Source organism: Cricetulus griseus (genome assembly GCF_003668045.3).
Source record: "Cricetulus griseus strain 17A/GY chromosome 1 unlocalized genomic scaffold, alternate assembly CriGri-PICRH-1.0 chr1_0, whole genome shotgun sequence".
In the NCBI taxonomy this organism is placed as follows: Eukaryota; Metazoa; Chordata; class Mammalia; order Rodentia; family Cricetidae; genus Cricetulus; species Cricetulus griseus.
In genome coordinates, this window is record NW_023276806.1 from 176,599,597 (window position 1) to 176,671,685 (window position 72,089).

At 36.5% G+C, this 72,089-nt stretch overlaps 1 pseudogene; it reads left to right on the forward strand.

The window, feature by feature from the left end:
* Positions 1–18,445: 18,445 nt before the first annotated feature.
* Positions 18,446–20,501, forward strand: LOC107979475 (annotated as a pseudogene).
* Positions 20,502–72,089: the final 51,588 nt, after the last annotated feature.

Consider the following 72,089-nt stretch of genomic DNA (forward strand, 5'->3'; position numbering starts at 1 on the left):
AAACTTCTTCAACCCATAGTTGTTTAAATAAATCAGGTTACAGGAGCACTATCTCAGTACTAAGAACCTCAGTTCAGTTCCTAGACACCATGATAAGCTTCTTACAGCTGCCTGCAACTCCTGCACCAGCAGATCTCATGTCCTTTGCTGGTTTTCTCTGTACTCACACCTGCTCAGTCTCTCTCACATGCATATGTACAACTGGCTTTTAACATATTTAAAAACAAATCATTACAAGAATCCACATCATTTTATATTAAACTTTTGCATTCTATAAAGTATGCAAATTTGAACACTATAATGCTCAACTACCTTCCAGATTAAGCATAATTAAAATTCTGAATGCTAAAGCCTTACTTGTGGTTTACATGTAGGCCTAAGCCATACAAGGTACTAGAGAGGGGCATAGAACTGGCAGCACCCAAGGGACACCTAGGGACACATTTCCCAAGGTGGCCACTTGCCTACCACTCATGAGCTCAGCAGATGGCTTACAGGCAGAGGGGGTGGGAATGACTGGCACCTCATAGACTGCCAGGCTCCGTCTGGGCTCCTGATAAATATTAATTAAATGAACTGAATCCATTGAAGAGTACTGGCCATGATGCCAATAATGACAGACAGTCTTTGTTTTATGTATTATTCTCAAATCAGCAGACAAGAAAACTGGTCTGTCATTATCAATACTGAATGAGACACAGAGACACAGCCAAGGTAGATTGCAAATGCATACCTATTTCATAGAATCCACTTTATTAACATGTTAATGAAATCATATCTAATGAATATGTTAATTCATGATTCATTTAGAAAGAAGTTATAATGCTTGAGCAAAAGCAATCCCTGTGTGATGGACAGAAAGCCTGAGATGTTGTCATTGTTTTGCCTGGGGCTACAGTAGACAGGAAAGAAACACAATAGCCCAGATTCATTCACAAATGGAAGCTTATGTTTTGGGAGTTTGTGAAGGGTTGGAAAATGGTTTCTTGAACCCCTGAAATGAAACCATTCTGAGGAACTGACCAGCCTGTATCTGTGTAGCTTCAGGAAAGTGAAGGCTTCAGTGTGCAGCTTAGATAACTGTGGTCATGATGGGGGATACTCCTGAAAAATTCGTGTTGAAACATAAAAAACAAACAAAACAAACAACAACAACAAAAACAGGTACTCAAAAGCATCTCTAAGTTAAGGTACACTACATGTGCACAGTAATTACATGTCCTGAGTTGAATAGACATAACAATACATTCTCTTTGTTACAGGAAGGTAGCCATAGTATCTGCCAGTCTCCCCAGCCTGTGGGTTCAGATGAGGACTCATTAATATTAATGTGCAAATTCCACAGGCTCACTTATAATGGCAGGACTCTTTTCCTAATGTGTGGTATCTGAAAATGTCAGCCAGTTATCTGCGAGTCCGCATGTGTTTCTCAGTTTCTTTACTCGCCTTCTTGTTAATGGACACTGCCAGTCAGCTTCCTAAGAGGAAGCACCTGGTCCCTGGCCATTTCCCAGGACCTTTCTAGGCACCAAAGTTATGCTAAGGGAATTATGTCTGCTCACCCATCATATGCTTAGTCTCCAGGGCTCAGAGCATTTCAACCAGCCGGGCCCCTATTGAAAGTAGTTGTTATGAGACCAAGTGTGTCAGGCCTGCCCCTCGTGGCACAAGGGCAGAAATTTGGCTCCTCTATTTTCTTTCAGAAAATAGAAAGAGAATAAACATTGAGTTCATGGCGAAGCATCTCCTTGTGGCTGGATCCTTAATATCACCCACTGCATGTTCTAATATTTTCCATATTTTAACTAGGGGATTGTACTCATTTTGGACAGGTAAGAACTTTCATGCATTGTTAGGACTGTACTATAATTTCTTAAAATCCAATCAGGAACCCTCTATACTCTTCTCACTTCCAAGAGTATAACCATATAACATCCCTTTCATGTTGAGGAAACTGATGATGAAGCAAGTAATATTCATACATGGATAGGATTTCCATCAACCTATGGTAATTGCAATGTAAAATGTGGCAACAATGTAAAGCAGAGAAAATACAGGACACGGGGTGAAGGCATTGCCAAAGGATGTGAACGTGCAGTCATTCAATTACCTACCCCCAAGAATACATGAAACATGAATTCTGTAGGTTTTCTTCATACTCAGAACATAATGATGAAGAAAAGGAAGGAAAAATACAATAAATAGACAACAAAAGATGATGTTGTTTAGGCAAAATATAAAAAGTCATCAGTCAAAGCACAGCCAATGCATATGTCTAATAAATACCCTGTGATTAGGGACCTATCACATTGAATAATCATTCATGGAGAATAGAGATATTAGGCAAAACATTATAGTAAATGAAACAGAATGCTTAGGCAAGCCAGGTAAATTAAATACCCTTCGAGTTACTTTATGAATACACCAATGCCTACTCAATTGATACACACCCATTCGTTTATATCAAAAGTAGAAAGAAACAGATGATACATGCAATGTACTAAGCATTTCACATTGAACCATATGTTCATCATAAAATACACACTTGTGTGAAAATAAAATGAAACAAACAAATGAGAAAGATAAGTAAGTCCATCACCCTATGGGGATCTGTAGCCCCCAAAATGCATATTTAAAAGAAACTTCCCTAATTTAATATAACCAACAATCTTCATTGCTTGAATGTTAACTATAGGGAATATAGTTGCAAGATTTGTGATTAATTCAACGCGGACTCTGGCAGGCACAATTTTAATGTTATTTGGAGATATATAGGTACATGGGAATACACATATTTTTATTTTTATTATGCAAGTAATTATTTGTCTCATATTGAATTGATAACCTGCTTTTCATCATAAAACCATTCCTACAAAAACATACACTTTCTTTTTATTGCGTTCCATGAAACTGCAGCGTGCATCTCAGAGACTTAGGAACGTGGTCAGTACTAGTGTGGTGGACTTTCCTAGTTCCCACAGCTGGAATGATCTCACACCACTAGGTCTTCAAGTTCTCTCCACATTTAGTATCAATTTTAACACCTCTATAATTAGGTCAACTTTACTTTGAATGAAGAAGCAACAGTTTATGAGTTTATATCTTCTATGATGTGATATTAGATGAATCTTAGAATTATCTTTGAGTGAGAGAAATAAGGTTATGACATTTTAAGCTTCATCCATGTTGGGTTCTAGATACAGTTGAAGGAAATATTTTTAAACAGTTAATCTTATAGTATTAGAGGAAACTAAAAAAGAATAATTAAAATAGAACAGGCATGTATTGGAGTAGGCTAAAGATGGTTCCTTCGGCAGTTGTTCTAGAGACTTCTTGGAATTCTTGCGATGAGCAATGCTAACTATGAAATATCAACATCATTATTACTGAAGTATCCATGGTGACAAGCAAATATACAAATCGACTCTGCCCACTTCCTAGAATATTTACATTTGTTTTGTTTATTGAAACTGCTACGATTCGGGGATATTCATACTTCATATAGCTAAATGAATATTTTTCTGTTAATTTTTTAATGTTCCACCAAATTTGTTTATGTACACTTACCCATAGCTGTGGCCCACCTCTGTATCTGCTGCTGCCACTTTTTCCTGCTAAGCTCAAGCATTTTTTTTCCCCAGTCAGACAGAACCATGACAGTAGGAGAGATAGATTTAACAGTTAAGTACTTTAATAATTGGAAACACTCTGACTTGGACAGATCATAATGGGAAGATAATTTTAATACTAAAAGGCACTCAGAGTGTACCAGCAGGTAGTGCCAAAAAGGAATGAAAAAGATGACAGATGGTCAATATATTCTAACCAACTGACAAGTGCAATTGCAGTAGTGCAGTAGTTTCTAAGCCATGTATTTCCCAGGTCAAGAAAGAATGCATTCGACGTACATGATCAACAAAATCCATTATAATAATATTTAATGAACAAATGTTTTGAACAACAGAAGGGTGTTTTATTTGTATAATAAAAAAGGTGATTCTTAAAATTTGAATATAGTGGAAGAAACCACTGCATTCTGCCTTTACATATCAGAGAATTTCAGATAATGTCATCAGTCTTCAAAAAAAATACTTTCATACAATCAAGCTAAAACATAAAGTAATTAAAATGTTTTGCAAAGTTATATGTCTACAGGAATTTAAATTAGGTATGTGATTAGAAATGTCTGAAAGGTAATTTGTGCATCAATTCTATTCCTTGTCAATGGGTTTCTTAGAAAATAATTAATTTGTTTAGATTGATATAGGTTAGTATGAAGAAAATAGGTTAAAATAGGTACTGTTTTGCTTCATATAATGCTTTGACACACAAAGAGAATTCTTTATTCTAACACCAGTAAGAAGGTTCACCTCTCACCTAGAAAAATGTGTCCATTGGCTAGGCTTCAAATACATAACATATTAGAAATGTTGGCACTGTAAAAACAAAAAACAAAACACGCTCTTTGATTTTGAGTTAGTATTACATTGGATGCGTGGATTTTTAACATTAACAATGCCTCTGAAAATGGGGACATACACAAAGGAAGATGCCCCACCCAATGCCCAGATTAGAGACTACCTTATTGAGAACCATCTATTCCCCACACTGGCAGGATTTCCTAGGATATTTTTTTCTCCTGCTCACTAGGAGAATAGGACAGAGAAGTCTTGCCAGATAAAATCTGGTTGAACTTGGAAGATAATCGTGTTCAGTTGCTAATTTACATTAAGTATTAGCTCTGCCAGTTTCAAAAATAAACCCAAGACAAAGCCAGGTGACCTCAAATAACTTCAGGATTGTATGGCCACCCCAACACCAGGAATTTGAAGCTTTTCTTGTCTTGTGTAGTGCCGAAGTAGACAGAGAAGATCAAGATATAGGTCTGAATATGTTTACCTATGTCATCTTTTCCACTGAATGATTACCAAAGTTCCATCTGTTTGCTTTTTCCACCCTAGTGATATGATAGAATTCAGAAAGGTTAATTACAATTTAATTTTCTAATTCTATAAATTTTGAGATTAGCATGCTGCTATGAAATTTGGATCTTGAAATTGCAACTATGTCTTAAGCTAAGTTCACAGTTTATCAGACTACAACATAGTCTGGAGTTATGCATTACTCTTCCAACAACCTCTGATCATCTCACTTCTGCATCAGCAGCCCTGGTATTTGCTGGAGATGACTGATCTGGAATAATCCCAAGTCAGCCCTTCTGTATTTCTGGCTATTGCCAATGCAACCTTGGTACTTGTGTCGTGGGTTGCTCTTCATACAGTGTCTACAAATTTGACATTGACAATTTGCTTTAGTTGCTTTTTCATGGCCATAAACAATCTCCAAGGCTGGATTCTCTATAAAGAAAAGTTGTTTAGATTTAAAAAATGGAATCTGGACATTACGATTTATTCGTCTGGTAGGGAGGGCTTTTGTGGCTGTATCAACACATAATAGATGGCAACATGGCTGAAGGACATGCAAGAAGAAATGAGCAAATAGACAGAAAGCTGGAATAATATGAGGAGTTCATCTTTCAAAATCTAGGTGAGATTCCTGCTGAGACTTGGAACATACAAAGTTTGATTTTGGCTTAGTCTGTACCTCACAATGCTTCTACTGCTTCCCAGCATTGTGACCTGAGGACCAGCATTCCGACATGTGGATGCTGGAGGACACACTCAGACTATATCCACACCATAGCACTAACAATAATTGAGCTCTAACACATCAAATACATCTACACTTTTGGTTCACCTGCCTGTTAAAGCACCCAATAAAACAGATGAATGTTGTGTCTATGTGTATCAGAGTCAGGTCACAGCCAGCATTTTGTCCTAGGGGATATAAACACTCAGAATACTCATTTTTCCCCTCTTTTAATTACTCAGAGAAGGTACTTCTTTCTCTAAGTTGATCTTGTTTACCTTGTGGAAATTGCAATTTTTTATCAAACAATATGTTGCTGACTTGCTAGAACAAAAAGGAACATGAGTTCAGAAATATAATAATTAAAATACACACTCTGAAAAGGTATTATCTATTAAGTCATGAAGCTAGGAATCCAAAATGTTTTGTTAAATTATACATCTTGGAAAAGTCTATCTCTAATAGTTCATTTGTAGCTGATATTGTAAAATATTATCCTATGTGTCTGTGTGTATCCTTACATATTTTAATGACATGGATATGAATGTGACACCTCTTTGTTATTCTTGGTCTCTGATTTCTCTTCATCAATCAGTAGCATGGCTATCAGCTCTTTTCAGAATGTTGCAGCACCCAGCCTGATGCACTATAATTGAGGCAATCAGGTGATTCAACATCTTGTTGTAAGTGCTTTTACCTCCATTTGTTTATACTGGTGCTGGTGAGGCATTTATGTATCATTTAACCTATCCTAGCTACATGCAAGTTTCAATGCTTCGGTGGACTGGTTTTATTTCTGTGGAGTTCATATTGCCTGAATCAAGAAAAGTATTTCCAAGAGCAAACAAACGAGAGGACAAGGCTGATGGGCCAGGTGCAAAGCCAGGGACAGATGGTGTAGCTGAGGGGTCCAAGTGTATGTCCATGAGTTATTCTAATTCTGAAACAGTTGCCTTGGCATTATGTTTCAAAGCTAGACAACAGGTTCTGTTCAGAATTTCAATAATCAGTTCTGGACCAGTTCTGTATAAAATGGACACACCTTTGATTGAGATCCTGTTGATTGACGAGATTGAATGGGGCAAGACAGTGTCACCTTCTGCTTGAGAAGGAACACTGCTAATCAACTTCCAGGTGCAAAGTGATGGTCCTAGTCTACTTGGGGTCAGCATTATCTCCAGCTCTAGAAGAGCCTATTCAAAGCCACTGATCATAGGGAGGCCAGACACTGCCAAGTTCTGAATAAGCTATCAAAGCCAGGCTCCAAAGAGCAGTCTCAAGAATTCCTGTGATGTTTTCCTCTCTTAAGCAATCTTTATTGAACAGCCCAAAAGGGCAAAAAAAAAATGCTATGTTTTTATTGTATAAAAGTAGAAAGCTGGCTAATGTTTTCCTTCATTTACTAACCCCAGATGCTCCTCCAAGGAATATCTCAGCATAGCACTCTCTCTGTCTACCATATTTTGCTCAGGTTAAGAATTAATGACTCAGAATCTTGGAACATAGAGATTTTTTAATGGCAGTACTGTACATCTGCTGTGGCTGGGCAGTGAAACCTGTGCACACTTGCAAAGAAAAAAGCAAAGAAAAAAGCTATTACAACCTAAATTTAAAATTGTATTTATTCATAAAAAGTTACAAAATAATGAAAAACCTGATGTACGTATTATTAGTCCAAATTAACAGACACTCTTGAGGTACAAAAATAAGCATTGTAAATTCTTAACAGATTTTTCTTCTTTTTACCTGGAAGAAATAACATAAAATATGCTTTTTAAATGCATACAATATGTCTAATAAATTTTGATTCTTGTTCCACTCTTCTCCTCCCTCTAGCTCTTGGCTGACCTAGCTGGGACAGCAGCCACTCCTTCCATTTTCCAGCAAAGAATGCGCTTGCTCTTCTAACTTACAGTAGCCTGATGTTTCTAATCAAATGCTAGGCTTAGGGGTTTAGCTCGAATAGAGCAGAATGAATTAAGGGCAGATAAGTTACTCTGAGTGTCTCTGTCTCATTCCTAAACTGAGTAAATAGGGGTTGAGGATATATTCTCCAACTTCACTGTAATGGTTTTTGACTAATTCAATCAAATACTTCTTTTCTAGATGAAAGTTAATTTTTCTCTTTACCATATTTTAAAAATTAACACTTAGCTAAAAATTCCTTCCTGGCAGCACAAACACAACCTAGTTAGTTGAATAAATGCAATTATTTTGTTGTCAAAAATGGACAAATCTGAGCACCAGAAAAAAGGAACTGAGCTGGCCATTTCTCTGAGCTCAATTTTCGTTTTAAGAATGGGTGCACATTCGCTACCGAAGTGAGCTAAAGTATGTTTTCTCATGCATTAAAAAAAGACTAATATTTTTATGTAATTCAAATTTCAGAGAGAATGGTATTGTAGAAGGCAGGTTCTGCAAGAAAAGTGAGATGGTTTGGGATCCCTTCCCCTCTTGACACAGGAGAGGTACATTCTAGACAGAGAAACAGCAGTATGCATCACAGTGGTCACCGACACTTGGATAATGAAGCAAGAAACATATACCTAGAATACATTTCGAAAGACATAGTATAGAGTGCCAATATTTTGTTGCCCATATCAAAAATTCATAAAAGGAAAAAAATTAGTTTTTGTGGCATGGAGGCTAATAAGTAAACTATATCAGGACAGTCTGAAGCTACATGATAAAACTGTACAGACATTTTGCCAAGGGTAAGATGCACAGTCAAATGCCAGGAATTGTAGCTCAGGGGAAACCCATCATTGTGCAATTCACAGGGAAGGGAACACAAAACTTGGAAATGATAAAAGTATGAAAAGAATGTAAACATCAGAATTATTAAGGCCTGGAACTTAATTCTTTCTTTGCTTTCAGTACAATAACTAAGCAACTTAAACAGTTTATTCAAAGACAGGAATGCTATATACGGAGTATCTAGTGCAGCACTTGGTGGGCATTAGAACCTCAGTGAATGTTAATGGGTACTTCCTTAGGCATCCCTAAAAATTGGATGTATAAGCCATGCTACTGTTCCACTGAGAATAGAGATTAAAAAACATTCTTAGACAGAGAATATGAGATGCAGACAAAACTGTGATGCTGTGTACCAAGGTGACTGGAATTCTGAGGAGTGGGGAGCATGCTTTTTCACTACTGAGGTAGATCAGACTTCTCAGGACACTATTCAGGATGGCATGTTAACATCATAACATTTCCAGTTAAAAAGATTTTTCTCATTATTTAGAAATCATTTATTTTCTATACATATGAAAATACATGTATTAGTGTTTTTTATTCACCTTTGATAAGAGTGGGTCTCAGATAATCCATTACCAAAGTATATCTGAACTCTAACATTTCTTTCCATCCTCATTGCTTTCTAACTGGGAAACCAAATCCATTGTTTCTCCAACCAGCCTTTCAAATTGTTTAAAAGGCAGCCAATCAATTCATATCTAAACTTGATAATAATGGTCCATTCCTCTCCGAGCTTCCTAATGTTCCCCAGTGTTCATAAAGCAAAACCCAGGGGTCTCTTTAGCAACCATGCTCCCAGTGTCACTGTGCCCTGTCACCAAGCTCCTCCTTCAGCTTTAGAGCCTCAAAGACTTCCATATCAATCTTCCGCAGGAACAACCTAAATTTTGTTCCATACCTTTTCAACTTTGGGTATCAGTCTAGACTGGCTTTTTCTAATAGAACATCATTGAGGGTCCAATTTAGATTGAGTTTCCCTATTATCTCTCTTATATATTCATTTCAAATATCTGTCTTTAATCTTCAGTTTAAAATTATATATTCCAAGTAAATGTATACTTTATTATGTATCTCTTACACTATAGAATTTAAATACCACAAAGCAGGTGTCTTGACTCTAGAGACAATTATCTGCCATCCAGTGCCAATTATATACATGGCATATTATTAGATTGTCAATATATATTTTAGAATATAAAAATAAATGAAATGTCCAATTAAATATGGTGACTAAGATTCTGAACCTTAATATTATGTATTAATGTGCTATACATATATATGAGGTCTCTGCTTAGTCCTCTTTGTGCTCTTTGGGTGTTATTTTGCAATTTTGTTGAAGATGTCTTCCAAGATATTTAATTTTTAGTTTGGTCACAAATTATATTTTTCAGTTTAACTATTGTAAAAACACACACAATAGCTTTTGTATGTGTAATATGTCAGTACACTCTGGGGTTGTTCTAGTTTTACATGTGGGTTATTTAGGACTTTTATATTCTGTTTTCTGTTAAGAAAAATAAGGCTGTTAGAGATTTACAACTACCTATACCATTTTTGCATTTGCCTTGTTTCACTCAAGAGACCAGGACTTCTGTAAATGATTCCTTTTTTCATTTTTTTAATTTAAATTAAAAACATTTTTAATACCAATCTCATTTTCCTGTCCCTTCCACACTCCCATTCCCCCACCATCTCCCCAACTCACCCCCCCATCCACTCCTCAGGGAGGGTGAGGCTTCCCATGGGGGAATCATCAAAGTCTGTAGCATCATTTTGGGCAGGACCAAGGCCCTCCCCACTGTATCTAGGCTGAGATAGTATTGCTTCATAGGGAATGGACTCCAGAAAGCCCATTCATGCATTAGAGATAATTACTGGTTCAACTGCAAGTACCCCCATATACTGCCCAAGCCCTGCCAACTGTTAGCCACATTCAGGGGGCCCAGTTCGGTTGCATGCACGTTCCCTGCTGTCAGTCTGGAGTCAGTGAGCTCTCACTTGCTCAGGTCAGCTGTTTGTGAGGGTTTCTCCATCATGGTCTTGACTCCTTTGCTCATGACTCCCCCCTCTCCACAACTGGATTCCAGGTTTTTTGGCTCTGTGATTAAATGTGAATCTCTGCTTCTGCTTCCATCAGCTATTGGATGAAGGCTTTATGATGGCATTTAAGATAATCATCAATCTCGTTGTAGGGGAAGGGCATTTAAGGAACCCTCTCCACTATTAGATTCTTAGTTGGGGTCATCTTTGTGGATTTCTGGGGATTTCCCTAGTGCTAGGTTTCTTGTTAACCCCATAACAGCTCCCTCTATGGATAAAGAAAATGTAGTACATTTACACAGTGGGATACTACTCAGCAGTTAAAAAACAATGGCGTCTTGAAATTCACAGGCAAATGGATGGGGCTAGAAGAGACCATCCTGAGTGAGGTAACCCAGACACAGAAAGATAAACATGGTATGTATACACTTATAAGAGGATATTAGACATAGAGCAAGGAATAACCAGCCAACAATCCACAACCTCAGAAAAGCTAAGAAACAAAGAGGTCCCTAAGAGAAACACATAAGGATCCCCCAAGAAGGGGAAAGGGACAAAATCTCCTGAGTAAATTGGGAGCATGGGGGAAGGGGAGGAAGGTGGGAGAAAGAGGAGGAGAGAAGGGGAGGGGGGAAGAGAACATGAGGGATCAGGAAGGTCCAGTTGGGGGAAGGACAGGAAGAGCAAGGAAAGAGATACCTACCTTGTAAATGATTCAGTCTCAAAGGAAAGCTTTCAAAATGTCAGGAGTAAGTGTAATATTTGCTATTGCTTTTCACAAGTCTCTTTTGCTAGGACAGGAGAGCTCTGTTTTAGCTACTTTCTTTAATTCCATCAAACGTGCTGTTGATTTTCCATCTTTGGGTTACTTCTTTTTAATTATTGAGGTTATAACTTGACTTCTTGATATCCTATAATTTTTTACTTTATTAACATTGTGAGTGTCTGGCCTTAGTGCCATAGTACTTTTACATCTGTGACTTAATTACATTGCCATTTCAGGAATTTACAGTTTCTTTTGAAATACAATTCTGTGTTTTCTAGTGCTTTTTTCTGCTTTTGAGACTTGAAATGGAATGACATGTGTGGATTTAATTTTGTAATGTCCCATATTTCTCCTGGATTTTTCTTGTCTTTTTTAAAAAATCTCTTTGTTTAATTTTTTATATTTTCTGAAAATCAATATTGAAGTTTTTAAAATGACTTTGACTATAATTCTGGTACTAGAGAAGTTGAAGCAGATTTGCTCCAAGTTTGAAGCTATTAGAGGCTACACAGTGAGACACTGCTTTAAAAAAGAATCAATTCAAATTTTTCAATTTAAATTATATTAATGATTATCAATTATTGTAGTATTTAAATATAGACTTTGAATTTGTGTTTTTAGAAAACTCAATTTAAGTTAACACAGATCCCATGGCCACCAACTTCAGATGATTTATGCCTGTGTCTCATTGAAAGGTGGAGAATTTCAGAGAGCACCTTGTGGAGAATGTGGGTGGCCTCATGTCTCTATGCTATGCGAGGGAACTCACAGGGGAAAAGCAGAATAAATTGGTGTGTTGAATTGAAATTTTTTTCCTCCATTTTTTAATTCAAATTAGAAACAACATTGTTTTACATGTCAATCCCAGTTCCCTCTTCCTCCCCTCCTCCCCTGTCCCCCCACATCTAGCAACCTACCTATCCCAAACCCTTTCTACTCCCCAGGGACAGTGAGGCCTTCCATGGGGGGCTCTTCAGAGTCTGTCATATCCTTTGGGATAGGGCCTAGGCCCTCCCCTGTGTGTCTAGGCTCAGGGAGTATCCCTCTATGAGGAATGGGCTCCCAAATTCCATTCCTATGCTCGGAATAAGTGCTGATCTACTACAAGGGTACAGAACTAAATAGACAATTCTCAATAGAGGAATCTAAAATGGCTGAAAGACACATATTAAAGTGTTCAGCATCCTTAGCCATCAGGGAAATACAAATCAAAACAACTCTGAGATAACATCTTACTCCAGTCAGAATGGTTAAAATAAAGAACACCAATGACAGTTTATCTGGAGAAGATGTGGAGAAAGGGGAACACTCCTCCACTGCTGGTGGGAGTGCAAACTTGTACAGCCACTTTGGAAATCAGTATGGCGCTTCCTCAGGAATATGGGAATCTGTCTACCACAAGATCCAGCAATTCCACTCTTTGGTATATACCCAAAAGAAGCACATTCATACAACAAGGACATCTGTTCAAATATGTGCATAGCAGCATTATTTGTAATAGAACCTGGAAGCAACCTAGATGCCCCTCAACTGAAGAATGGACGGATAAAATGTGGTACATTTACATAATGGAGTACTATTCAGCTGAAAAAACAATGGAATCTTGAAATTCTCAGGCAAATGGGTGGAACTAGAAGAAACCATTCTGAGTGAGGTGACCCAGTCACAAAAAGACACACATGGTATGTACTCACTCATATGTGGATTTTAGACATAGAGCAAAGGATTACCAGCCTACAATCCACACTGCCAGAGAAGGTAGGAAACAAGGAGGACTCTAAGAGAGCTATACATGGGAAAGGGCCAAGATCTCCTGAGCTAAATTGGAGCATGGAGAGAAAGGAGAGGGAGCTAGAACAATGAGAAGGGGAGAAGAGGAGGTGTGAGGATATGAGGGAGCAGGATTTACAATGTTTTAAGCCTGTTTGTATCTTGCATCCAATGTTATGACCTTCTATTCAGAGGCAACACAGAAAGCCCCCAGGCATTTACAGTAATGCATTTTTCATTTCCTTAGGACTAAGTGTTAGAATCCAGGTACACCTTGGCTTCACCCATTGGGAATGTGATAGTGGCCATCCACCCCCACCCTCCACATGCATGGCAAGTAGTACCCTGGCTCTGTGCAGGCACAAAATATATACTCCTGGCTTGTCAGACTGTTACCAGCACATGATCCTAGTGTATAGATGGAGTTTCTCCAATGTTGTGGCAGCCGCTCACAAACAATCATTTAGAGATTAGTAACTATAAAATCTTGGCTGAGAGCTCAGGTTAGTTACTAGCTAACTCTTACATTTTAAATTAACCCATATTTCTTATCTACCTCAGCCAAGCAGTAGTCCTTTCTCTCAACCCAGCCTGTTCATTTTTCTTCTCTCTGTGTCTGCTCTAGACTCCCCAGACTCCACTCTTCTTCTTCCCAGCATTCTCTCTGTGCCCCCAAATCCTGCCTAGCTATTGGCCAATCAGTTTTTATTCACAGTGAGAGAAAAACATATTCACAGTGTACAGAGGATTATTCCACAACATATAAGCTTCCTCCAGGTTTTGAGCTCACCTCAAGTCAACAGCTCAGCAATGACAAATCCCCTCCTTTGTAATTTTGTCTGTCTACCACTTGCTCTCAGTAGTGTTAGTCATCTATAGTCACTTTAGTATAGCCACTTCAGATGTTCCCAACAACTTGGTTTTTAATGAGTCAAAACTTTCCCACTGTTTTTAATGTCAGAATCTGAGTAATTTAACAAGTTTTGACAAAAGCAAAACTTGAAAACTATATTTGTAATGCTATGTGTGAGGTTCTTTAATTATTTTCCTCATTTCTGAAAGATAAATAATCTACTTAAAGGAAAAACCAGTGTTTTCTCACTCTGGTAAGACTATAGTAAAATACAAAATGTCAAGACATCCTACAAGTATATAGTTGCTCCGTATTCATAGTGGAGAAAATACTGTGATCACAGAGTTCAGGAATTCCTTGTGATCCTAGGAGACCTGAAAAGCTCATTAGTTTTCCAGCCAGGGCAGAGGTAGAAATAGGGTGGTGTGAATAGCCAGATGCACAGTGAAAACTTTCCCAGCAGCAAGACCTTTCCAGACAGTGAAATATTATAGATTCCTGGGCTCAGGAACTGTTACTATTGGACAGATTGTTTCATTTTTATTCTGCCAAGGACATTAAAAAACAGTGTGATGCCAGAAAGGTTATGATCATGAAGAACAAGTTCAAAAGACTTTGAATCCTACACATCACTTTTAGCCAATATTATACTTTAGCTAGGAATCAAAATACATTGTCTGTATTTTCTCTTTATGTAAATGTAAATATAAATCACTGACTTATATTCACAGATCAATATTAACATATTTGGAAGGGAAACAAAATGCCCGTGGTTCTACTTTTATCCACAGGGATTTCATCATCCAAATCATAATGTGTCTGAATTAAAATGCTTTCAATTGAAAATACAGTTTTGAAATTTTATTTATTTAAATTTTAAATTATTTTTGAGAGCTTCATACAGGAGTTCTGGGTTTACATCATTCCCATTCCTTACTCTCTACCTATTAACTCCTCCTGTGTCACCCACACATTCTTTAAAATTTATGGCCTCTCCAGATATCTATATCTATATCTATATAATTTACATCTATATCTTTTTGGTATTTAGATAGATATAGGTTTAGATGCATATGTTGCTGATTCCATTTAGTGTTGCTCATATACAAACATATGTATCTATGACCATTAGAAATGGAAACCTATCTGGTGGCTCACCTTTGAAGGAAAATTAATCTCCCTCTTTTAGAGCCATTGATTGGCTGGAGCTCTTATTTATGGTGGGAAGCTTGTGCATATATTCAGATCATCTTTAGGTGGCTTAATTGTTCTAATTTCATGGGTGCTGCATGCCTGTCATGTATACAATATACTCCCTTGCAACAGGCATGCTAGTCCTCTGGCTCTTTATCTTTCCACTTTTTCTTCCACAATGTTCCCTGATCCTCAGATTTAATAGTTTTGTGTAGACCTCCCAGATGGAACCAGGCACTTCACAGTCCCATATTTTCTGCAGTTGGCCAGTTGCACATATTTGGAGTACCTTATATCTGCTGGGAAAGGAATCTTCTTCTTTAGTGACAAGGGACAGCTACATAAGAAATGGGATAGTAGCTTCTACTTAGGGACTTATGACCTCTCCTGTCATAAGTAGTTGGATAGGTTTGCAGTAGAACATATAAATTCCATCCTATTGAGTGATCAGACAACTACAGTTTAGCCCCTGAACATAAGTATGGCTCCTGCATCTTTGTGGTGCTATGGTTCAGAGGCTTTATGTCTGCCTAGAACAACTGATTGATTTTCTCTTTTGCCAGCTGACATAGGACCTTCCGATATTATGACAGCTAGTCCTCAGGAAGAAAGCTTCTAATTTTAGGGTAAATAATTTTTTCTTAATTTCAGAAAACTTTATATGTAAATTTTCATAATGTTATATATTATTAGGTATCTATTCATGCTTTATGAATTGAATATTATTTGCAAGTCTTAAGAGTTTAGAAACTGTTTTCTTTGGTAGCGTTAATGGAAATTTTAAATAAACTACTCCCCCCCATCATTGAATTTATAAATAACAAGCATTGAGAAAGACAAGGAAAATGCTTATATTTCTAGATGTAACAGTTTTTCAACATGGTAATGTGTCATTTAGGACTTAAAGCTTGCTGACTCATTAGTGATTTACATATTCATCATAGACTGAACTAGTCACTCTATTTTCCTTTTATTCATTCATGCCTATTGCATGAACATTTATCCATATAATCTCCATGAAAATAAATGTAAATTTACATTAAAATAAAGTGTCTTTCTTTCTTTCTTTTTGGTTTTTCAAGACAGGGTTTCTCTGTGGCTTTGGAGGCTGTCCTGGAACTTGCTCTTGTAGACTAAGCTGGTCTCGAACTCACAGAGATCTGCCTGACTCTGCCTCCCAAGTGCTGGGATTAAAGGGATGTGCCACCAATGCCCGGCCCAAAGTGTCTTTGTTTAATTCAATTCATTTGAAATGTTTCAATGTACTAGAGTGTAATTTATTTGTGGTAGCCTATGATTTCCTGTGGATATTTGTGTGTGTGTGTGTGTGTGTGTGTGTGTGTGTGTGTGTGTGTGTGTGTGTCACACACACACACCTATGAATTAGGAAGTCCTAAAGGAAAATAGTTAACTTGAAAAAGGAAAGAGAATGTAACTGAGAAAGGAAATGGCCCTTAATCTCAGCACTTGGAATGTGGATAGGAAGATTATGAGGTAGTCTGACTACACAGGGAGACATTAATTAAAAAACAGCATTAATAGGTATAGTTTTGAAATTTGATAACTTTTGTTTAGTGGCATATGGTGAATTACATGATAATTTTGGTATTTTTTATATTTTACATTTATATTATAAAGAGAGAATTAAATCACGCCATTAAAGAAAATTAATAATAACAAAAGAAAACAGCAAGAAAGGAACAAAAAGATGTAGTAAAAGAACAAGAAATTGATTAAGAAAGCATCCTAAACTAGGAGTTGTCACCTTAAATGAATGTAAGTTGATTAAATTTCTCAATCAAAAGAGAAAGAGTGGCTAAGTAGAATAGAGATTAAACACCCAAATGCATGTTGTCTGTGATGCACTTCAGTTTTAATGAAACTCATAAATTGAAAGTTGAACAATGAGCTTGGGAGGTGGTGGCACATAACTTTAATCTCAGCACTAGGGAATTAGAGGCAGGCAGATCTCTGAGTTTTAGGCCAGTCTGGTCTACAGAGGGAGTTCTAGGACAGCTGGGGCTACATAGAGAAACCCTGTCTCAAACAAAATAATTGAAGAAGAAAGAAAGATGAACAATGAAAAATGTATTTTGTACAGATGGAAACACAATTTAAGTAAAAAAAGATAGAAAGCAGACAGATAATGTTACTTTGTTTGATGTAAGAATCTATTCAAAAGAAGTTATAATAACTGGTGTGTGTGTGTGTGTGTGTGTGTGTGTGTGTGTGTGTGTGTGTCCAACATTACTGTACCTAAATGAAACAAATATGAATAGATTTGAGGGAACAATTAGCTAAAATACAACAATAATAGGGGGCTTCATTGTCTCCTTTTTATTGACAGATCATACAAACAGAAAATAGAAAATGAATGAACTTTATATACAATAAGAACTCCAAGGAACATTCCATTCAATAGAAGAATATAACATGAAAATTAAAAGAACCAGAGACATATATTGGGGTTTGAGCTTCAAGCTGAAGATAAGAAAAGCAAAACAGTTGGTCACTAGCTCTTACTTCTATCTCAGACCGAAAGTTGATCCTGGCTCCACCAAACCTCAGACTGTAATCCCAGACTGCTATGCTCTCTTCAACATGACTGGAGAATCCTGAGACTTCAATGTCTTCCTATACACAATGTGTCTAGAAAATGAATTGCCAACTCTGAGACCCTGTTCTTGTCTTAAATATCTCTCATGAGTCCTGGGATTAAAGGCATGTGATCCCAAGTGCTGAGATAATCTTTTTGTGAGTTGTTTCTCTTCATTACTGGATCAATTACATATACCTCAGTGTGGCCTTAGACTAACAGAGATCTGTCTACCTGTTTATCCTGAGTCATAGGATTAAAGGTGTGTACCACCACTGTCTGATCTCTATAACTTGAGGCTGATTTGCTTTCTGAATCCTTGGGCAAGCTATAATAAATCATAAATAATATATCACCACAGAAGTCATATTTCTTAGGTTTATGTGGAATATTGTCTAAAATAGATCATGTTGAGCCACTACATATAAAATTTAAGAAGAATGAAATCAGGATCAAGCACAAACTAGGAATCATTCATAGAAATTACTTGAGAGACTTTACAAATATATGTAAGCATTTTAAAAATGATCCTAAAGCATGAGTAAACCAATAGAAACCATAATATTAATAAAAATAACTAACTTGAGACAAACAGAAATAGAAGCAAAAACTGTAACTAAGCAGAGGAAATTTAAGGAGGAAGTTACTCAAGTGCCTACATCAATAAAGAGGAAAGATTACAAGTAGAAACCTTAACTTACAACCTCACAAACTAGAACAAGATGCCATCCAAAACTCAGAATTAGAGGAGGGGCTAAAAATGATATTATAAAGATAAAATCTCACAAGACTTTCATGAAAAATTAAGTGCCACGGAATGAGGTAATCTAGAAGAAATATAGACATTTCTAATCACATACAACTCACTAGGACTAAATCACAGAAAAATAGAAAATCTGCCAGGACCAATAACAGCAAGATTCTATCAGCAATAAAATCTTTCTTATCAAAGAAACTCCCAGAACCAGATTGTTATTACATAAAATTTTACTAAATATTTAAAGACCTACACAGATCCTACTTAAGTCCCACAAAGGGAAGAGGGAATATTTGAAATCAATTTTGTGAGGTCAACACAATTCTTAAAAAAACATTGATAAGTACACTAGATGAATGGAAAAATTAAGGACCAAATCATTTGTAAAAAGATATCTAAAACTCTCCACAGGATGCTGTAGGTCCCCCAACCCTGAGAGGTCTTTGTACACCTTAGGTTCCAGGAAGCTGAGGAGATCTGGAGCAGGGTCCAGGTGGCTTGAGTATGGAGAGTATGGAGATTGTTTCAAAAGACAGCCAGTTTATTGAAAGGCTAGCTTATATAGCTCAAGTGCAGGGTAGGAAGGTCAGGGGAGGAAGTGCTACAGAGGGGCAGGGATTCCCCAAGCAAACTTCTAGTCATATGATTTCTGAGAAGCCAGTTCCCAGAGGTGGCAGTGGGAAGTGGGGTGCTTAGGGATATGTGTATGTGTGTGTGTGGGAACAGAAGCTTGACTGACTCTATCATAAAGTTGCCTTTGTCTCTATGGAGTTGAGTAGGCCCAAGCCTGCTTTTGGTAGGGAGTGGTCCCACTCCTGCCATGCTTTCTGAGAGATGTTTAGGGAATGAGCAATGCTCTACCAATTCTCATCTGGCTTGGGAACCCTCAGAATGTTATTGATCTAATTTCATCTTCACATTAGAAAGATGATTCACTATGATTAAATGGGATTTGTTTTGGGTGTGCAAGCACATTTCTATATATTAAAATAAGCAAAATATATGATATATTGCCAAATTAATAGGATCCACAAATCCTATTGTATATTAGGAGACTTTTAGGGTGTGTATGTTGGGGGACTTTTAGATTGTTTTAGCTGAGAAAGGGAGACCCACCCTTTCTCAGAGTTTCTATTCCTGTGAAGAGACACCTTAACCACAGCAACTCTTACAAAGGAAAACTTTAATTGGGGTGACTTCGTTGTAGTTTCAGATGTTCCATCCATTATTATCATGGCAGGAGACATGGTGGCATTCAGACAGACACACTGCTAGCTACATCTTGATCAAAAGACAACAGGAAGTAAACTGTCATACTGAGCGAAGATTGAGCAAGGGACACCTCAAAGCCCACCCCTAGAATGACATATTATCTCCAAAAAAGCCACATCTCCTAATAGTATCACTCACTCTGGGGGCCATTTTCTTTTAAAATTTCACATCTAAATCTCTGGCCCCAAAGACTTGTATATCATGATGCAAAATTTCATTCAGTTCAACTTCAAAAGTCTCCATTATCTATCATAGTCTCAACAATGTTTAAAAGTCCAAAGTCTCTTCTGAAATTCATGCATTCTCTTAACTGTAATCCCCTATAAAAACAGAATTAGCCTTTTGTCCACAGCAGATAGCTTCCAGAAACTTGTAAAATTGACAAACACAAAGGAAAAGAGGAGTGGCACTCACTATATATTCTCTAGACTTTTTAGAAAACATGCAGTTGCTCCAAATACATGTGAATTCACAAAAGGGGTGATAATGTAGGCCTTAAGGAAATGGGCACTTTTCAAGAAGGGACACCCCATAACTGTTACCATGGGAAACACAGATGAGTCTACAATGTCACTCAGCATGATGTGGGCATCATTGCAAACAAGAAAGTTAAGGACAAGATTCTTGCCAAGAGAATTAATGTGAAGATTGATCACATCAAGTATTCTAAGAACAGACAAAGCTTCCTGGAGCTAATGAAGAAAAATGACCAGAAGATAAAGGAAGCCAAAGAGAAGGACACCTGTGATCAGTTGAAGTTCCATCCAGAGAAGCCTACTTTGTGGAGGACTAAGAGAAGGAGCCTGAGCTGCTGGAGCACATTCCATACAAATTCGTGGCCTAATGTACCAAAAGAAATAAAAGACCTGGATTGTAAAGTGTTAAAAACTCAGAATAAAAAAGTAGATCTCATACTTTCAACATACAACGGCACAGGTTATTCATTATCATTCCAAAACACAGAGAAGGGATCATAGTGAGGAAATACTGGACCAAAGAAATACCAAAAACCAGCTGAGAAAACTCCAAACTCTCTGTCTGATATCAAAATGCTCTTCATATCTCCAACTCCATTCAGTTTTGTTGATTGTAACACACATCTTTCCCTTGAGCTCTTTTCACATCTTGTTAGAAGCTCTTCTAGGTGGGTATCCCATAGCTCTGGCATCTCTAACATCTTGTGGTTTCTAAGGCAATCCACACAATGGCCTCTCTGGGCTTACATTCAGAGAAACCTCTAATACTTGCCTGGTGTTGAAGTCTTTCCTTAGTCTTGGGTACAATTTCTATAACCCCTTTCTTTTATCCTTAACTCCAGAATCACATGGCCAAAGCTGCCAATTTCTGCTATTTACTGGCTGGAACATGGCTCCCTTGTCAATAACATTTTCAACAGCTTTCTGTCCTTCACTGCATAAGCTTTGCTGTCCTGAAACTTGCTTTGTAGATCAGACTGGCCTCAGACTCAGAGATCCACCAGCCTCTGCCTTACCAGTCCTGGTATTAAAGGCTTGCACCACCAGACCTGGCTCTACCTTTTTCTTTTTGTTCCTTTTCACAAGTTGAAGTCTTAGCTGGGTGGGATCTTGCTCTAAGATCACCACTCCCTTTATTCCATATCTTAACCTGTTATCTCTATTCCACTTTCTGGTGTCCTTTTATCCTCAAATATTTTTCCTTTCTCTGATTTCTCCTTTTCAATATAAATCTTCATGAGAGCCAACACTAATAACCTTACAACATAGTCTATGCTAGTCTGTTTTGAATTTCCTCTGCCAATGGAATTAATCCAAAGCTCTTCATTTTAGCCTTAGGCAGACTCTTTGCACAAGGTCAATAAGCAACCACATTCTTCGTGAAAATATCATAAGAACAGTCCCTAGGACACTAATACTAATATTTCCCTTCCCTGAATCCTCTTAATTCAGGCACCCACAACTCAAATAACTCTTAACACCACTGTTTTCTATTCTCCTACTAGGATTGCCCATGAAGCAGCACTTGAAGCTTTCAAATTCTTTTCTAATCCATAGTCCCAAGATCAATATTCCTTTAAAAATGCATTGTCTGGCCTATCACAACAATGCCCCAGTCCTGGTACTAACTTCTGTCTTAGAGTTTCTGTTACTGTAAAGAGGCACAGCATGACCATGACAACTCTTTTTTTTAAAAAAATAATTCTGTTTTTATTTAAAAAGATTGAACAAGAACATCTATCTTTTCAGGCTCATACTCAATAAAACACAACTTGGAAATCCTACTGTGGAATTTGAGCAGCAAATAACATACTGAGCATTGGGTAAGAACACATCTATGATCTTAAATAAGTATTAATTTTTGTTCATCTACATTCTTTTAGAAGTCAGGAAGGAGATTAAATTTAGCATCCTTTTAGAAGACTCATATTCTCCCCTTGACCTTTCTTTATGGTTACACATGCTTGGAGTTCAATTCTTCAATAGTAACCTGCACATTTCCACTGTTAGCTGTGTACTTAGAGTGTGCCATTATCTAGGATATTTCTAGATTTGGTACAATGGTATTTTTGCATCTAACTTCTGACATAGTTGACAAACTGTTCAGTTTATTCTGCAGAGCCAAGGCAAAATGGTCTTGGCATCTTTGGGCTGCCTGGGTGAGTGTGTCCAATTCCAGTTAGTAGATTGTGGGGCTCTTTTAAATCTTTCCTTTGTGGGTTCATGTGAACAAACAGACAACTCTAATAAAGGAAAATATTTAATTGTGGCTTGATATGGGATGTCTTTCTGTATGTTGAAAATATATGTTCCTTTCATTGGTTGATAAATAAAGCAGTTTTGACCAATGGCCAGGCAGAATATATTTAGGGGGAAAATCCAAACAGAGTTACCAAGGAAATAAGGTGAAGTCAGATATAACTCCTCTGGAAATACACAAATTAATAGAATGGGTTAATTTGTAAGAGAGAGCTAGCCACTAATATGCCTGAGCCATTGGCCAAACAATTATAATTTAACATTCGCCTCTGAGTGATTATTTCATAAGTAGATGCTGGGACCCAGGGAGTAGGAGAGAAACTGGTCCACTACCCAGAGAGACAGATAAAACATCCAACTGCAGTGGCTAGCTTGCAGTTTCAGAGGTTTAGTCCATTATCTTCCTGGCAGGAAGACATTGTGGTGAGCAGGTAGACTCAGGGCTGGTTATATGTCAATCAGAAGGCAACAGGAAGTGGACTGTCATATTGAGCAATGCTTGAAAAAGAGTGATACACTTCCTCCAACAAGGCCATACTTCCTAATAGTACCACTCATTTGGGAGCCATTTTGTTTAAAAACCAGCACACACAGTCAATGTGGGGACAGGCTTTGAGGTAGGTCTCTGTTTCCATATGTTTGGGTCATGGATTGAATAGGAGGAAAAGCATTATGCCCCAGTATTCTTTCTTAAGTTTGTTTTTCTCAGGAATTTTGTTTCAGCAATGAGGAAAGGAAGGAATATTAATACATCTCATTAACAGAATGAAGAACAAGAACCAGATGTCCATTGTAGATATGGAAAAAGCTTTTGGTAAAATCTGCCATGATCTCTGCTACCTGTGAATAGATATGTATCTCAATGAAAAAGCCAAAGCTCATATATGACAAGTTCGCAGTGAACATTCTATTCAATAGTAAGAAATGGGACCTTTTTCTTATAACACCTGGGACAAGATAATATTGCTCACTCTCCTCATTTATTTCCACCAACATGCTAGAAATTTTGACCTGAGCAAGGAGGTAAGACCAAAGAATAACAAGTCTACACACTAATAGGAAAGAAGAGAGTGACACTGTCATGTACTGATGCTATATATGACATTGTATAGAGAATACTCTGCCACATATGTCCAACTTGCAGGCCCACAGGCTGCATGCATCTCAGAGAAGCTAGGAATGTGGGCCAACAAAATGGAATAACCTAGCTAAAACACTGAGCAGTTCTGGATATGAACTTCGTAGATGACAATATTGTGTCATGATGTGAAAAGGTTAGACAAGTCTGTGTTAAAAACTGTGATAATTAATAAATAAAACAGTAAGTCTGCAAAAGATACAATAACTAGGAATAATAAACTGTAAAAAAGGAATCTAGGAATGATTTCATTAACAAATGCCATAAAATACATAGAAATAAATTTAAGATAGTACACAAGAGACTATGAAACACCAATTAAAAAAATGGAAAGAGACATAAATACATGGGGAGATAGCCTCATGCCATGGATAGTAGAAATTCATACCGTTAAGATGTTTATATAAACTCTTTCCTGAATTATGGATTTAATTTACATGGTTTCACTTACAAATGACTAAGAAAGTTAAATGAAAAACTACAGGAATAAACAATTTGTAACCTTAAAATACTTAGATAATACAATGTTTAAATTATTCTGTTTGCTGTCATTGTTAATCATTTTTTGTCATTGTTAATCATTATTTATCATGATTTATTATATAAAATAAATAATTTATTTATCATGATAAATAAAAGACCCAGAGATAGGCATTTATTTAAGATTTATGCTGAAGATCAGAGAAGCAAAGCAGCCAGCCACTAGTTCTTACCTCTACCTCAGTTCAGACCAAAAGGGTCATCCTCAAACTGCTTCTGACTTCACTGCTCTTAAGATTTACTCAGACTGCTATGCTCTCCTTAACATGGCTAGAGACTAACTCTCAGTCTGAATACCTCTACTTTTTATACATCTCAAATCCTGGGATTAAAGGAGTGAGCTTTGATTCACTCTCTGGTAGCCCAAGGTAGTCTTGAACTCAGAGATTTGTCTATGTCTTACTCCTGAGTCCTGGGACTAAAGGGTGTGCTTGGCTTCTATAATTAACTAGTGCAGCTGCTTTACTATTTTGATTTCCAGTGGATTTAATAAATCATATACAATATATCGTCACAATCTATTGTTCTTAACTGTATATTAGATGTATAATTAACTGTATACTAGGTAAGTATACAGAAGGATAAAATGAATTATGCATATAATTTAATATGGCTGAATTCTTAGGCATTCACTGTTTCTTGACGTAAGTTCTTTCAAACATTTGGAGATTATTTTGCCATCCAAAGTACTATATATGTTTAGGGCAACTTTACCACCGTTCTGTGATCCTGTCCAGTGAAACATAGGAAATACTCTGAACATCATATGTAGCAACAGAAGTTCCTGAAGTAAATAAGTAATCTTGGGAAGAAAACACTACCTACTAAAAATACTTTACTAGAAGGTGGTAATGAAGACAGAATAGTTCTAGAATAAACATGACACACATCATTGAGAGAGAACTACAGTGTAGTGTTTTAAAACGTAAAGTTTTCCTAAATGAAAATGAATTAAAGTCAAATATTTTCAAAGCATTATTCATTAAATTAGATTGTTAAATTTATTGATAACAGTTCAGTATTTTTCCAAAGGCATATGGGTAATCCATCATCTCTGAATTTAGAATTTTTTAAATAGAAAGAACAGAGGAGTTGTTTCTGTAATCAGGATTTAAATACAATAAATCTAAATTGGGAAATTTAATCTCACTATTCTATGCATTATGAGTTGAGGGTGTTCAGGGTTTCTGACTGTAACTTGTTCTGTATTTCTAAAGACAGTTAATATTTCTTTGCTCCCTCTGTGGTATTCTTTATTCCTACTATACCATAGAAATCTAACATATGTTCCTTTAATAAGTTAACTATGTCTTTATGCAGAGTGTCTCATAGCTATTTAATCATCACACAGTTTATTCTTAACGATGTGAACCTTTCCAGTGACTTTCCACAAGCAGTTGAGCTATGTGTGTTTTCTGTGCACATTAAAGGAAATAAAATTTCATGGTATTTGTGATATCACAATTTGTTCTACTAGAACTAATGCATGAGAACTAATAATTAATATTTGTAAACTAATGTTCAGATTCTTTTAAACATGACTTATATATGTACTTATTCTTTTATTCATGTTTCTCAGGAATGCTCTTTTTTGTGGATAAGAATACATATCAAAGTTTATATTATTCTAATATGTGAGAAATTTTAAACAGGCTTTGTTGACTTATAATTATCACTTCTATTGCTTTTCTTTCTTAGTGTCTTATGGAAACCTAATCACCAATTATACCTTAATTGCTTAAAGTCGAAATATTGACACCTTTTCCAACTCAGTACTGTAATTGTTATTCATGATTAAAAATTTAATTTCATGTTTCCTACAAAATGAATAAACATCAAGATATATATGCACTGTCCAATATTTTTTTCATGTTACTTTTATATATGCTTTGGAATTATAGTAAATAAACTTAACTCCATGTTTTGCTTTTGAGATAATGTATATTGTGGGATTAAAAAAACAGATAATGTATGTGATTCTCTTCATCAGTAATTATACCTTCTATTAATAATAATTATTAAAACATCTAAAATATTATGCTCTTAAGTTTCTATTTTTTTAACATATAGTGATGATTTCTGTTATACCATAATCAGTTTGCATTCAATTCAGCGTGTCATTTGATTGTATAGGAAAAAAGTGGGCACAGGAAAAATTTAACCTCTTATTTAATTTGCACATTCGGGTGACATTCAAATTAGATATTTAGATGTATGCAATGGTTTATTTGTTCAGTTTTATGTTACTTAAATGCATCTGACTGCAACTCTCTGGTCTGCTTCAAATTTTTTAAGTGACCTGTAAAGTCATTCTTGTGAGGAGCACAAGACCACGTTGTAAAGTTGTTGTGGCAAAAATGAAAGATCATCAATACCTTCAAAATCTCCTTCTGAAATTTTCCAGTCATACAAATTCAGTCAGATGGAAGGCTTTGGTTTTGATGCTCTTAGTGTATGTTGAAACAAAGAAAGCATTCATTATCCCATTAAAACCTGAATGTATGGGCACATGTAATGCAGAAGTTCTATCTTTGTAATATCAGATAAATATATTTACCAATTGAAATTTTAATTCATTTTAGTCAATGTAGATTTTTCTAGTGCTATCATAAATGACCATGGAGTTAAATCATATCATGAAGTCTTTGTGCTGTTTCCTGTCAGTGTCATTCTCTTCACTCTCTCTATTGAAAATGAAATAAATTGTTTGTGATAAAGTGGAGAACTCCAAGTCTGACTAAGACCTACCTAACATTTGCACCGTTATTGGGAACATCATTAGATCGGCACACGGCTAATTTTTGCCCTTTCAGATCCACAAAATAAGAAAGATAAATCTTCATGATAGAAGAATGCAGGACATAGCTACTCAAATTAGTCAAAGCATGTTCAAAACATATTTTTTTATTTTTCCATAAGATCTCAGATATGATAAAAATTGTTTTAGGTTCTGTTCTCTAAATTTTCAGATACAAATGATTAAATGCTAATTATAATTGATGTCAATCTCTTTCTGACAAAAATCATCTTTACACTACATTTGGAAGTCATGACCAGGACTAAGGAAGTTTTCATGGCAGAAACGCATTAACTTTCCAGATATATGGTCATTATCTAAAAGCCTTGCTTGACCTTTTTATTTATTGATATACCTTGACCTTGCAATTTATTTATTCACATCATTTATAGATAAGGCTCCAGAAAAATTTATAATAGATGTGAAACTACTTATATTCAATTTATTCTTTTTTTTTTTTTTTTTTTTTTTTTTTTTTTTTTTTTTTTTTTTTTTTTTTTCGAGACAGGGTTTCTCTGTGTAGCTTTGGAGCCTATCCTGGCACTTGCTCTGGAGACCAGTCAATTTATTCTTATAATGTTGGACTAAAATGGGAATCCAATGAATCTCTAACTCATATTTTTTGTCCTTCAGTTCAGTATTCTTCAAACTCACCTTAAATAACTAGAAAAAATTTAAAAAGTAATCAAGTGATATTACAATTTTGATTTATATCTGCCAAAACGTCTTGTATAAAAATGACAATGTCTATTGGTAAATTAAGACTTATATTTACTTTTTTATTATAGTCATTATTCATACTGATTTTGTGAACAATCATTTGTTTTGTTACTGACAAGAGGCCAAGTTTATTCTCTAACTTCAAAGAGAAATTATAACATGCAATATTTTTATTTCATTGAAAATAGATTTTTCTCTCATACAGTACATCCCAACCAAAGTTTCCCCCCTCCATTCTTCCCAGGTTTCCTTCCACCTCCCCCTTGTCCAGATTCATTCCCCCTCCATCTCCGTTCAGAAAAAGTATTCTTCCAAGAAACATCAACCTCTGGATTGGTTAGAAATACTTGAGAGTCATATATCCAATAAAGGGTTAATATCCAAACACTTAAAGGAGTTAACAATTCAACAGCAGCAACAACAACAAAAACCCCAAAACTTTAAAAATAGTCCCCACATACACAATAGCTCATTTATTAATTCTTCAAATACTGGCTACTTGGGATAAACAAAGCATGGTTCGAAGTACTTGAAATACAACAATAAGCTAAATAAACAAAAGTCTTTGTTTAGTGGGTCATATAATCTAGGGAGGGACAGAAAATAGACAGATAATAACATAATTTCAAAAGCAAATTAAGTAAAAAAAATGAAGTAAGCAATGAAGGAGGAAAGCCCAAATCCTTTTGACTTAATTTTTTCCTTTTTTAAAAAATTTAAATTAGAAACAAGCTACTTTTACATGACAATCACAGTTCCCTATCCTTCCCCTCATCCCCTTTCCCCCACTTGCTCCCTATCTTATCCCCTTTCTGCTCCTCAGAGAAGGTGAGGCCTTCCTTGGGGCTTTTCAAAGTATGTCATATCATTTGGAGCAGGGCCTAGACCATCCCCAATGTGTCTAGGCTGAGAGAGTATCCTTCTATGGGGAATGGGCTCCCAAAGTCCATTCCTATACTAGGGATAAATACTGATCCACTGCCAAAGACCCGACAGATTGCTCGGGCTTCCTAACTGACACCCACTCTTAGAGGAGCCTAGAAGAATCCTATCCTGGTTTCCCATCTATCATTATGTGGGCCATGAGCTCCCCCTTGTTCAGTTCAGCTGTTTCCGTGGTTTTCTCCAGCCTGGTCTTGATCCCTTTGCTCATCACTCCTGCCTCTCTGGAACTGGATTCCAGAAGTTAAGCTTAGATTTTAGCTGTGGGTGTCTGCTTCTGCTTCCATCAGCTACTGGATGAAGGCTCTAGGATGGCACTTAAAGTAGTCATCAATCTCATTATCAGGGAAGGGCATTTAAGATAGCCTCTCCACTATTGCTTAGATTGTCAGTTGGGATCATCCTTGTAGATCTCTGGAAATTTCCCTAGTGCCTGATTTCTCTTTGAACCTATAATGGCTTCCTCTACTATGGTATCTCTTTCCTTGCTCTCCTCTATTCTTCCCCTGACTCAATCTTCCTGCTCCCTCGTGTCCTCCTCTCACCTCTCTTCTCCTCTTCTCTTTCTCCTAACTTCCTTCTCCCTCCCCATGCTCCCAATTTGCTCAGGGGGACCATGTGTGTTACTCATGGGGTCACCCTTGTTTCCTAGCGTCTCTGGCACTGTGGATTTTAGGCTGGCAATCCTTTACTCTATCTCTAAAATCCATATATGAGTGAATACATATATTTGTCTTTGACTGGGTTACCTCACTCAGATGGTTTCTTCTAGTTCCATCCATTTGCCTGCAAGTTTCGAGATTCCATTGTTTTTTGGTTTTGTATTTTTGTTTTTTTGTTTTTTTTTCTGCTGAGTAGTACTCCATTGTGTAAATGTACCACCTTTTCTTTATCCATTATTCAGTTGAGGGGCATGTAGGTTGCTTCCAGGTTCTGGCTATTACAAATAATGCTGCTATGAACACAATTGCACAGAAGTCCTTGTTGTGTGAATGTGCATCTTTTGCTTATATTCTTTAGAGTAGGATTGCTTTATCTTGTGGTAGAATGATTCCCATCTTTCTGAGGGGTTGCCAGACTGATTTCCAAAGTGTTCTCCTTTCTCCACATCTTCTCCAGCATAGACAGTCATTGGTGTTTTTGATTTTAGCCATTCTGATAGGAGTAAGATGGTATCTCAGAGTTGTTTTCATTTGCATTTCGTTGATAGCTAAGGATGTTGAATACTTTCTTATGTGTGTTTCAGCCATTTTAGGTTTCTCTATTGAGAATTCTCTATTTAGTTCTGTACCCCACTTTTTAATCGGAGTATTTGGTATTTTAGTGACTAGCTTCTTGAGTTCTTTGTATATTTTGGAATTCATCCCTCTGTCAGATGTGGGAGTGGTGAATATCTTTTCCCATTCTGTATGTAATGCTGAGAGAGACAACCTCTCTGAGATGACAGCTGTGGTTTGGAAGCCTCTTCAGTCTCAGAGAATCCTCAGCAGGTACTTGTCTGGAATGACAGGTCCTCAGGAGTCCTGTTTGGCAGCAGCAGAAGAGCTACAGTATGGAAGGTACACAGTGGAGAAGGTTGGAATGGGTTGTGTAACAAGGATGTTTTCATGGTTTGGGGAAGTCTTGTGTGTCTTGGTTTATTCACAGTACTGTTAGTGACACTTTTGTTACAGCAGTGATGCTCATAGCTCCCAATGATGCATAGTAATATCACATGCAGCTCACCACCAAGCCCTGGCAATTGCTTTCTGAAAGACAAATCTGAATCCATTCATAAACTCCATTCTCACCTTTTCATCCTTCCTTCCCAACTTCCTCTTCTCTCTCTGCCTCTTACACACATTCACAGTTACATGGCATATTTTCTTCTTGTTATCTGAGCTCTGTGACAATGGGACATGTTTCTGCGGAAGCCCATGGAGCACTTTGTCCCAGTCTCTCTTGTCTTAAAAGCATTCAGTATCATTGATAGTAGACGAAAGTTACTGAATTAAAAGAACCATTCCAGCATGAAAAGCTACTGATACTCTCTGTAAGCTTCACTAACTCTCTTCACAATTATTTTACAAATAACATGTTAATTTATTATTTGAAAACTCTGTGTATGTGTATAATGTATTCATGCATTTCACCTACCACTCCCTCCAACTATGCCCAGCATCTTTCCAATATATTTTCTTCCCCACTTCATTTGCTTGTGCATGTATGAATGTTTGTGTATGTATGTATGTATGTATGTATGTATGTATGTATGTATGTGTATGTATGTATGTATGTATGTGTGTATTTTTATATTTATTTTATCTACTGAATCCCGTATTGCTGTCCCATATGGGCATATGTGTGAAATTATCCACTGGGAATGAACTACCTACCATGAGTATTGTCCCTACAAGGAAAAACTGAGGCCCTCCACTAGCATCTACCAATCTCACCTGTGGTATGACCTTGGTAGCTCTTTCTCTCTCCAGGCTAGAAATTTCATGGCCTGATCTTATTCAGGGTTTGTGTAAGCAACTAGAGCTGCTAATTTCTTTCAAATGTACTTGCAAGTACTACTAGAGCTGTATAGTGATACATATTTAAATACTTAAACAGTGACCTGAGCATAAGAAAAGGCATGTATGAATATCTTAAAATTGTATTGCAAATTCAATAAAGGTTGTCTCTCCTTAAATTGTATTTATTTGTTTAGCTTACAAAAGGGTAAGTTTTTATAATGATTCTTCATACATTATTGTAAGGATAAGTCTTTACCCCATCTGCCTGAGTCATGCCACCATGTGGGCACCCAGAACAACACACAGAGTCAAATATTAGTTTACAATGCTGCTGGCCAGTTGACTAGGATTTCTTATATGATAGCTCAGTCTTAATTATCATAAATGAATATATTTTATAAGACTTATTACATTATAAGTATTGGTTGTCCTGCTCCTACTGTTCCTTTGAAACCTCATCCCTTCTGCAATTACCACTTAAAACTTTAGTGTCCAGAATCCCTCCCCCCATTCTTTTGTATCACATATAGTCCATTAGCTCCTTGTATGTTTTACTTGACTTACATGCTCATACATAACTTCATGTTGATTACCTTCCCCCTGACTCTTATTCCCTTCTTTCCCTATCCCCTTCTCTCAGCTACTTGCTTGAACCTCCCCTGAGTCCACTATTCTACTGGTCTACCATAATTTAACCAGGTTCTGTCATGGCCCTTTCCTTGTCATGCCCCATCATACCTCATTTCTGCCTTCCTGCCATCCATTTGCATTCCATATTAACATGAAAAACAGTGTATTTGAAACTAGAAGCCATATATAGAGAGAAACAGTATTTTTATTTGGGATTCTGGGTGACCTCCCTCAGTATAATTTTTCTGCCTTGTTTCACAATCTGCAAATTTCATGATTCTATTTTTCTTTACAGCTGGTTACTGTGTTCAATTGGTCAAGTATGAGACTCATTTTCTAGGCTATGTGTTCTAGAATCATGTTAAAAGGAAAAATAAAACAAGTGGTTTCACAACTGAATTATACTCAATGAGAATTCTGCAATGATCTATTATTAATTTGAAAAAAGAGCATTCTTCTGTTCTTCCATGCTTAATTTTGATACTAAGCAATGAAATTCAAAATCCTCTGCCCTTGTCCCTCCCTTATGAAGAAATAGATTGATAATGTGGGTAAAAGAATAGAACTATTACATGTACATTTATATTTTAAGTAGGGCAGGAAATATGAAACATTAAGCTAAATTAATCAGGATAAAATTCAGAAAGATAAACATAGATGTGTGTTTAGTTCCCCAATGATAACTTCCATTATTTAGGAAACACTTTGACAATAATCCAGCAGAAGTGGAACAATGGCATCCAGATCATGAGAAAGAATTGTCCTCTGAGCATCTCCTGACACATCATTGTGACATTGTGTTCTATAATTGGAACCACATTTCAACAGGGACACTGATCATTGAGATGGTCAAGTAGAAGACACAATGGAAATTCAGGATGAGAGGGGTCAGGAAGCAACTTTAAAGTGATGTACCTCCACACATTTGCACTTATACAATCAGTCCACTCTCCCTGAAAGCCCAGACTCAATACTTGAACAGAATGAACCAGATAATGTTATTTCTCATGTCAAGACCCTACAGTGGTCCTGCAATGTCATTACTAGGGTCTACAAAGCAGTGTGCACACTATTTAGCATTTCTCCATGTTACATTTGTTCCTTCTAATCATGTCCTTGCTTGTCATGCCCTAGTCAACCTGGATGCTTTACCCTCCTAGGCTTCTCAATCCTGCAAGAACACACTTCCTTATGAATGTGGCTAATTCCCTCAGTTTTTATATTCTCAATAAAAATCCTGTCAATGAAGCTTACTCTAGGCACTCAAAAATTATTCCCTACACAATTATCTTAAATTTCTCATTTCTACAATGCAGATTAATATTTAAAACAAATATTTATTTGCTTCTTTAATGTGGACACTTTTCTTCAATTTGCTTGTTCTTGGCAATATATTTTGCTAATAGAAATCCTTATGAAGGCCAGAGTAAAACATAAAGCAGTTAGATGGTGGTAAGATTTTTTCAAATTAAAGTGATTTATTACTTGATTTAAAAATTTTAATAAAGGATGACAAATCATATTAGAAGGGCACTGATGAATATAAGTTTGATATTTTCCTCTTGGTTTGCGAGAAATGCAACTTTCTGCAAAGGTAAAGATGTCCTCCATGCTATCCATGATAATAGGCACTGTCCATAGATATTTATTGAACACTTGCTATGTGACTAATATGTCTGAAGAAGTGAACTATGACTCTATTCAATTTTAATTAATTACAATTCATATTTATGTAATCATATGGGACAAATGTTAAGTATGTAGGATAATGTAGTTTTTTATAAGCCAATAAATAAACTTTTATAGAGAGCATTTTCTTTAATCAGAAAACCTCCAATCACAATTCTCCAATAAGAGGACAGCCTGCCTTGGTAACAGATTATTGACCTTCTTCCATTAAGTGATGTTTCAATAGTGGCTTGAGAGTTAGATCAGGATTGTTAGAGATTATTGCCTTGATAGACTACTTAGCTATAAAGATAATGTCATCTCTCTACTCAATGTCCAATATCATATGATTACCACATAAAATTCATTGTGACTCTTGTTATTCCTATATACGTAGAGAGAGGGAATACCAGCATTCTCAAATAATAGACAATATACTAAAATAAGAAACACTGCTCTTTAAATCCTTTTGTAATGAGAAGCAAAGAAAATGCAAACACATTTCAACCTATGACAGAGTAAGGTAAATGCATTACCCTTATGGTTGTATTTAAGACTCTACAGTGTCATTTTAGGAACATAGATTAGGGGTAACTTTTAGACTGCAGGGATCATTGGGAGTGAGAAATCCCACTCAGACTGAAGGATGGTAGATGTCCTTAAGTATCATTCTTCTTTACTTCCACAGTTACAGAATTTTGTTTGACTTAATGGCTGCTTACCTGCAAAAAAGCACCCCTGAAGACTTGCCGCATCTAGAAGACACAGGACTGAGTGAGTGGCACCATTGTTGGCATAAGTGGTTCTTGGGAAGCTGTGCAGATGTAAGAGAGAATTTCTTGCTCTAGTCATCTACTCTCATCTTTCTTGTTGGTTGGAAGTTCGGTCATTAGTGTGACCTTGGATTTTTGTAAGTTTTAATTTATTATTCTTTCAGTAAAGTCAGGACAGATCTATGAAATTTCTAACCAACATCAAGGCTAATAAATAAGACAGCAAATAAAGGCTTTTCTCTAAAAGAATATAAGAAGTGTTTTAAATATCTGTTTTTGTCTGAATCAGGTTTCTTTCTCAGTTTAACATCAGGTTGGTTAATAAGGATGTCAGTAGTCATGGAAGAGTGAACAGTACCATAAGAAAACTTTTACACCAGTTACTAGGATTCATAACTTAACTTTGTTCTTTTTATTTATTTATTTTTTAGTCACAAAAAACTCCCTAAGAAAAAAAGGAAAAGCTATTTTGAGCAATTGCATAGATGTGATGGGCAGGTACCTTTTTATTTTTTTTCTACGTGGTACTTAGTGTTTGATAACAAAATTAGACTTAAGACTGTAATTTTAGATCACACGCAGAGGATGTGAATCAGTTTCCTGATACAAACATATACTTAAGACCAAACAATGAGGACAGTTAAACATGGCATTGCCCAACAAATTGTTTAACGACAGACTTCCTTCTGCCCTTGTTGAGAGGTAAAGAAAGGTTCACTGCAACTCTTCCATAGTCTACATACAATTTGTGTCTTAAAATTTTTTTTCACAAACTCCTTATTACACTTTTTTCTTCTCTCAGGGGCAATGATTGAGATTAATAAGTAATTTATAAGTAAAATCATCATTCCCACAAAGATCTGCTAAAAGCCCAAGTTTAATGGAATAGAATCACTTTTTGCCTCCTGGTCTTATTTTTGATATAAAGAATTATTAGAATCAAGGTGCTTGAAATGTATTGAAACAAATGACACACAGCAACTCTAATGCCAGTAATGGAAAACCTATCCAATCTTCCAAATCAGGCCAGGCTAAACTACACAAAATATTAATTTTTTTCATTTTCTGTTGCCAGGCACATTCCCAAATCTGATGAAAACACATTTAATTCCAGTATTCAGCCGAAGTTCAAATTTGAGCAAGTTCTTAAATTGATGTTATTCAAGCTATTTACTCAGCACAGTGCTAAGGTCTGGAAGGCTTTTTCATAGGCAAAATAGTCTATAACTTAAGAAAGACTTGTAAAATATTTGCCATGTGCAACATTATGAAACTCTAAGTGAATATACATTAGCACACCAAAAACTATTTTTCAAAATAAATTCTTATAGGGATTACCACATAAACCAGAGATTAAGAGCTCAAGAAGCAGGACAGAAAAATAAAGATTATTAATTAAGGCCGAATCTTTGTAAATAAACCATTTCTCTGTTATAAGCCTCACAATATTTCAAAAAATAATAGGGGATCAAGCACACTGTTTCACACTCAGAATCACTTTTGTTCATACCTAACACTTACTCACAACTCAACTACATTATGAAATCCTACTTGATTTCCTACTTTGACATATTTTCTAATCCCATGGTACAGAAGCCAGAATGGAGGCAAAATGAAACCTGTATGATTGAACAATAAAAGTAATAAACAGATTCTGAATGATAGCCTGTTCAGTTAGTCATCCCATCATGTGATTTTCCCTTAAGTTCTATGTTCCTTGCATTTTTCATGTTTCTCTTAAAAAACACTGTTCAAGGAATGGGCGATTGCAACTTTGAGGTAGATTCTGAGACAAATTCAAGATGATAAAAGAATCTGGCAAGGAAAGTGCTTTTTGTATGTTTACTTTGTAAAGTGTGTTTAACTTATAAAAAAACAGATGTTCAATCTGTGAAAAGCATAGTTCTGCTTTCAAGTACAGAAGATACCACAATTATTCCTCTGTGCTTTTCAATGCTAAGCAGGATAAAACGTAGAAAATTCACCAGAGGTAGAAAAAGGAGAAATTTTTTAAAGATGTCATAAGAAACACATAATTTGTGGAGACCCAGAACTTGAAGAACCTTTCGAAGTAAAGTAGCTTATGACCCTTCATCCAGTGGAGAAATCTGATTTGAACACAGGGTACTAATAGAAGGTGGTCTGTCTTCTACAGGAATCTTCAAACTGGCATCTTTAGAACAAAAGATGTCTGCTGGAGATGGCAAAGATGTTACAATTATCTCAGAAGTATTTTAAAGTAACTAAGACAGAGTGCTTTTCAATGATCACTTATGGATAAGAATAAACAAGGTAAAAAACTACAGTGCTTCAACAACAACAACAACAACAAAATTCACATAAGACATGAAAGGGAAAACATCAACATTTTAGAAATATAAAAAAAATGATGTAGAGAATAACTTGTGAAAATAATAACATACAATTAAAGCTATTATCCACCAAGGAAAAATAACATGATTGAATAAGAGTAGTACTAAAATAAGTTAAAATATTTGTTAACAAAATATGACTTAAATTTTAAATTATAGGATTCTAAAATATCTTACAGGTCTTCTGAAAGTATTGTTTATTTAAACTTTTTCAATTTAATATAAATGATTTATCAGTAAAGATTATTTTTTCTCCAAAATTCACAGGTCTTAAGAAAAAACATTACATGTAAATAATGTTTGTAATACTTTTCAAGCAACATATAAAGAAATAGCAATCTCTTGTCAGTACAATGAGGCTCATAAAGTTACTTAGACAGTTGTCTTTCTCTACTGAATCAATGGTGACAAGCTGACTATGGATAAAAAAGACACTGCTTTCAGAAGCCAAAATACTTCTAGTGGTGTCCTGGCACATGAATTTAATTCTTGTACTTGGGAGGCAGTGGCATTAGATTTGTGGGTCTCTGAAACCAGCCTTATCTACATTGTGAGTTCCAGATGAGCCTAGGCTACATTCTAAGACCCTGTCTCAAAATAGAGTGGAAAAACTGAGTTTTCCTGTAGGTCAATGTTTGCTTGCCTGAATCCTTTATGGTGACAACCACAGGACACAACTATTTAGTTTTACAGTGAATAAAAATTGTGGTGAAAAAGGAACCTTTTCCTCAATAATAATAATAATAATAATAATAATAATAATAATAATAATGTATAATTTGAGGGCTTAAACAAAACTTGATTTTTCAGAACTTAAAGTGAATGCATTAATATAAAATAAGTGATTTCCTGGGCATTTCTGCCATTCTTCCAAGAAAATAAGCCACTGTTGCTACTCACCCTCCTTTTTTTTAAAAAAGCCAAGCATTTATAAATTGAAAAACAAATGAACTGTGAAACCAGAGTAATCTTTAAATAAATGTAATGCTTTTTTCTTTAAATGAATGAAAGATGATTTCCAGACAAGCTTATTTTAAGTGTCAACAATGTGCTAGACCTTGTTTTATGTCATTTGTATTGTACATTTCCCTCAATAATTCTAAGATGTGACTACTGTTATAATAATTGGAACGATGATGAGCAGAATTAGTCTCAACATCATACTTAAGATAGGAAATGAGCCATGACTGGAAGACACTTTCACTTTCACCCAGAGTCCATTTCTTATAAACTTCATGTTGCCTAGAACTTTCATCAGGTGTCATGTGGTTGTGAAAAATTCAGATGGAGACAGCTAAGAAATATTATCTCACCAGGCAAGTGTTACTGTCCTCAAATTTAGAGCAGAGTTGGCACCTACCTCATTGTACATTCATTCAACATCAAAGGAGAATCTTGAGAACAAAATGTTGACAGCCTATGGTTTATGAACTTTTCCAGAATAATGGCACTCTTTGTTAAAACCTGGAAGGTAAAGTAAGAAAACAGCTCGGACAACACCCAGTTACCAAAGCACTTTTCTTTGTTTTTTCCATTCCAGCTGTTGAAGCCTTTCACAAAGCAGCAAAAATTCAGTGACAACTGCTGTAAAGGATTATGAGAGAGGGGTGTGGGAGTTCCACTTCTGCTGATTTCCTGTATAGTTTAATAATTTTTTGTTATTTTTAGGTTCAATCTACTGTTGTTCATAAGAAAGATATCTTTACTACCATTTATCTAAACACTGAGTCAAAATTGGATTTTGGAAAAATGAATTATATTGTTTCATTTAGTTTAAGTGACCAGGTAGGATAAAAACAACAAAAAATAGTCTATCTAAGGAAAGAAAACAATCAAAAAACTATCTAAACAGAAAATTATCTTTAGAAGCTATAATTCTGACAAAGGATTAATATCCAGAATATACAAAACAACAACAAAGTAAAACCCTCAAAAAAGAGTCAAGGCAGGATTACCACTAAAAAATGGGCCATGCAACTAAATAGAGAGTTCACAATAGAAGAAACAAAAAATAGCTAAGAATTAGCTAAAAAGGTGATCATTGTCCTCAATAATTTGGGAAGTACATATTAAAACAGCTATGAGATTTCAACCTAACTGAGTTATAACATCTAAGTTGAACACAACAACTGATAACAAAAGCTGGCAAGGTTCTGAAAAGAGGAACACTTACTCTCTGATGGTTGGAATGAAAACCAATGAAGCTACTATGGAAATTAGGGATACAGATCCTCAAAAAAAGGTAAATCTACCATATGATACAGCTACACCACTCATTGGTATATGCCCATAGGGTTAAACATCCTACTCTACAGACACTTTATGGACAATCTTTATTGCTGCCCTAGTCACTATAGCTAGGAAGTGGATAAAATGTGTCCTTCAACAGCTGAATGGTTAAGGAAAACGTGGTAGATACAAACAATAAAATGCTACTCAGCTGTAAAGAAAAATGAATAAAATATCAGTAAACAAGTAGACCCAGAAAAGATGTACTCCATGCCCAGAAAAGCAAGCATGGCACCATTTCATTCATCTTTACTTCCTAGGTGCAAATCTTCAGATGTGTTTAACATGGAGAAATGGCAGAACCCAGGAAGCTTCAAGGGCCTACTGGGAAGTAAGATCCATGGGACCGATGACATGAAAGGGAAATGGAAAATAAGGGGCAGAGCACCTACTAGGAAGGAAGAAGGGAGGTAAATATAGAAGGAGAAGAAGACATGGACAAACAGCCCCAAGGTTGTTTGATAAAATCTCAAGGAATCATAAAATTTTATATCTCTCTAAAATGAGATGCAACACACATACACACACACACACACACACACACACACACACACACACACACACACACACACATTTTGATGCTTATTCAGGGAAGTCCAAGTGACTTTCAGAATGGTAGTGATTACTGATATTGCCCTTGGTTGCCTCACACGGGTTGAGGATGGGTCCCATGTTGCTGAAGACACTCTACATTTATGATACAGAACTTGCCTGATCTGAACTGGATTTGACCTGCAAGCTTCTTTCCTGTGGTCTAGCTTCCATATTTCCAGAAAATACTGTGAAAGCTGCCAAGGGAGGGAAGCAATTAAACATATCCTGCTGAACACCTATTAACCATGACAATTACCAACATGGTAACATATGCGTAAAGATACAATAAGTAATGTTCATGAAATCTGTGGCAACCAACAGATGCATGGACTTGAAGTCCATTCAACAGGAAGGGAATTATACCTTCTAGTGGAAACATAGCCAGCTCCCTGGGAATAGTGAGTTCATGGACCTGAGGAAAATAATCTGCCTCCACTATTTTTGCTGGACTAGAATAATTCTTTTGTTTAGGACATAGACTAGCATAATACTACATTCTAAATCTTGTCCTCATAACCACAGATAAGTATACCTACCCTCCCCTCACAAACAGAGAGTACCACAGAAAATCACAAATGAAAATAATACAGAGACCAACAGATCATGTGGAGCCCAACCCAATAGATACATCTATATCATGGCTTCTGCATCTATAGTTGAAGGAACACTGTAGAGGAGGGAGAGAAAGATGTAAAAGCCAGAATACCAGAAAGTCCACTGTGAAACTACAAATGGATAAATGAATAAGAACAGAACAATGTCAATATCAATGAACATATTAAAATGGAAAGGGGAAAATCTCATGGGGCTCTGTCCTTAGACAAAAAACTACAGACAAGTAATGACTGCTGAGAGAAGGAAAATTAGCCTCTTCTGGGAATGAGACCCCTTATTGAATATCAAATGCAGGGTGATCAGACCTGAACCATATACACATAATCTGCAAAAATATACTCAGGAAGTTCCTTGTACAATTATTTGTACAGACATGTATGCATTCATAAATGTATGTATATATTAAGCAAAGAAAATGAGGCTATCAAGCTATTAATTGGAGTGATGTGACATGTCTTTCTGTATGCCGCAAATATGTGTTTCATTTATTGGTTGATAAAGCTGTTTTGACCAATGGCCAGGCAGAATAGAGGCAGGTGGGAAATCCAAACATAGATATGGAGAGAAGAAGGGCAAAATCAGGGAGAAACCATGTAGTCACTGAGGAAGCAAGATGTGAGGTAACAAGCCACAAGCCTCAAGTTAAAATATAGAATAATAGAAATGGGTTGATTTAATTGTGAGAGCTAGTCAGTAATTGGCCAAACAATTACAATTAATATTAAATGTCAAAGTAATTATTTATTAAGTGGCTGTGGGGACTGGAGGGTGGGAGAGAAACCAGGTCAGAGGGACCAGGGGAAACAGAAATAGTTCCAACTATACTTGAGAGTTGAGAGCATGGAAGAGGTTTGAGGAGAAGATAGATGGGGGAAACTGGGTAAGGAAAAAGAAGGGAAGTGAAAAATTCTATTTCAATTTAAAATTTTCAAAAATATAAAACAAAATCAAGAAAAAAACACAAAATAAGAAAGATTTCCCATAGAGAGTATATTACTTATTTCTTGCCTTGACTTTCTGGGAACATAAACATTTTCATACAAAATCAGTATTTGTGCATTGCCTCAACAAGTTCTGAAGTTATCTAAGAACTATATGTCATATGTGAAAGGAATATTACATTAAAGTCTGCAACTCAAATGGAATAGTCAAAAAACAATGTTGAAAAGAAAATGCCATAATGATAAACCTCTATCTAAAGTGTAAGTGCTTGGAAATATAGACTGAAGTGTGGTTTGCTCTTCAGTGGATGTTGAGCTGAAAACAATGATTCCCTCCCCCACAAAATACCAGTAGCTAATAGTTCCACAAGGACATTAGGAGCACTTGAGCATCTCCAAGATCTGTGACTGACTGTTGACAGGTTCAATCACATGCAGGCCCACTGCAAGGAGACTTAGCTGCTGGGAGTTTGTAATAGCAATGATTGCATTATGCCACAAGGATGGCATTTTGTAGCCCTTCTCCTAGCCTTCCAACTGTTATGTTATTTCCACATTTTATTTATTGATATTCCTGAATCCATGAGGGAATGTTACTTACAGATGGCCTTGGTTAATTAAACTCAGTTGATGGTGAATGTATGTGTATGTTCATCTTATTGATAATTGAATAAAATACTGTTTGGCCAATGAGACAGCAAGTTAGGCAGGACTAGGAGTCAAAGAGGATTCTCGGAAATGTAGTAGAGAAATGGTGTTGCAGGTAGGAAGTGACATAGCAAGGAGAATCATATTTAAGAAAAGAGAAACAAGAAGTGTCCCTTTTTCCCTCCACTCTTGTTCCAGCAGGGCCATGTGAGCCACGAGCAAGAGAGGATGCCAGCAGAAAGCATCCTCTATAGGATAAGTCTTATAAAATATGTAGATTTATGATAATAAGACTGAGCTAACAGATGAGAAATCCTAGTCATTGGCCAAGCAGCATTTGAACCTAATACAAGTTTCTGTGTATTCATTTGGGTCCTAATTCAGGCGGCTGGTGTAAAGCACACATGTGGCAGTAGGGCTCGGCAGCTTTTGACAGAAAGATTTATCATAACACTCAGTGAGTCATAAAACATAAGGATATGAGTGTGAGGAAAGAGTATGTATGAACGAGCAAGAGTACAAGTAGGTGGGAGGGATGTGAGAGGGTGCCAGAGGTCAGACTAGTCAAAAACACATTATATACATTTGCAGGTTTCAAATGTCATAAAAGCTATGAAAATAGAACCACAGTTCTGGCAGGAAATTTCCAACTCAGTCTAAGATAGATTTTACTACATATGCAGTAAAGGGGTATAGTACTTTCAGCAAGAGGTTCTTATCATTTAGTTTGGTGGGTGGCTAAGAAAAAATGCAAGAACCTGTATTATTTGGAGGCTCTAGGACTCTGTGGTCAACCATTCATAAAGAAACATCATGCACCTGATATTGTGATTCTTCTTAAATGCCCAGTGACTTATAGGAAGATATTATCTGAACATTCAGGATATTGCCTTTATATCTCTATTTTTATTAATTCAGTTTCATCAAGATTAATATAATTATGGCATTCCTTCTTCCCTTGTCTCCCTCCAAACCCTCCCATATACCCCTTCTTGCCTCCTTTCAAACTCATGGAATCCTTATCATTAATTGTTATGACAAATCTGTATGTAAATGAATACGCATGCATATTCCTAAAAACAACTCTTATTTTAAGCAGTCTTTTAAAAAATGGCTTGCAAATTAGTAGGTTGAATATGGATTTTTCATACACATTTTGTTTTAGTTAACTCTCTCCACCCTTTCATGTCACCTTCCTACCCATTTAATATTTGATATGTATCTCCAGAATTCACATTTCTATTTTCTTGCCATGTATTCTCTACTAGCTCCCACCACCACCCTTATGAATAAGTTACTTCACAACAGCCTTTTCTGGTTCCATGTCTTCTACAGATCTGCCAAGCTAAACAAAGAATCTCAAAGATTCAAAGGTAGGATCCACATATGACAGAGAACACACAGTTTATGCCCTTCTAGTCCTGTGAAATTTCAAAGTAGAGAAATGCACAATAAAAGACATTGGGGTAGGCAGAGAACTGTCTTATTAAGCTGTTAATCTTATACACTATAATACCAATCTGCCATGAAAGATGTGTTCACCAGTGTATAACTAGTATGGGATTAACCAGCAACTCTCAGATTATATATGAATCCTATTTCACAGGAACAAACAAACACATGCCTGATTCTGACAAAATACTGGAAAACCGCAAGTAGAAAGGTCTTGGGCCCTAAGGAAGAAAATAATTACTGTTGTTTAGCTTTAAAATATGGCATTAAAAGTACCTTCTAAATATTTATGCTTATACATTGTGTTAATTTGAAAGAAAATGGCCCTCAAAGGGAGCGGCACTATTAGGAAGTGTGTCACTTGTAGGAGGGCATTGAGGTCTTATATATGCTCAAGCCACTCCTTGTGAGACAGACCACTTCCTGCTGCTTGTGCAAGATGTAGAACTCTCATTTACCCTTCCAGTAATGTATCTGCATACACCACAATCAACCACCATGATGATAATGGACTAAATCTCTGAAACTACAAGCCACTCCATCAAATGTTTTCTGGTTTGAGAGTTGCCATGGTCATGGTGTCTATTTAAAGCAATTTAACTGTTTTTTTTTTTATTTTTTATTAGAGTTGCCATTGTCATGGTGTGTTTTGACAGCAATAGAAACCCTAACTAAGACATACATGTAGACAAAGTATACTTTCTGCCTTAATTGGAGAAACTTCTCTCTAGTAAATTGTAGTGAATACATAGGCGAATGGTTACTCAAGATGCTGAGAAAAAGTGATCACTATTTTCAGCTTCTCATAAGAAATGTATACTACCTCTTTAAAGGCTACAGTTGTCACCTAGCACTTGTGCCATGTTTGGTATTTCAGGCAATCTAGAGATTAGTGAAAGTATGTAGGGGGATGATATGGATTATCTAAAGATGTGCCATTTTGTGCAAGGGACTTGAGAGTTGAGAGAATTTCTTTCAGCAGGTATACAGATGGCAGAAATCAAGGGCCACTGTAATTTCATAGGAATTTATTGACTGAAGGTTTTTATTTTATGGAAAAAAATCAGTGCATCTTTAACTTACTTTTTATTACTTTCTATGTATTCACAGTGTTTCTACAACAATTTCTTTTCTTTTTTTTTTTTTTTTTTTTGGTTTTTCAAGCCAGGGTTTCTCTGTGTAGCTTTGGAGCCTATCCTGGCAATCACTCTGGAGACCAAGCTGGCCTCAAACTCCCAGAAATCCATCTGCCTCTGCCTTGTGAGTGCTGGGATTAAATGCATGTGCCACCAACGCACTGCTTAACAACAATTTCTTTTCTACTCTAATAAGACTCCTACCCATTTCTCCCAATCATCAAGTAACATGCCTCCTATTTTTCTGGAAATAAGTATACATTAAAATTCTCCTTCACTCTGTCTCTTACCAGCATGACATTTTTATAAGCTCACCCATGCTTTTATCCTTTTCCATGGTTGCACTGGGGTTTCCTTCTTTTTGATGTACCTCTACCCTTTCATCCATTAATTCAAACACTATTTATTCTACTTTTGTTTTGAGCCAAGAATTAAGAAAGGAGCTAGGAATTCAAAGAAGAAGAATGTACCCCTGAAGTCACTCCATGACTTCTGGTCTACCATCAATCACACCCTACCAGCTAGCCTCCTCAGCTTGACCTTTCCATTGACTCCCTTCCTCCTACATATAAGCACATAGAGTATAAAAAGACAGAGCAACTCCCTTTGTTAATTACCTACTGAACCATTATCTTCCCTCCTTCCTATTCACTTCCTTTCTATGTCTTAATCATGTTTCTAAGATATTTTCAGGACTCAGTACCAGATGACATTTTTCACCCCCCATTCCTGTTTGCATTGTGCAGCTATTTGAATTTCTTAAAAGTTACTTATGGCCTCCCAAGGGCATTTCTTATAGTTATTTTATCTTTATTACTTACTGTTAGTATATATGCTAATTTCTAGGAATCATTTGTTTCATTTCTATATTCATGGTGATAATGTTTAGCAACCATGCTCTCAAATTTCATGCTTCTCCTTCCTATTTTATTTAGTGGCAGGTGACCTTATGTTAATCCACAAATTTATATACTTCCCAATGTATTTTATTTAACCTCCAACTGATGGATAAATGTAATCTCTTGCCAAAATCTTCTTCCATGTTGTGTGGTAGGGTTACTAGAACTGACTAGGCTCCATCAGGGATTGGCCTGCATTTATATATTATATAGGACAGGAGAATGCAAGAGGTATATAGTCACATGGAAAGCTAGTTTTGTGATAGATAAGGGGTGTGTCAAGATTAAGATCATAGTGCACACATGTTTGGGGAAGTACAAACATTGACAGGGAGGACTGATGATTCTCCTTTGTTTATAATGAGGGCAATATGATTAAAGCACCATTTTTAATAAAATCATCTGAGTAGCTACTCAAGAAGATTTTAAATGATAGAAATCATGGAAGCAGGGAGATAGGTATTAGGAAAGATTTCTGGGTTTTTTGTTGTTGTTTTGTTTTGGTAAAGGATAGGAGTAAAGATAGTTTTTATTAGAATAGATGGGTTGGATAAATAAGAAAGATTGGAATAAGATGGAGAAAGGTCAACACACGCACACACACGTGTGCACACACACACATACACACACACATGCACACACACACACACACACACACACACACACACACACACACACACACACACACGGGGGGGGGAGGGGATACAGCAAATGTACTCAATATGGAAGACATGAAGCAGTTCTCAAGCAATGAGGCTACAAGGGAATGGGCATTCCCAGAGGAAGGAGGGAGCCTAAGTGGAGGTAGGCATTATACGTTTGTGTTCAGAAGGAATGAATTAGTGCACATATGAACACTCAGGACAGAGATGAGGCAGGGGAGAGAGGATGGAGAAGTATCTGCACCAAAATGACTCCTTGAAAATGGGAATGGGGGAATAAAAAGAAAACTGAGCCAAAGATAAAGTTCAGTGGGGATTTTTGTGCCGGTGTGGGTGTTAAGCAGAGGGATTAAGTTGGTGGTCTTTGGAGTTCTGAACTGCATTCTTAGCACCTAGGCTTCTTCAGGAATTCAGGGTAGGGAATGCGTGTCGATGTTAAACTGAACCAGGAAGACAGTGACTCAATAAGGAATTGTTCTCATCTGTGGATCAGTTCATTTTTCTCCATAACAGCTTTATCTGCACAAGATTCTGCTTGCACTGGAATGCCCGTGCCAGTACTTTCTCTGTAACAGGCTAAGGAATTCAGTACTCCTCCAAGGCCTATGTTGGCAGTAAAATCTTCCAGGGGATTTCAGCTTGAACTCGGTAGAGCTGTGATCTCTCAGAGATGCATTACATTTGACTAGATTTAATTACTTTTACTTGTAAGGAAGAACAACATAAAATCCAGCCGCAGTAACATCCCCAGCCGTGGGACCATACAGTATTAATTTGATTTCTAGTAAATGTCTGAGACAAATGCAAAACAGGTTTTTAGGACAAGCAAAGGAGAGTTCCTGAAAATTTGGTGGTGAAGGTAAGTAGCCACCTTTGTAGCTAATAAACTTGTGGGCATGCTTGCCAGGCACGGACAATGCCACAGCTTCAATCTCTAACACTGCAAACAATCAAACAAAGGCAACAAAACAACTGCTAATCACTACTTGTATGAGCAATGAAATAAATGCAATGCACAGATGGGACAGATGTATCATACATAGCTTATATATATGGAAATAGTCCTCCTGCACCAGTATAGGGTTTGGATACCGGTTCTGTTTTTACAGAGAAAACTATATGTGTAAAATATTTTAAATCATCACAAAAATATTTAAATCATTATAACTTTCCCATGTTGTCTTCCTTCTAGAAACACAAGACTAAAGAGCTAAAAACATTAATGAATATCATTCAATTAAATATTTGAAAAATGCTTCATCAAATTCGATGGACAGATTTTAAGACAGTCATTAGTATGAAGTTCTTTAAGCTAGACATTAAATTATGCTATATATATATATATATATATATATATATATATATAATTTCACAATGTATTTTTCAGCAAAAAAGCTAGTTGTACATTGGTTATTATCTCAGGTACCTATATCATACCTGTACTTGTGAGTGGTTTCACATTGACTAGAATAAAAATGCTAAAATTCAATTATTCTGTCTCCTTACCTCTTTTTACTGTGATTTGAATGTGAAACTCCCTTCACAGATTCATGTGTTTGCACTTGATCCCAGACAGGTTGTTTGTTTGGGGAGGTGAGAGGCATGATTGGAGGAAGTAGGTCACTGGAGGGTAAGACTTAAAGTTTACAGCCATCCCTCCCCTTGTTTGGGGTCTTTTGTGCTTCCTGGATGTCAAAATCCTGTAACCAAACACGACATGCTTCAGTAAGCACTCAGTCACCTGTCATGGTGCCTTCTCCGCCATAATGGACAAAACCAATGATAATCTTCCTCCCCTAAAATGATTTATCAGGCATTGGGTTAAAGAGAGAAAAGGAAAAGTAACTAGTACATGTATTAAACTAGAAGAAAAACATGTACCCCAGGACTTCCTGCCCTCTGCAGTCTGCAGCACTGCATAGGAAGTCCACAGGTCATATAATGGAAACAGACTCCTGGAGAGCTTAGTGGTAGAAAATAGAGTGTAGACTAAAGAAAGAAATTACAGCAGATAGAGCTTTTGAAAGACTAGCAAAATAAACACTGGGGTTTGAAGAGAGTGGGCAAGTTAGATATTCATGAACAAACAATATAGATTAAAGGTATTGTAATGATTTTAATAAGAGTGGCCTCCAGGGGCTCATAGATTTGAATTCTTGGTCATTGGGGAGGGGCAATAGGATTAGATGTGTCCTTGTTGGAGGAAGTGTGTCACTGGGGGTGACCTTTGGGATTCTAATGCTCAAGCCAAGCATGGCATCTCTCTCTCTCTCTCTCTCTCTCTCTCTCTCTCTCTCTCTCTCTCTCTCTCCTATTAAATGTTTTCCTTTGTAAGCATTGCTGTGGTCATGGTGTCTCCTCGAAGCACTAGAAACCCAAAGACAGACATTGAGGTGGAAAATGACCAAAAGAAGTTGGGCATTAAAAATAAACTTTCATTGACAGTTTTTGTTATTGTTTTGTTTGTTTGTTTGTTTTATAGAAGAATTCTGGTGAAGAAGTAACTACTAAGGTTTTGCAAAATATTTGGCACTTCATAAATTGTAATTAAAACTTCACTGTAAAGAACTTTCAAATAAAAACATGGTGAAATTAGCTAAACCCAATGTCTATGTATCTCTGTTGTAGAATATATTTTAACTGGGCAAAAATGTGTTACATTTGTTTATGCTACAGAATATTACTTTAAGTGTACAACTGTGTTGTATTTGTCTATTCTGGATTTGTTTAATGATCTAAGGATGTTTGTTTAATTATATGAAGATGTGTTACATTTGTTTCACCTTGCCTGCCTAAGTTACCTGATTGAGCTAATTAAAAGCTAAATAGCCAATAGCTAGGCAGGAGATGGATAGGCCAGGCTGCCAGGAAGATAGACTAAATAGGAAGAGAAACTAGGTTCCAGAAAAGAGGAAAGAAGGAAGAAAAGTGGGGGGAGAACAAGTGAAGTGCCTGGGAGCAGAAACCAGGAAGCTGCTGCCAACAAGACATAGAGACAGCAAGAAAGTAAGAAAAGGCCTAAGTCCTGAGGTACAACACAGATGAAGAGAAACAGGTTAAGTTATAAGAGCTAGCAAGGAAAGAGCTATAAGAGCTAGCAAGGAAAGAGCTAAGTTAAGGCTGAACATTTAAAGCTAATAATAAATCTCCATGTTACGATTTGGAAGCTGGCTGGTGGCCCCAAAGAAAAAGGCTTAAATGTATCTCAATGGACTTCTAACTTCCATACGGTTAGAATAGCTATTTTGAAGCTGTGGAGCTTTATATTAGAGGAGATCTAGGAAAAGGCACTGCTTTTGTTATTGTTTCTGTTTTGGAGGCAGCATCTCAATTACCATGGCTGGCTTTAAACCCACTGTTTGGTCAAGGCTGGTTTGATCTTCCTGCCTCTATCAGTCAAGCTCTAGAATTATAGGCATGCCCTACCATGCCCTTTATAGATGGACATTATTGAACCCATGCATTGACTCATCACTGCTCAAGTGAGTATCAAATCATTTTTATACATTAGTAAAAATAATCTTAAAAACAACTATTGAGAACTATTGAAAAATGTTTTTTGCATGAGTACACTAATTGTATGCTTTCCATTTGGGTATCTTCTATGTTCACTCTATCTATTTAGACAGGATCCTTCCAGGAACCTGGAGTTTTACCAATTTCTGAAAGTCCATGTAGCCAGTTTACCTTGAAGACTACCTATCTCTGCCTACAGAGTGTTGGGATTATAAGCAGCCACCATGCCTGCCAGGTTTCTATATGGGTTCTAAGGATCCAAACTCTGGAAAGTATCTGAGATATTTCTTGTTTCTTCCTCAAATAATGGTAAAATTGGGTGTGGTTTCACTCTTTATCTGTGTGTATTTTACCCCCAGCTCACTATCCCTCACTGATAATCTTACTTTGAAGCCCACTGGGTTCAGGAATTTACCATGTAGCCTTGCTATATATGGACTCATGGAAATCCATGTGCCTCAGATCTTTGACTGCAGGAATTTCAATTTTGATTCACCAAGCTATGTATTATCTGGTCATGTATATGGTTTTCTAAAGTCATTTTTATCTAAAACCTTTAATTTCTTTAAGTGTATTTCTTGAATGACTTTTTAAAAATTATTTACTACTATTGCAAAAAGCATACAGTTTCTTATGTGAGCTACACTTTTTCTAATCAATATAAGTTATTTCAGTAGATGTGAAATAAATTCAGTAGACTGAATTTCCAAAGTCCAAAGACTCTGAAGTCTTACTAAGTAAGAATTGAGACAAGTTTGGGGTATAATTTAAATAACTAAATGTCTTGTCTTGACTGCTGTAGCACTATATCAATGACTGAGTGACTTCAACAAGAGACATTTCTTTCCTCATAGGTCAGGAGGCCACAGATCTGTGATGGGGTGCCATCATGGTCAGTCTATGGTGAAGTTTATTCTTGTCTTGTAGGGAGCTGATTCCTCACTGTATCCTTTCATAGCTGATAGACAATGAGAAAGCTATATGGTGTTTGTTTTTGTAAAAGTATGAATCACATAAGCTAGGTACCATATTCATTTAACCTTACTTCCCAGAGGTCCTAGCACCAAATAATATCCAATAGGACAAGGGCTTTGACACACAATGTCCTTATTGCATTGTTTAAGGGACAGCATAGTGGTCCTTATTGCACTGTATTTTAATAATCTCCCAACTGCTAGCATCTGGCCAATTTTAGAAAAGGATAATATCATTAAAGTGTGCAAGGCATTAATTTATAGCTTACTGCCAATAAAATAACCTGCTTAATACAAATTGATTTTAAAATACCTTTCCTTTTTTCTTTATTTTTTACATTCTAATCCCAGTTCCCCCCTCCCTTCACTCCTCCTGCTCCCCCCATCTCCTTTCTGCTTCTTGGAAAGTGTAAGGCCTCCCCTAGGAAGTCTACTAAAATATCTTCTCAAAAAGCTACAAGCTGAGAATAGCATCTATATGAAAATGTGTTATAATTTCATATCTTCTTTTATATTAGCAATCCCATACTTATATTCTTCACATTTTCCCAAATGGAAAGGAGAGATAATGAGGAGGAAATTATCAACTTAAAAAAAAGAAAAACAAAGCTGTGCTGATGAGTCTTATATGAATTTGGATCTAGTGGGCATTTTCTGTCTGTAATCTCCACAATTGACCTAAGCTACACATTCATAGGGTGAAGATCTACACAGATGTGAAATCCCTTAAAAGGGTCAGGGTTGCTTTGGTGAGATTACATCCTGTAAGTCACATGAAGAACAAGAGAAGCCTGAATAAAATGGCACCCAGGAACTCTCAAGAAGGTAACACATGTCTTCCTGGGAAGTCCTTCTAGCTGTACAGATTAAAGAAGTCTTTCACAGCCTAGCACAGTGCCAGAGTCTCACCCACTTAGTGTATGTGACATCCAGTTTTGATGTCAGTGTAGTAGCAGTAAAGCAACAAACCAGGTGTCTCCTATGTGACCACCTAGGTCAGCATCATGCCTGGTTCTGAAACAAATCCTTGTTTCAATTTGCCTTAAAATTGAAGAATGCCAGACTCCTTATCCGTGTTCAACTAACAAGCTTATAAAAGTGAGAGACTTGGCCGGGCGTTGGTGACACATGCCTTTAATCCCAGCACTAGGGAGGCAGAGGCAGGCGGATCTCTGTGAGTTCCAGGCCAGCCTGGTCTCCAGAGCGAGTGCCAGGATAGTTTCCAAAGCTACACAGAGAAACCCTGTCTCGAAAAAACCAAAAAAAAAAAAAAAGTGAGAGATTTGTTTGTTTTCCTCCATCATGTACACCCTTGGGTGGAGAATAAAATGATTTGAAGTATAGAGCAGTTTATAACTTGGATACTTTTTTGTTAATTATGTAAATTTGTCTAGTTTTTCATTGGGATCAAGGAAAAATATTCAATAGGCTTATATTGTACGATGAGCAAAGGGAAGATAAACTAACAGTAAAAAGAAAATATGTTAATAGATAAATTAGAATTTAAGGGAAAGGCTTTTGTGTTTAGTGAAATATACTGGTAATTTACTTTGAGTAAAAAAAAGAGAGACTATTAAAATACCAATAAACTATTGTGCTTGGGAATTAAGTAGCAACGTGGGAAGGAAATTACAGAGGGATGGGCAGGGACTTGGAAAGAGAACAGCAACAACACATAATGGGAGTGCTCCAGAGACAGAGACCCTTCCTGACAGTGCTAAACTGCAGCAGTGGTAAAGCTGGATTGGAGAGTGTGACTTTACTGTGAAGCTTTTTGGTCTCTGCTGCACTGAGTCCTGCACAAAGGAACCAGAAAACTTAAGAAGGACAACTTGGTGAGAAAAGGACATAACTTTCCTCAAATATAAAGTATCAAGGCAAAAATAAAACTAGGCGCCACTGATGTCTCTAAGTCAAGATTCTGTAGAAGATCCCAGAAAGCTAAAACAATCTTGAGCAAATACAACAATGGCAGAGGAATTATCCCTGAAAATCTTTATATATATTAAAAAGTCATACTTAAAAAATAATTAAACAAGATAGTACTCATACAAAAAACAGACATGCAGACCAATGGAACAAAACTTAAGACCCAAATATGAGTACATGTAACTTTAGGCATTTAAAAGTGGACAAAGATGTCAAAAGTGAAAGCTTGGAAAAATAAATCATCTTCCATAAATGGTGCCAGGAAAACTGGATGTCCACATATGAAGAAAAAACTTGATCCAAATCTATCACTTTATACAAAAACTAACTCTAAGTGGATCAAAGATCTTAATATGAAACCTGAAACACTGAAGCTGTCAGACGTAAACATGAAATTGTAAAATGAGTTTCTTTCCTTCCTCCTTCCTTCTTCCTTCTTTCCTCCCTTCCTTCCTCCCTTTCTTCCTTCCTTTCTCCTTCATTCCCTTCCTCTTTCCCTCCTTCCTTCATCCTTTCTCCCTTCCTTGTTTCCTTCCTTCCAAGTGATTTTATTGCTCCTGTACATAAGAGAAATTGTGCCATTAGAGCAGAGGCCATGGATGACTCATATTTACAGTTGGGTGAGAGGACCTGCTTAGCCTTATATAGTTAAGAGCTAGCTGTTGAATTCTGGTCTCTATCAGTATCAGGCAGAATTTTGCATTCTTATGTTCCTTTCAGACAGTGACCACTTGCTTAATCAAAAGGTAGAGATCCTCAGGGATATGAGGGTTCAGTGTAGCTAGATATATGTTGAGATCTTTGATCCATTTTGACTTAAGTTTTGTGCAAGGCATTATGCTTGGATCTAACTGCAGTCTTCTACATGTCTGCAACCAGTTATGCCAGCACCATTTGTTGAAGATGTTCTCTTTGTTCCATCGTATAAATTTAGACTGTTTGTCAAAAATCAGGTGTTCATAGGTGTGTGGGTTAATATCAGGGTTTTCAATTCTATTCCATTGGTCTACCTGTCTATTTTTGTGCCAATACCAAGCTGTTTTCAGGACTATAGCTCTGTAATAGAGCTTGAAGTCAGGGATGGTGATGCCTCCTGAAGTTCCTTTATTGTACAGGGATGTTTTGGCTATCCTGGGTCTTTTGTTTCTCCATATAAAGTTCAGAATTGTTCTTTCAAGTTCTGTGAAGAATTGTGTTGGGATTTTGATGGGGATTGCATTGAATCTGTATATTGCTTTTGGCAAGATTGCCATTTTTACTATGTTGATTCTACCTATCCAAGAGCATGGGGGATTTTTCAATTTTCTGGTATCTTCTTTAATTTCTTTCTTTAGAGACTCAAAATTCTTATGGTACAGGTCTTTCACATTTTTGGTCAGTGTTACCCCAAGGTATTTTATGTTGTTTTTGGCAATTGTAAAGGATGATGTTTCTCTGATTTCTTTCTCCACCAATGTGTGTTAGTACCATTCTTAAGAAATTATTATACACATATAACTATAACTAGTCATATCATTACTACAATATTTGATGTAAAAATATCTTTCCTTCTCTAAATTTTCACTGTTGTTTTCTGTGAACAACACATTTTCCTAGAGATCTTGAAGAAAAGTATAAAGTTACTTTGATTCTTGTCCAAACTTAAAAAAATTTAATGCCGCCTCCGAAAGAAGTGTAGAGATACAGAGCTGAGTCTACATACTTGTAACAGTGTAGGGGGCATTGTTTGTTTACAGAACAAAGTATAAGGAACATCTTGATGCCCAGCTCTTGATTTCACATGAAAATGAGAAATGAATTTGCCTCCGTGATTTTGATATTTCCAAAGTACACATGAGATGGCTTATTTAAAATATGTTCTGAAAAAAAGACATAATCATCTCAATGGATGCTGAACAAGCCTGTGACAAAATCCAACATCCCTTCATGATAAAGGTGTTGGATAGATCAGGGATAGAAGGGATATACCTAAACATAATAAAAGCAATCTACAGTAAGCCAATATCAAATTAAATTGACAGAAACTCAAACAATTCCATGAAAATCAGGAATATGGCAGACTGCCCACTCTCCGGATACCTATTCAATACAGTAAAGTACTGACTTGAGCAATAGAACTAAAGGGGATCAAGATTAGAAATTTTAATCAAGGTTACAAATTAAAAAGTAGGAAGCAAAAGTGTATATATGAGATCCCCAATACTATACCAGGGAACTGCTACAGCTGACAAATACATTTAATGAAGGGGCTGGATACAAGATTAACTAAAAATATCAGCAACACTACTATATATAAATAATAAATGGGCTGAGAAAGAAATCAGGGAAAAAAATCCTTCACAATATTCACAAGTAATATAAAATTTCTTGGTGTAACTCTAACCTAGCAAGTGAAAGACATACATGACAAGAAATTCAAGTCTTTGAAGAAACAATTGGAGAAAATATCAGACAATGGAAAGATCTCCCATGCTCTTGGATTGTTAGAATTAAAACTGTAAAAATGGCCATCTTACCAAAAAGCAATCTACAGATTCAATGCAATTTCTATTAAAATCCCAACACAATTCTTTACAGACCTGAAAGAATAATACTCAACTTTACATGGGAAAACAAAAAACCCAGGATAGCTGAAACCATCCTGTACAATTAAAGATCTCTGGATGTATCACCATTACTGATTTCAAAGTATACTACAGAACTGCAGTAATAAAAAACACATGGTGTTGTCATAAATACAGACAGGTGGAACAATGGAATTGAACTAAAGATCCATATGTAAATCCATACACTTATGAATAGCTAATTTCTGACAAAGATGCCAAAAAAATATAAAAATACATCTTCAACAAATGGTCCTGGCATAACTGGAGGCTGACATGTCCAAGTGGATCAAAGACCTCAATATAAATCCAGATATACTGAACCTGATGGAAGAGAAAGTAGGAAACAGCCTTGAGCAGATTGACACAGTTATTTCCTGAACAGAGCACCAATAGGGCAGGTACTAATATCAAAAATTAATAAATGGGACCTCAGGAAACTAAAAGCTCCTGAAAGGCAAAGGACATAGTCAACAAGACAAATAAAGCAGCCTACAGAATGGGAAAAGATCTGCACCAACTCATTTGACAGAGGGCTGGATTCCAAAATATATAAAGAATTCAGGATACAATTAGAAAACGAGTAACAGGTCTAAACAGAATTTTCAATAGAGGAATCTTAAATGGCTGAGAAACAGTTAAATAAATGTGCAACTTACTTGGGCAACAGGGAAAGTCAAATCAAAATGATTCTGAGAGTCCATCTTATACTTCTCTGAATGGTTAAGAAAAATAAAAAACACAAGTGACAACTCACGCTGGAGAGGATGTAGATGAAGTGGAAAATTCCTCCATTGCTAGCAGGAGTACAGAGTTGTACAACAACTCTGGAAATCAATATGGTGGTTTGTCAGAAAATTGGAAATTGATCTACCCCATACCCAACATAGCACTCTTTGGCATGATTTTCCATCCTACCACAGGAACACAATGCTCAACAATGTTCAGAGCAGCTTTATTCCTTTATAGCCAGAGGCTAGATGTCCCTCAACCAACAAATGGAGTACATTTGCACAATGGAGTATTACTCAGCTGTTATAAATAATGACATTATGAAATTTGGAAGCAAATGGATGGAACTAGATCATCCCGAGTGAAGTAACCCAGACCAAGAACATGGTAAGTAATTACTCATAAGTGGATATTAGCTATAAAGTAAAGAATAAAATGCTAAAATCCACAGACCCAGGGGGACTAGGTAACGAGGGCCCAAGGATGGACTTCATTGACCTCCCCGAGAAAGAGAAATAGAAGAGCTTTCCTCTGTGGTTGGGGGTAGGTGTGGGATGAAACATGAGGGATCAAGTGGGGGAGGAAGGGTACTGGAAAGGGAGACATTTTGGAATAAGGTAGAAACTTGGTACAAGGGAAATTTCCAGGAATACACAAGAATGATGCCATCTAATACCTCCAGTAATGGGGGTATACATAGTGTGAACTGGCTATCTCTTGTGACCAGGCAAGATTTCCAGTGGAGGGACTGGAACACCAACTTAGTCAAATAAATTCAACCTATAGTCAGTCTTTCCTATGGGAAGTGCAAGGGTGGGGTAAGGGTGGTACAGAGATGGTGGGAATAGCCAACTGGCCTATCTATCCTGAGACTGATGTCATAAGAGTGAACTCATCTCTGACACTGTGTGGAGTACCAAGATCCAGAGGCTGGATGCCCCAGTGACTTAGTATAGAACCAAATCTGACTGGAGAAAAAATACCATCAATGATTCCTAATAATATTCTGCTATACTCACTCATTGGTGCCTAGGTCAATTGTCATCAGAGAGGCTTAATCCAGCAAGTAATGGAAACAAATAAAGACACAGAGCCAAACATTATACAGAGTTCATAGAATCTTGCAGAAGAGAGGAAAGAAGGATTGTAGATGCCAGAGGGGTCAAAGACACCACAAGGAAACCCACAGAATCAACTAACTGGGTCTCATAGCAGCTTACAGTAAGTAAAGTGAAAACCAGGGAGCTTGCATGGGACTGAACTAGGCCCTCTGTATTTATTTGACAGTTAGGTAGCCTGGTCTTCTTATGGAGCTTCCAACAGTGGGGACAGGGCTGTCTCTGTCTCTTTTACTGGCTTTTGCAGTCCTATTCCTAATACTGGGTTGCCTTGCCCAGCCTTAATGCAGGGGTGTTTAGTCCTATAGTAACTTGATATGCCATATTTTGTTGATATCCTTGGGAGTCCTGGCCTTTTCTGAATAGAACTGGAAGAGGAGTGGTGGGATGGGGGCAGAAGAGTGGTGGGGGGAAGAGACTATGAAGGGAGGATGGATAGGAAACAGCAGTTGAAATGTAAAATAAAGGAACCAAATGGACCTAAAAAATTAAAAATTTTCTATCCCTTTTTTATAGATATTGTGGGATTTTTGAGAGAATTTTATATTGAGCAGGCTGTATTTAGGATATAGGTATATATGCATATAACAATTAGAAATAGTCAATGAATTTGAAGGAGAGAAAGGAGGAGGATGGGAAGGGTTTAGATAGAGGAAAAGTAAAAAGAAATTTATGTAATTATATTGCAATCTCAAAAAATAAAAGCAGTAGTAAAAATGAAATTTAAAAATGGAGAAGCGCATGTCATAGGGCTCGATGGTCTTCTCTAGTAGTTATGTCAGTGAAAGATTCTGGCTTCAGAGTATACTTGATACTAGACTGTGGTTGCAACTGTCTACAACTCTATGTGCTTTCCTAAGGAAACATGGGACATGAATAGATTTTAAAACAGTATTATAGATTGTTTGCATACCAACATCCAGCTTTATTTATATGCCCATTCTGAGACCAGAATGAGTGTGTTAAAAAGGAGTTTATGGCTTTTAGTAGGAGAACATCTGTATCACATATGTGTCATATCTGCATCGCACATGACAGCTTCATGGGAGAGGAGTGGTTTCCAGAGGCAAAGGTCAAGGAACACTGATGTTCAACGACATCTTCTGTAAACAAAGGGACATTGCACTTAAGAGCTCACAACAGCGGTTGCCTCTACAGAACCTCTGTGAGATCAAACCAGGTGACAAAACAGTCTAGCATTCATAGAGACAGTCTCATGAGCTTTTGGCCGTTGACAAGTTCTGTGGAAGCAAGAATCAGTTTTCCTCGGGGATTTGCCCCCTGGTAGTTCGGCCATCCCTTACAACCTTGGACACAGGAGCAAGCTGTGGTGATATATTATTTATGATATTTTAAAGCTTGCCTGAAGGTATGGAAAGCAAAGTTAGCCACAAACAAGTCAGGCCATGGTGACACACAACTTTAATTCCAGAACTCAGGAGACAGGCAGATGGATCTCTCTGAGTTCACGGCCACCCTGGCCTACACAAGAGTGAAGAGAAACAGAGCTCATGCCTTCGATCTCAGCACCTGGGATCAGAAGCCTTTAATCCTAAGAATAGGGAAGTTGAGGAAGTGTGATATGGCTGAGCAGAGAAGGGAATATAAGGCAGAAAGAGACAGGAATTCAGAGCTTTTGCCTCCGAGCATTCATGGAGATAGCACTGGTCAGTGATGGAGACATGGCTTGGTGGTTACCAAGACTTACTGCTCCTCCAGAAGCCCTGTTTACTACACTGATTTCCAAGTTTTAAAAGCAGTTCTAAGAAATTTTTCCCTCTTTTAGTACAGTGAAATGCCAAAATCTTGGAAATTTAAATTTTTCTTCCATTTGCAGAATATTTTTCTTGCTACTACTATTACTATTATTACTACTATCATTATTTATTATTATTACTATTGCCATTATTGTTATTGTGCAATGGATGGTAAAACTGAAGTTTCCTGCATATAGATATTACATTTAGCATGAAAATCAAAAGCACTCCAACTCACATGTAATTAAGTTTAGAATTGTAGATAATTTGTAAAAACAAAAGTCAGTTGTTGTCAGCAAATTGACACATTCTTCACCCTTTTTTTCAAGAAGAAAATAATTCTTTACCTATATTTTTTAACGTAAATGCTCACAGTGCTCTTTGGTGGTGCCACCTTCTCAGAAAGGTTAAATGCTGTTTGATAAAAATTGTAACCATAAACTCATGTGGTAGCAATTAAACTACTGTTCTAGTCCCTGGGTTAACTTCATGGCAACTTTAGCTAAAAGAAGTAACAATTACTCTTCATGTTAACACAGGATCTTATTTTCCATTTCTAAACTTCTAGCTATTGTTTGAGATGCCTTTTCTGGGGTCTCTGAAATAGACAAGAATGAGAACGCTGGATGAAGCTGTTCCCTTGAGTGCACTTGGATGCTGTGTGGGTATGCAATGAAGTCTGTTTGCCTTGAACGTGTTCACACTCTGTAATCTGGGGAGTCAGTAAGTCACCCAGAGAAGGAAATCTGTTTTAAATAATCTGAATAATTGCTGTGATGTTTATGTAGTAACATAACAATTTAGAAAATGTGGCAAATTATGATCTTAAATGTGAATTTCCCTAAAGAGGTAAAAATAAGGACATGGCAATGCTAAGAAATAAAACCATTAGGAAAACAGTTTTGGATGATTGTCTTATTAAAACTTTTGAATTCCATTGCTAGTTCTTGTTTAGCTGCCTTGCTTGACTGTGGAAAAGACTTTTATATCTCTAATTCTGGGAGGCAGATATCCACAAAAGACAGTTCTTTTATGACTTAATTGATCCTAGGTGGGAGAGCAGGGCACCTTAGCAGATAGGGTGCATTTTGTTTTGGATCAAATTCTAAAGTAGTGTTTTATGGGGGAATTCTTATTCTCTGCTCTCAGCTGCTAGGCCAGTTGGCTGGAATTCGCTGCTAGACAGTCAAAGGTCATGAGTCAGAGACAAGCTTCCATCATTTCATACAGAGAAAGCTCTGTAACAAAGGGATAGAGTCAGCCTTCTCCCTGCTGGGTCTGCTGAGTGTGAGGGTCCCTAGGGGGAAGGGATTCTATGAAGCTGCATGTGTCCCCAATGAACAGCAGTCTTCTGCTTGTCAAATAGTTTCTGATTATCTGTAAAGACTGTTACTGTCAAGGGAACTGAGACTTGATATTTACTATTTTCTGAGAAAATAATTATTAAATCAGCCTTGGAAAAATAGGATCAACTTTCCTTTTAAAATTCAATTGTATGTTTTGAAGTAGTGTCTTTCAAAGTAATGCTAGATGAGTTGTTTTAGGAAGAGTACAATATTTCTGCCTTTAGCATATAACATTATTATGCTAAGCAGAAAAGTCAATAGTTGTAGGAGACTGTTTTCAAATTGTATCCTTATGTGAATTTAAGAAATGTGTGGTTTATTTATACCATAAAGTGGAAATGCCTTTATCCATTACCATTTTTGGAATTATTTTGCTTAAGTAAAATCGTTATTTGTCATTTCTACATACAGACATTTTGGTTTTAACTTTTAATTGTGTGCTCTCAATGAGTATCTATATAAAATACTGGGAACAGCACGGTACTTGAATTGGTTGTGACATACCCATACACTCTTCCTTGTATTTACAACTGAGGCCCCAGTTATCAACATCTCTGGACCCAGCACCTAACATAGCTAAGATCAGCATCCACTGCCTCCCTCACATATGTGGTATTCTGCCATTTGTATGAAATGTACACATTGTAATAGTTCTAGAATGATCTCCCTAAAACATACCTTTACCATATCATTAGAAAGCTCTTTCTCTATAAGACATATATACCTCTTCAAGATTCATGTAGAGCGAGGCTGTCTACATCTCTGAGACACAGTTATATTGAGTCAACTGAAGTTTGCAGACATGACAAGCTTCTGTTTCCATTCACAAACTGCAATCTGTCTACCAACAATTATTTCTACCCAACTTTTTCTTACAAAACAAAATCTATTCTTTGACTTCCTTCATGAAGCACTTAGGTGCTCCCACAATTTCAATGAATGTTAGTCTAACCTACCAAGGTTTCTTGTTCATCTCATGGGTTCTTACTTGTTGCACCAGCTTGAGGACTATTCAAAATACTCTTTGCTATATTTTGAGAAGATACCATAATATAAAAGTACTAAAAATAAAATGTATCTCTGAGATTAACAGAACAGAATGAAAAGAATAATGTTATTCCTGAATGATATCCTAAGCTTCAAAAATTAGCTGTGCAATTTTCCAGTCTTCTTAGATGAAAAATACCACATTATTTAATCCACTTTGAAATGGGGATTTTATTCTCTGTAGCCAAAGCCATAACTGTTATAAATTATCAAATCTTTACAAATACAAAATTCAGCTTTGTTGTATACAAAGAAGTTCTTATGTCCTCCTTAATTTTCCTGACTGTACATTTCCCCTTCTCTGCTCTGTCTTCTTGGATACCACATAAAGTCACTTGCTTTCCTGTTAGGGAATATTGAAGCTTTGCTGACAACTCTAAAGCATCTTTGTGTGCTTGGCACATACTCTAATCTTGCCATTTTTATGAATAAATTATAATAAACTGAATAACTATTTTAATTAATCTATTTATTTAAAGCTGGTAGAGTTTTAAATGATATAATCTTCATATAAATGATGAAGATACATGAAGGTTCTGTACGTACAAGTTTTTATTTAATCTTATAACTCTAAAAACCTACATATAACACATTTTATAATACATAGTCATAAACACACAATTCTGGAATATTACATTAGCTTATAAAGCCTTTTTGTATATATGTAAGTACATCTTGGCCCTCCAAATGCCTTTAATAAGGGATAAAGTGAATTTTTATGTTTTCCTTTTTCTCCTCTTATTAAATAGATTCTTTTCTCACACAATATAATCTGAACACAATTTTCCCTCCCTCTACTTCTGTCAGTTCCTCCTCACATCCTCTCCATCCGGACCCACCCTCTTTCTGTCTCTTATTAGAAAATTACCAGTTTCTAATAGATGACAACAAAGCATAACAAAATAAAAGATTGTAAGATGAAATAACGTCCATCATATCAATGTTGGACAAGCCAAGCCAACAAAAAAAATAGAACAGCCCCAACGGAAGGCACAAGAATCAGAGACCGGCCCATTAGCACATTCAGGAGTCCCATAAAAGCACTGAACTAGGCTGGGCATTGGTAGCTCATGCCTTTAATCCCAGCACCTGGGAGGCAGAGGCAGACAGATCTCTGTGAGTTCGAGGCCAGCCTGGACACCAGAGTGAGTGCCAGGATAGGCTCCCAAGCTACACAGAGAAACCCTGTCTCGATAAACCAAAAAAAGAAAAAGAAAAAAGGACTGAAAAACTGAACTCTATAGTATATATGCATTCAGAAGACCAGTGCAGACCCCTGTAGGCTCTGTGATTGCTGTTTCAGTGTCTGTGAATTCATATGAACTTTGCTCAGTTGTTTTAGAAGGCCTGTTCTCCAGGTTTCCTTCATCCTCTGTCTCCCCAACTTCTTCTGCCTCCTCTTCTACTGGGTTCCCTAAGCTCTGAGAGGAGAGATTTGGTAGTGACATCTCATTTAGAGCTGTGTTTCAGAGTCCCTCCCAAATCTCTGCATAATGTCTGGCTATAGTCCCTGTATTTGTTCCCATCTTCTGCAGAAAGAAGCTTCTTTGATGATGGCAGAATAAGGCACCAATGTGGAAGAATATCAGTAGGAATGATTTTCCTGTTACTTTTTCTTAGATCAGTAGTATTTGATTTTACCCTAGATACCTGAGGTATCAAACTCTGGTTCTTGGTCACCCAAGCAGTGTCAGGTATGAGTTCCATTTCCTGGAGTAGGGCTTGGGTCAAATCAAACATCAGTTCTTTGTTCCCACAAGGTTTGTAGCAGCATTGACCAAGAATATTTTGAAGATAGGGCAGACTGTACATAAAAAAATATGAGTTTGGGATGGATTAATGTTTCTCTTTTGGTGGTGTTCAGAGGACCTTTCTTTGTCAAAGACAATAGAACATGGGGCGAAGCTTCTACATAGACACCAGATTGAACTCTCCTTGTTCCATGAGTTGTGTACATGTTGTTCTTCAGCAATGGGCCCTTGCTGTCAGTTTATGGAGAGCAACTTGTTGTCTTGGCAGCAGCCTAAGTTATTTGGAAGATTTCCATGGGACGCTTTCAGCCAAGTACTATGTTAGATGAAATCCAGTCCCTATTTTGGAAGCTTGTTTTAGTGGTTAAAAAATGTGCAGTTGGGGTTCGGTCTCCCTCATTATTTGAAGATTTAATTAGGATTACTGTCATAATGGACATTTCTACTTCAATGGGTTTCCAGAACACCTGTCAAATGCCTTTGAATTCTGTTTCTCCACTCATTCCCTCCTTCAAACCCTTCTCCCCTCCTCCTTTATACTGGATCTTCCCATTCTTGTCCCTCTCCCATCATCTAGTCCATCAATAAAATATATTCTATTTCCACCTCCCAGGGACATCTACATGTCTCCCCCATAGTCTCTTCCTCTATGAATATCTGTGTCTATGGACTGTAGCTTATTTATGTTTTATTTAACAGTTAAAACACAGACATAAGTAAATACATAATATTGCTGTCTTTCTGGGTCTAGGTTACCTCATTCAGGATGATTTTTTTCCCTAGTTCTGTCTATTTTCTTCATATGGCATGATGTCGTGTTTTAAAACATTTGAGTAATACTCCATTGTGTAAATGTACCACATTTTCTTTATCCATTCATCTATTGAGGGACATCTAAGTTGTTTCTAATTTCTGGCTATGATGAACATAATTGAGCAAGTGTCTTTGTGATAAGATGAAAGGTCCTTTGGGTACATGCCCAAGACGGTACATGGACCCTGAGGTAGATCTATTCTTGTTTTCTGATGAGCTATCATACTGATCTTATAGGGTATACAAGTTTAGACTCACACCAGCAATGGAGGAGTGTTCCCATTGTCCCACATCCTTGCCAACATGAGCTGTCACTTGTATTGTTCTTGGTCATTCTGAGAGATATAAGATAGAATTTCAAAGTAGTTTCAATTTATGTTTCCCTGGTGGCCAAGGATGTTGAACATTTCTTTAAGTGTTTCTCAGCCACTTTAGCTTCCTCTATTGAGAATTCTCTATTTGGATCTGTACCCCATTTTAAAAAATTGGTTATTTGATTTTCTGAATACCCAGTTGAATTCATTATATATTATGAATGTTAGCCCTCTATAGGATATGGAGTTTGTAAAACTCTTTTCCCATTTTTTAGACTTTCACTTTGTCTGAATGATGGTGTCCTTTGAGTGTAGAAACACTTCAGTTTCAGCTGGGCATTGGTGGCTCACACCTTTAATTCCAGCTCTCGGGAGGCAGAGGCAGGCAGATCTCTGTGAGTTCAAGCCTGGTCTACAATGTGATTTCCAGGACAACCTCCAAAGCAATACACAGAAACCCTGTCTCGAAAAACCAAAAAAAAAAAAAAAAAAGGAAAGAAAGAAAAAAAGAGAAACATTTCAGTTTCATGAGGATTCATTACTTCATTGTTGATCTTAATGCCTGTGTTCACTTCAGAAAGTCTTCTCCCGTGTCAAAGAGTTCAAGGCTAGTCCCCACTTTCTCTTGTATCAGGTTTATGTTGAGGGTTTTGATCCATTTGGAGTTAAGTTTCCAGCAGTGTGATAGATGTGGATATATCTGCATTATTATGCATGCAGCCATCCAGTTCCACCAAAATCATTTGTTGAACATACTATTTTGTTTCCAGTGTATATTTCTGTATTCTTTATTAAAAATCAGGTGTTGGTATTTGTGTGGGTTTATGTCTGGGAATTCAGTTCAATCCTACTGATCAATATGTCTATTTTAAAGCCAATACCATGCTTTATTACTACAGCCTATAGTATAACTTGAGATCAGGATGCTGAGACTTTCCACAGTTATTTTATTGTCCAGGGATGTATTAGTTATCCTATATTATTTTGTGTTTCTATATGAAGTTGAGAATTGCACTTTTGAGATTTATGAAGAATTATGTTGGATTTGATTGGGATTTTATTTATTCTGTAGATTGATTTTGGTAAGAAAACCATTTTTACTATGTTAATCCTACCACTGAGTGGGCATTGGAGATCTTTCCATTTTCTGATGATATCATCTTCAAATTCTTCCTTCAAAATTTTTATTGTACAAGTCACATCCTTTAATAGAATTAGCACAATATATTTTATGTTGTTTGAAACCATTGTGAAAACTTTTGTTTACCTTACTTCTTTCCGTTGGTCATTTGTGTATAGAACTACTGATATTTGTGAGTTAATTTTGTATACATTGCTGAAAGTGTTTGGTAGTTGAAGGAGTTCACTGGCCAGGCTCTTAGAGTATGTGCTGGCCATATTTTTGTCAACTTGATACAAAGTATAGTCATCTGAGAAGAATTAAGAAAATGCTTCTATAAGATCTTGCTGCTGGTGAGCCTTTAAAGCATTTTCCTAATTACTGATTCATGGGGGAGGCTTATCCCACTGTGAGAGGTGCCACTCTTGGACTGGTGGTTCCAAGTTCTATAAGAAAAGAGGCTGGGCAAGTTATGTGAAACAAGCCAGTAAGCAGATCTTCTTATTGGATTCTGCATCAGTTCATGTCCACGATTCTGCCTGGTTTGGGTTCCTGTCCTAACTTCCTTCAATGATGAACAGTGATGTTTGAGTATAAGTAAAATAGATCATTCTCTGCCCAAGTTTCTTGGGTCATGATGTTCCATTACATCAATAGTCAACATATATATATATATATATATATATATATATATATATATATATACTTTGACTCCTTCCTTTCCAATTTTATCCCTTAGATATCCTTCAGTTGCCTAGTTAAGACTTCAAATACTGTATTGAATAGCAATAGATATGGAGAGAGCATACAGTCTTCTCTTGTTCCTACATTTAGTGTAATGGACTTGAGTTTCTCTTCATTTAAAAGGACATTGGCTATGGAATTGCTATAAACTGCTTTTATTATGTTTAATTATGTTGTGTGTATCCCTGATTACTACAGGACTTTTGTCATGAAGGAGTGTGGGACTTTTTCAAAGGCCTTTTCTGCATCTAATGAAAAGGTCCTGTGGTTTTTGTATTTCAGTTTGTTTATATAGTGGATTGCATTTATGGAGTTTTGTATATTAAAACATCCTTGAGTTTCTGGGTTGAATACTATTTGGTCATGGTGAATAGTGTTTTTGATGTGCTCTTGTATATTTAGGTTGCCAGCATTTTATTAATTATTTTTGCAACTAGGTTCATGACAGAAATTGTTCTTGAATTCTCTTTCTTTGTTGGGTCTTTGTGTGGTTTGGGTATCAGGATACCTGTGTCCTCATCTTCTATTTTGTTGAATAATTTGAGGAGTATTGGTGTTAACTCTTCTTCGAAAGTCTGGTAGAATTCTTTGCTAAAACCATCTGGCCTTAGGCATTTTTTTTTTGGCTGGGAGACATTTAATAATAATTTTATTCATTAGGGTTTACAGGCATATTTAAATTGCTTGTCTGATTTTGATTTGACTTTATTAATCAGTACATATCAAGAAAATTATCTATTTCTTTTATAAATTCCCAGTTTGGTGAAGAGTAGGATTTTAAGTATGTCCATATGATTCTCTGGATTTCCTCCATCTTTTCTTATGTTCCCATTTTTTCTGATTTTGTTAATTTCAATATTATCTGTCTGTCTTTTACTAAGTATTTTGTAGACTTTCTCAAAAAATCAATCCTTTATTCACTGATTCTTTGTAATTTTCTCTTCCTATTTTATTGATTTAGGACTCAGTTGATATTTCTTGCTGTCTACTCCTGTTCAATGTGATTTCTTATTTTTGTTCCCAAGCCTTCAGGAACTGGTAAATTGCTAGTATAATATAGTTTCAGGTTTTCTATGTATGCACTTAATGATATGAACTTGTTTCTTAGATTCTTTTCAATGTGTCCAATGAGTTTGTGTATGATGTGTATTCATTTTCATTGAATTCTAGAAAGTCTTCAATTTCTTTCTTCATTTTTTATTAGAGATTTGCTCAATTTTTATGAATTTGTAAGCTTTCTGTTGCTTCTGTCTTGATTATTATCCAGTTTTAATTTTAGGTCTGGTGGGATGTAGGTAATATTTCGATTTTCTTGTATCTGTTGAGACTTGCTTTGTGGCTGAGTCAATTTAGGATGAAGTTTCATACGGTTCAGAGAAGATACACTATTTTATGTTTGGGTGAAATATTCTGTAAATATCAGTTATGGCCATTTGGTTGATAATGTATATTAACTCTAGCATTTCTTTGTTTAGTTTTCATGTAAATGACCTATGCATTTGAGAGAATGAAGTACTTTAGTTTCGTATTCTCATCATGTGAGGGAAAATTTGTGATTTAAGCTGTAGTAGTGCTTCTTGAACAAATGAAGTTGCCCAGTGTGTGAGAAATAGATGTTAATAATTGAAATGCCATGTTGGTGGATTTTTCTTTTGTTTAGTGTATAGTGTTTTACCTTTCTCTTCTAATTAGTTTTGGTTGGAAGTTTACTTTGTCAGATATTAAAATGTCTAAGCCAACTTGTTTATTAGGTCTGCTTGCTTGAGATATCTTTTTTCTAATCCTTTACCCTGAGGTAATGCCTAAACTTGATGTTGAGGTGTGTTTCTTGGATGAAGAAAAAGGATGGGTCCTGTTTTGTGGTCCATTCTGCTAGTCCTTGTCTTTTTAATTGGGGGGTTGAGACTGTTGATATTTGTAAATATCAATGACCAATGATTGTTGATACCTGTTATTTATTTTATTGGTGAGCTGTGCTTGTTTGTGTAAGTGTGTGACACCCTTTCTTTAATTTTGCTGCTCTGAGATTACTTATTCCCTGTGTTTTCATGATTGTAATTGACTTCCTTAGGTTTGAGTCTTTTCTTCTAACAACTCTGTAAGTCTGGGTTTGTAGATAGACTTTTGACTAAATTTGATTTTAACATGAAATGTTTTAATTCCTTCATCTATTGTGATTGAAAGTTTTGCTGGGTATAGTAGTTTGTTTTGACATCTGTCCTCTGAGTTTGTAGAACATCTGCCCATGCCTTTCTGGCTTTTAGAGTGTCCACTGAGAAGTCATGTGTTGTTCTAATAGGTCTGTCTTTATATATTATATACTTATTCCTTTTCCCTTGAAGACTTTAATATTCTTTCTTCTGTACATTCAGTGTTTTTATTACTGTGTGCCATGGAGAACCTTCTTTGCTGGTCCAGTCTACTTGGTTTTCTTTATGTTTCTTGTCCCTTAATAAGAATCATTTTTACAATTAAAGAAATTTCCTTGTGTGATTTTGTTAAATATATTTTCTGTGTCTTTTACCTGGATGTCTTCTCTTTCCTCTCTTCCTATTATTCTTAGATTTATTTTTTCATACTATCTCAGATTTCCTGAATGATTTTTGTCAGGAAAATTTTAGATTTAAGATTCCCTTTGAGTGATGTATTAATTTCTTCTATTATACGTTCAATGTCTAATATTCTTCTACCTCTTATATTCTGTTTGTGAAGCTTGCCTCTGTAGTTCCTATTTTAATTCCCAAATTTTTATCTGCAGAATTCTCTCAGTTGTGTTTTCTTCATCAATCCTACTTCCTCCTTCAGGTGGAACAGTTTTATTCCTTTCCTTGTACTGTTTATGCTTTCCTGGGTTTCTTTAAGAAGTTTATAACTTTCCTACTGAAGCTCCTCTCTCATCTTCATACAAGCTGTTTTAAAGTCTTTTTTCTTAGAATTCAGCTATATTAATACTCAGTGCCTTCTCTGGTGGGGTTGTTGGACTCTATTGGAGACATCTTGTCCTAAATATTTTTTATTGTGTTTTGACACTGTCATTTCAGAATCTGGGATAGGGATGATTATAGGTTTGGGTGATAATATCTGGCTTTGTCTCATTAGGTGAATGTTTTGTTCCTTGGATTCTTCCTCCCTGGTCTTTTGGAGAGTGTGGTGATCATGTGCTGCTTGGTGGGAAATTTTCAGGAGACCTGTATCCCTGGCCTACACAGATGGTGTGATCCCAGATTATTCCTGTTGGCTGGGATATTGGGATGGTTTGTGGAAAGTAAGTTTGGAGGAGAAGATCTTCAAGATCCATTGGGGATGAGGACAGAAAGAAAGGTAACCACAGCAGATTTTCTGCTGGGGGTGGTAGTGAGGGGATTGGATATGGGGATCAGAAGGAGAGGTGTGGATCCTCCATCAGCCTACCTGTTATCCTGAAAGGAGTGGTCCTTGGGTTGCAGCAATTGCTCTTGGGGTTGGGGAGTGACACAAAGCAATGAGTTAGGGGAGTGAGAAATGGATCATCTGTGGGATCTGCTGGAGATGGAAACAGGTAGACAGGGAAGGCTTCCATAGGTACTCTCCTGCATATCTATGCAGACAAAACTGAGGTATTGGATCTGGTGGACCCAGAGATTGTATTTATTTTACATACACACACTCACACACACACACACACACAATTAGCTACATGTTTCATATGGGATTTCTTTAGATACCCCAAATTAATCAAATAGTTAATATTCCCAGTTGACTATATTACATTAATATCATTTTCCAAGGGTTTTAGGAGCATATCTATCTCTTGATTAGTTGTCCATTGCACTAGAGAAGAACACTGGCACACCCTGTAGAGTATGCTTCACCATCACATGAAGACATGCTTAGAGATAGACACAGTTGTGTCCAATCTAATCTCATCAGGACCAGGCCAGCTTGGCTGTCTCTGTACTAACAGGTCTCCAGCAATGCCTGTGGGTTGAGGTTCTTGCTCTTCTAGGACACTGCATAATTTTGTGTCCCAGGAACTTTCCTTTATCTCCACTCACCAAAAGAAAATAACAGTGATATTTAAAATGCTGGTTCCCATACATTGTTATTGATAGACTTATCAGACTTACAGAGTCTATTGGGAGCTGAGTAAACTCTACTTTTGAAAGTTTTTGTGTGATGAACATGTAAGTTAACAACCACTATTCTGTAGTCTGTGATCTGTACTTCATTTTCGCAGCTGCCATCATTTAGAATGATTCTTGTTATTTTCCCAGGCCATGACTTATGATTTTAGTGTGGCTGATACCTGTCCTTGTTTCTCTGCCCATGCGGATCACTTTCAGAGGGAGGTATTTGTTGTTGTAATAACCAACCAGACTAGAGAAATATGATTATTTTCAAGGGTTAGTGTCATTTGTCAAAATGCAAAGGAAATGACTGACCACTCATGGCACCACACACATTCTAGGTTCACAGATACTGATGTAGTTTCTTTATTCCCACAAAAGGAGTTTCCTCAAGAGAACAGGATTTATGAAATTCAATTCTCATTGCTTTTCAACCACATAAAAACTTCTTTGCCATCTTGTAATTAAGCCTATTTGTTTATATAATTTCTATAATTATTTTAAAGGTAACACAGACCTCATAATAAAATACAACAATTTAATTTTTATTGTTTTTCATGGGTCAGGAATTCTGACATATCTTGAGATTATCTTCTATTTAGTGTCTTCCAGGGGCACAATCACAGTGTCTAGCTAAGAATCATGCTCAAAGTAAAACATGCCCCAAATCCCCACTACACATACCCCTTTCACATTATAACCTTTATCAAGGCAGAAAGGAAAACCTTTATGATTTCTAGGCCACCTTTTAAAGGGCTCTCTTGATTAGGTCAGACCCACACAGGAAATATCACTTTTGATTAACTTAGAGGCAAGTGATTAGTGGCTTTGATTGCAGCTGCAAAAATCTCTTCACTTTTACCTTATAATGAAATGTAATCACAGGAATGGATGGGGAGCCTCACTTGTCTCAGAGCCATCTGTTATGCTAAAATCTTGGGGGCATCTTAGATCCCTTCCTACTAGCATCAATTAATGATGGTTTATTATAGAATATGTTATTATTACCTATTTCTTATTAAATGCATTCATATGCAAAATAAAAAGCAAGATCACAAAAGAGGAATATGTATTTTCACCATTGACTTTTATCCCCTTCTCCATGCTTACTGGCAATATATAGAAAGATGATCAAATGTGTATCCAGGGCATTCTGTGCATCCATGTGCTATAACACTGATTTGAACAAATCTTTTTCTTTTCACTTAAGAATCTCTAACACAGATCATTCAGTTCACATATGCCCATCACACTCATATAAATGCAAACTTCTATGATGCTTTATTTTACCCATGTACCATGTTATTTTAGTCATGCAGTTATAGACATAGAACTATTTGCTTCTTTCTTCTTCTGGTATTGAAATGCTGAAGATCCCTCATACTTTGCATGTGGGACTAAGAGAAATCCATGTGGACCTGAATTGATTCTCCTCCCTGAGGACTACCTTTTAGGGTATCAGAAGGTATCTGTGCATGTTGCAGAAGGAGAAAAGCAACCAGTATTCCTACCCAGCTTTGATGCCTGTGAGCCACAATGACAACTGGTATGACAAGATATCCCCACAGTTGCAACAGTGACAATCTTGGTCTTAAAGACAGCTTCATATGAGAGTAATCAGGGCTATCACTGTAACCCCAGCCTACTCCATGTGATTAGTGAGGTTATAGATCTTACAGGAGAACTTACTACTGTAACTTTACTAAACGAGGATTACCCCTAACTAACTGAATTGTAAACAGGTACCTTTATACATTCAGGTAAGCGTAGCTCTCAGCCTGCGCCAATAGAAGCTTCTCTTTACAGCAGACAGAGACAATTACAGACAGCAACTTCTGTTGAAATACATAGAATAAAATAGACTAACTGTGGTGTGCCCAGCCCAATTGATATGTCTACAATACAATCCCATCCAGCAAATGTGATAGAGAATGTCATGGAAGAAGGGGTAGAAATATTTTAAAAGGCAGAGGGTTGGGAAGTTGGCTGTGACATTGTCCCTCCCAGAAATGACAGAGAAGCTACACCCATAAAGCCTCAACAATATGGATGCTGTAATAATACCTGATCAGTGACAATCCCCAAAATATTCTAACATGGAAAGGGGTATCTCACATGGTCCTACCTCTAGATGAAAATTTATAGGCAACTAATGAGTTCTGAGAGAAGGAGAATTAGCTTTCCAAGGAATAGGTTACCTACTTGGTTATCCAATACAAAGTAATCATCCCTGAAAATCTGTACATGCAAGTAACACTATCTAAACTCGGTGGTTGTATTTACTTATCTATGTACTTATATATGTCTAACAGCAGTAATTAAGGAAAAACAGGCTATGATTTCAGAGGGAGCAAGGTGGAGGAAAGGATAGTGGGAAGAAGGAAGGGGGTGATTAATTATATTTTAGTTAAAATTTCCAAATAAAAAGATAATGTTTCAGTAATATTTATATATGTGTCTTTATATATTGTGGAATAAATGTATGGAAGAACCATTTATTCTAGTAAGAA